The following is a 72,089-nucleotide window of genomic DNA, read 5'->3' as shown; positions in this document are numbered from 1 at the left end:
AAACTAAATAACTAGATTAACGAATCTAAAGGAAACAATGTCTAACGAAGGGGGGGTGCTTTAAACATGTTTTTATTTTATTATTCATTTTATTTAAATTTTTTATTTGTACACTGTCTGTTTAATTTTTTTGTAATAACTTTATTGCTATCGCAAGGGATGAACAACATCCCTTCTTATAATAGAGGCAGTGACATGTCCTCTTTACTGAGAGATCTGGGGTCTATTAGACCCCAGATCCCTCCTCTGCCCTTAAAAGCATGAGATCACACCAAGATATGTTTGATCCAATGCTTTCTCAATCCAGTAATGGCATGTTCTGGCGAAACCGGAAGGGACAAAATACTCGCCGCTTCAGGTATTTTAGACCATAGAGATGATTGGGGATGTTCCGGTCTTTGGTCATCTCTATTTTCAGCCAAATAAGGTATAGGCCTTAGAAGATTTTAGCAAGTAATGTTCTTTTGCAGGTCACTTACAGGATGGGCAAAAAAATCCTGCAAGCAGCGTCTTTTGGGGCGGTGCTCCCAAAACGCCCTGCGTGCAACATGGGCGCTATCAACCCTTTCTTCAGCCACTAGCGGGGGTTAAAAGATAGCGGCCGAAAAATGTCGCTATAACAGGAGGGTTTAGGGCAGTGGCGACTTGTGCTATATGCCCTACAACCCCCGGTCGGGTCAGGGATGGCACAGAAGTAACCCCCCCCTCGGTCAATCAGGGCCCGCACTTATCCCATCTTGTGGGCAGCGCTCCAGGCAGCGGGCAGTGGCTTCTCTCCGTACTGCGGGTGGCTGCTGCCTCGGTTTCCCAGCGTCTCGTTTCCCAGCGTTCGTCTTTGGTCATCTCTATTGTCAGCCAAATAAGGTATAGGCCTTAGAAGGTTTTAGCAAGTAATCTTCTTTTGCAGGTCACTTACAGGATGGGCAAAAAAATCCTGCAAGCAGCATCTTTTGGGGTGGTGCTCCCAAAACGCCCTGCGCGCAACATGGGCGCTATCAACCCTTTTTTCAGCCGCTAGCGGGGGTTAAAAGATAGCGGCCGAAAAGTATCGCTATAACAGGAGGGTTTAGGGCAGTGGCAACTTGTGCTATATGCCCTACAACCCCTGGTCGGGTCAGGGACGGCACAGAAGCAACCCCCCCATCGGTCAGTCAGGGCCCGCACTTATCCCATCTTGCAGGCAGCGCTCCGGTGGCTTCTCTCCGTACTGCGGGTGGCTGCTGTCTCGGTTTCCCAGCGTCTCCCCTCTTCTCCTCCTGGTGGCCAATCCAATCAGATCTTCTTTTGGCCAATTGGCTGACGGGTCTCCTTCCTGGTTGGTAGGGAGGAGAATCAGTGTTACAATAGCGAATATTCATTCACTATTGTCACACAACTGGGCGGGCTTCGGGCACAGTGCTCTGAGACATGTCTATATACACTTGGGAGCCCAGCGGTTAGTATGTCACCCGAGCATAGTGGATCACATTACAGCTGTGTCTGTGTGATAGGAAGTCGTTTTACCATGTGATTGATGTGTCCATTCACAGCAATTACATAGTAAACAGAAAGGGAAGGTAAAGATCGGTTCTCTCTACTCTCACCATGACAGCAGAGAGAACCGATGCTGCAGCCTGTTAGTGTAGAGCAGCCTGTCGGGCTGCTTGGACACTCATAAACTACAGTGCCAGCTTTCCCCAGTGTCCATGCTTACTGTCCCCCAGAATGTAATTAAAAATAAGTAGCCCGCCATGTCACCTATCCTAGTGCTCACAAAAACACTGTCAACCACCATTCCGATGTCCTGATCACCACCGTATCAGCGTCCTCATAACCGCCATACCCCATACCAGCATCCTGATCACCGCCATACACCATACCAGTACCATGATCACTGTCATTTGCCGTACCAGCATCCTGATCACCACCATATACCATACCAGGGCCCTGATTACCACCATACTCTTTACCAGCACCCTGATCACCGCCATACCAGCATCCTGATCACCACTATACCCCATACCAGCATTCTGATCACCAGTATACCCCATACCACTGTCCTGATCACCGCCATACCAGCGTTAAAGTCGATAATCCAAAATCCATACCAGACCCTTATCCGAGCACTCGGCCCCCCTCTCCTGAACCGTACCAGGCCGCATGCCCTCAACATGGGGGGTGGGCGCTTTGGGGCAGGTAGGCGCCCTGCGCACCTACCCCACCCCAAAGCACCTTGTCCCCATGTTGAGGAGGATAAGGGCCTCTTCCCGACAACCCTGGCCGTTGGTTGTCAGGGTCTGCGGGCGGAGGGCTTATCGGAATCCGGGAGCCCCCTTTAATAAGGGGGCCCCCAGATCCCGGCCCCCCACCCTATGTGAATGAGTATGGGGTACATCGTACCCCTACCCATTCACCTGGGGGAAAAAGTGTCAATAAAAAAACACACTACACTACAGGTTTTAAAAGTAATTTATTAGGCAGCTCCGGGGGTCTTCTTCCGCCTTTGGGGGTCTTCTTTCGACTTTGGGGGTCTTCTTCCGACATCTCCGATCTCTCCGGCCTCTTCTCCTGGTGTCCAGTTCTTCTCCCGCTCTCCAGCCTCTTCTCCCGGTGTCCGGTTCTTCTGCCGGGCTCCTCCGCTATCTTCTGCTCATTTGCCGCTCTTTTGCTAGTGGTGGCCATGTCTTCGCCGTCTTGTTCCTTCTTCTCTTCTTCTCTTCTTCCGATGTTGACACAACGCTGTCTCCCGCTGTAATGCTGTGTGAGCGGTGCGCTATGACTTATATAGGCATGGGGCGTGGTCACTGGGTGCTGTCACCCGGTGACCCCGCCCCGTATGATGTCACAGTCCCATCATGCCCCGGGAAAAGTCTTTGGGGACCTGGGTCCTGCCCCAGGGGACATGTATCAATGCAAAAAAAAGTTTTAAAAACTGCCGTTTTTTTTCGGGAGCAGTGATTTTAATAATGCCTTAAGTGAAACAATAAAAGTGAAATATTCCTTTAAATTTCGTACCTGGGGGGTGTCTATAGTATGCCTGTAAAGTGGCGCATGTTTCCCGTGTAAAGTGGCGCATGTTTCCCGTATGGCCTCACCACGGGGGAAGCCATAGGGAAGTCCCCGTGCGTCAGAGGGGAGCGGGGTCACCGGGTGGCCCCGCCCTCAGTTATATAAGAGCTGTCACAAGAACAGAAACGTCACACAGCGGGAGCCCCCCATTATGGCGGATCGTCCAGAGGACGAAGCGGGGAAGAAGAAGCCGGAGGAAGATGCTGGAGGAGAAGACCGGAGGAAGAAGCAGAGGAAGATAGAGGAAAAAGCGTGGGAAGAACAAGATAGAGGAGGAAGAAGAAGAAAACTGAAGGAAGACCAGAAGAAGCGGGGAAAGAAGAAGACATTAATAAAGAAATTGTCAAAAACCGGCTATTGTCTTTTTTAACATTTTTGACACTTTTTTGTGAAATGGTAGGGGTACTTGTACTCCATTACCAATTCACACGGGGGGACGGGATCTGGGGGTCCCCTTGTTAAAGGGGGCTTCCAGATTCTGATAAGCCCCCCCGCCCGCAGACCCCCACAACCACCGGGCAAGGGTTGTGGGGATGAGGCCCATGTTGAGGGCATGTGGCCTGGTATGGTTCAGGAGGGGGGGCCGCTCTCTCATCCCCCCCTCTTTTCCTGCGGCCTGCCAGGTTGCGTGCTTGGATAAGGGTCTAGTATGGATTTATGGGGGGTCTGAAGGGTCTGGTATGGATTTTGAGGGGGACCCCCACACCATTTTTTTTTTTAATTTTGGCACGGGGTTCCCCTTAATATCCATACCAGAGCTGAATGGCCTGATATGGAATTTGGGGGGACCCCCACGCATTTTTTTTTTTTTAATTCTGGTTCGGGGTTCCCCTTAATATTCATACCAGACCCAAAGGGCCTCGTAATGGACTGTGGGGGAATCCCATGCAGTTTTTATCAATGAACTTTTATGTGTATTGCCGGGACCGACAATTTATTATAGCCACGAGTAATTTTAAATGATTTTTTTTCCTTTAGAAATGTAATTTTGCCCTTGGACTGTTCTAAACACGGGAAACATGCGCCCCTTTGCGGGCATACTATAGACACCCCCCAGGTACGAAATTTAAAGGAATATTTTACTTTTATTGTTTCACTTTAAGCATTATTAAAATCACTGCTCCCGAAAAAACGGACGTTTTTAAAACTTTTTTTGCATTGATACATGTCCCCTGGGGCAGGACCCAGGTCCCCAAACTATTCAGCGAACGGGCGAACAGCCGATGTTCGAGTCGAACTCATGTTCGACCCGAACATAAAGCTCATCCCTAATCACTGCCATACCACTGTCCTGATCACCACCATACCAGCGTCCTGATCACCGCCATACCTCATACCAATGTCCTGATCACTTCCTTAACCCATACTAGTGTACTGATCACCTCCATACCCCATACCAGCATCCTGATCACCACTATACCCCATACCAGCATCCTGATCACCACTATACCCCACACCACTGTCCTGATCACCGCCATACCAGCGTCCTGATCACCGCCATACCAGCGTCCTGATCACCGCCATACCAGCGTCCTGATCACCGCCATACCAGCGTCCTGATCACCGCCATACCTCATACCAATGTCCTGATCACTTCCATACCCCATACTAGTGTACTGATCACCACCATACCCCATACGAGTACCGTGATCACCACCATTTACCATACCAGCATCCTGATCACTACCTGATATGTACCTGGGTGTCACTGAACCGGGATGTTCCTGGTTCCACAGCTGCAGCCACACCTGTTGTGCCACTGGGGGGGAGCTCTGGAGTTGTCGCAATGTCCTCCCAGCCTGATGCATTGCCTTGGACTCATTAGCCCCACCTACTGCCAGCTGTGGACAATGTACAATCAAGCAGCCCATAAATAGCAGCACTTTCTCTTGCTCAGTGCCTGTTTTGTGTGGACTAGCTCCCTGGGTGTATTGATAGCTCTGTGAGTCTGATTACCGTGTATGAACTTCTTCCTGAATTCTTGACTACTCTCTAGCCTGCTGATTTTGTACTTCACCGCCAGCTCGTGTATGACCTCTGCCTGCCTGACCACTCTCTGGATTTCGATTGTGTACCGCTTTGCCTGATCTGTTGCTGACCTGACCTGTCTGACTACGTTTTCACCTGAATCCTCAGCACAAAAGCTCCACTTCGTACACTACCTACCACAGGTTCCTTACACCACAATATGCCATACCAGCGCCCTGATCACCACCATACACCAAACCAGGGCCCTGATCACTGCTATACACCATACCAGGACCCTGATCAATGCTATACACCATACCAGCGCCCTGATCACCACCATACACCATACCAGGGCCCTTATCACTGCTATTCACAATACCAGTGCCCTGATCACTACTATACCCCATACCAGTGTTCTGATCACCTCATAGGCCATACCATCATCCTGATCATCACCATACTACATACCAGCATCCTGATCACCACCATACCCCATACCAGCATCCTGATCACCGCCATACCCCATACCAGCGTCCTGATCACCGCCATACCTCATACCAGCGTCCTGATCACCGCCATACCTCATACCAACATCCTGATCACTGCTATACCCCATACCAGCATCCTGATCACCGCCATACCCCATATCAGCGCTCTGATCACCGTTATACCAGCATTCTGATCACTGCTATACCAGCGTCCTGATCACTGCCATACCTCATACCAACATCCTGATCACTGCTATATACCCCATACCAGCGTCAAGCATTTTAGTGTCTCAACTAATCAATTTTCAAATATATATCCCCTAGTCTTTCACGCAGACTAAATAATATACACTATTGTGGGTTATTTTTAGCTAAAAATGTAGCAGAATCCATTTTGGTCTAAATGCATAAAGAAAGATTATTTGCAAAGTTTTTTTTAACAAAAACTAAGCAAAAAATTAATATATTTTTCAAAATATTTTCAGTCTTATCAGTTATATAGCAAAAAATAAAAAACACAGTGGTGATCAAATACCACCAAAAGACAGCTCTATTTGTATGAAAAAAATGTAATGTAAAATGTAAACACTGACTTTTTTTTAGCTAGAAAGCCTGAGATTTTTTTTTTTGAATCTCAGGCTATCCAGCATAGAGGAGAGATGTGAGGACTTATAGACCCCAAATCTCTCCATAAAGAGGACCTCTTATGCCCTATTCCTATTACGAGGGATGTTTTCATTCCTTTTAGTAGGAATTAAAAGTGATCATAAAATAAAAATAAAGGGAAAGTGTAAAAATAAAAATAAAATAAACCATTAAAAAAAGTTTTTAAAATGCCCCACCCATGCTCGCACACAGAAGTGAACGCATACGTAAGTCGCGCATACATGTGTAAACGACGTTCAAATCACACATGTGAGGTATCGCCGCAAAAGTTTACAGTGAGAGCAATAATTCTAGCACAAGACCTCCTTTGTAATTCTAAACTGGTAATCTGTAAACAATTGTAAAGCGTAGCCTATGGAGATTTTTGAGTACTGACATTTGGCACATTTCCACGAGTGTGCGCAGTTTTAAAGTGTGACATGTTAGGTATCTATTTACTCAGCTTAACATCATTTTTCACATTATAAAATAAATTGGGCTCACTTTTTTTTTTTTTCATGAAAGTGTTTTTTTTTCCCCAAAAAATTCTAAATTGCTGCACTAAGGAATATTAGTGTTAAAAAAAGCACTTGTAGATTTTATTAACCTTTTTTTTGGGTTATGTCCCCTTTAAGGGGCGTGGCAGGGGACATGTCTTATGCCTACATATGTTTTCTAGTAGGTGCCCCTCATTCCCATCTCGAAATGTTGGGAGGTATGTCTGACTATTTCTTGTATCCTGTCTGCAGTATGTGACCGTCTGTTGTATCATGTCTACACTCACTGACCATCTCCTGTAATATGTCTGCAGTCTCTGACTATCTCCTGTATCATATCTGCAGTCTCTGTCCATCTCCTGTATTATGGCCGCAGTCTCTGTCCATCTCCTGTATTATGGCCGCAGTCTCTGACCATAGCTCCCAATTGTCCCTGATTTTTATTTATTTTTTTAATTCATGAAAGTGTTTTTTTTTTCCCCAAAAAAATCACATTTGGAAAATTGCTGCGCAAATATCATGTGACATGCAAAATTGCAACGACCGCCATTTTATTCCCTAGGGTCTTTGCTATATATACATATATATATGTGTATGTATATAAAATGTTTGGGGGTTCCGAGTAATTTTCTAGCAAAAAAAATGATGATTTTTACATGTAGGAGAGGAGTGTCAGAATAGGCCTGGGCTCAAAGTGGTTAAATGAGCAATATGGATACCTACACATCTTATGGTTTCTAAAATATTGATATGCATTGGTAATAAAATAGCGATTAGGTGGAATAAATTTATTCAGAAGGTACAAAACCAGTGATGTATCTTCCTTTATTGATCTCTTAATCAGAATGGATCGCTGCTCCATATATATGGACATTTCCAGCTGAGAAGATAGTGGGAGACCACATAAAAATAAACTGTGAAACAAGTTCTCGCATATGGCATGAAGAACACCACTTTGCTTTCTACAAAGATGGACAAAATATCCAGAATTTCAACAAATCTAACCAGTATGAAGTCCCATTTACTCAGGTGGAAGATTCCGGGAATTATTCCTGTGAAGTGAAAATGCTATCCAAGAATGAAACAAAACGAAGTAAAGAGGTCTATGTCCACATACAAGGTATGTAGAATAGAGGCATGGTACCGTTTCCTGTAGCTTTATAGTATCCATCTTTGACATTCACAAATGGTCTCCTGATGTACTGATTTGGTCTTATATAAAGTACTTACACATGAGCTTTTGTCCCATGCAGACCCAACAAAAATCTGGGGTGACCCCATATTTGACTCTAGCAGGCAGTAAAAGAATCCTAGCATGAAGCCTGTAAAGCCACATTGTCCAAGCTGTGACCTGGGGAGCATACACAACTCTTTTTTTTTTTTTGGCCCCTGGAGATAATAATCCATGTTTCCCTATTGTCCTGTCATAGCAGGGGTATCTAACAGTCTCATGTAATGGGCCTCCAGTTTATGTCTCCTGGACCTGTTTCTGCCTATATTCTGCATATGTGTGACAGCAAAGAGGGTGGATTTTAAAGCCCACCCACCACACATATGCGTCCATGGGTGGCAGAGCTTGCAGTGCTGACAGCGCTCTCACTGTACACTCACAGCACAATGATTGAGTTGTTAAAGACAGCTCTCAGTCTCTGCTACTAATCAGTAGCTGGCAAGACTGGCCCAGGATCATGTGACCACTGTAACAGCCAATCCACTATGAATGGATGATCTTTCCCACTCACCGACTTAAAGACCTTGTTAAAGGGATGTGTGAGCTATGAGAGAAGGATATAAGCATGTCCCCAGTCTCCAACAACTCCTATGGCATGTTTGCAGTCTCTGACCATCTCATGCAATGTGTCTTCACTCTCTGATAATCTCTTGTAGCAAGAACAACTTAGTCTTTGACCATCTCTTGCAATGTGTCTTCACTCTCTGACCATCTCTTGTGGCAAGCATGTAGTCTTTAACTATCTACTGCATAATGTGTGCACTCCCTGACAATCTCTTGTAGCAAGCACATAGTTTTTGACCATCTCCTGCAATGTGTCTTCACTCTCTGACCATCTCTTGTAGCAAGCAACTAGTCTTTGACCATCACCTGCAACGTGTCTTCACTCTCTGACCATCTCTTGTAGCAAGAACTTAGTCTTTGACCATCTCCTGCAACATGTCTTCACTCTCTGACCATCTCTTGTGGCAAGCATGTAGTCTTTAACTATCTACTGCATAATGTGTGCACTCCCTGACAATCTCTTGTAGCAAGCACGTAGTCTTTGACCACCTCCTGCAACGTGTCTTCACTCTCTGACCATCTCTTGTAGCAAGTAAGTAGTCTTTGACCATCTCCTGCAACGTGTCTTCACTCTCTAACCATTTCTTGTAGCAAGTACATAGCCTTTTGCCCATCTCCTGCAAAGTGTCTTCGCTCCCTGACCATCTCTTGTAGCAAGCACGTAGTGTTTGACGACCATCCTGTTGTATTTCTGCAGTGTAACAGCTTTCTAAAGCATTACATTCATTAAATATTATGTGTGGCCCTTTAGTGATTTCAAAGGCCGTGCTTAAGGTCCCCTATATCATAAAAAGCCCCTGCACAGGACATCACACGAGATAACAGAGCAGTTAGACACAGAAGACAAATTTTATTTTTTCCTGATTTCAGATGTGCTGTCTCTTTTCAGGTCCAAAGATCAGAAGATATGAGAATTCAGCATTTAATCAGAACATTTCTTGGCTGGTACTCTCAGAATGTATACTGGTCTCATTGTTATCTTTTATGCCATAATACACTGCACACAGGATGGGTGAATGATGATTAGACTTCTTACTTCAGCTGTTTATATAGAGCTTTTTGTGCCAGAGTCCTGTGTCAGCCATCCATGATTTGTTTGATCTTTTCCTTGTTATCTTTGAAGGAATTAGCTGGTCAGGCTGGGAGCTTCAAAGACCTGTTGACCATTTACTGTCCTCCTATGCTTGAGCAATTGTCTTTTATTCTTTAGGGGAGGGGGGGCAAGTAGCTGATCTTGCCTAGGGCGCAAAATAGTCTAGCACCGGCCCTGGCTCTATTGGATTTAGGTCAGGCGAGCATGGGGGCTATTTAATGGTATCAATTCCTTCATCCCCTATGAATTGGCTTCATATTTTTGCCACATGAGGCCGGGCATTGTTGTGCACCAGGAGGAACCCAGGACTCACTGCACCAGCGTAGGGTATAACAATGGGTCCAAGGATTTCATCCTGATACCTTACGGCAGTCAGGGTGCCATTGTCTAGCCTGTAGAGGTCTGTGAGTCCCTCCATGGATATGCCCCCCCAGACCATCAATAACACACCACCAAACCAGTTCTGCTGAATGATGTTACAGGCAGCATAACGTTCTCCACAGCTTCTCCAGATCCTTTCAAATCTGTCACATGTGCTCAGGGTGAACCTGCTCTCATCTGTGAAAAGTACAGGGCGCCAGTGGTGGACCTGCCAATTCTGGTGTTCAATGGCAAATACCAATCAAGCGTAGTATGTTGTATAAGTGTATGTCGACCTTACTTTATTAGGAGGAGGTCCAGCCTGTACAAAAACAAATTAAAAGTCAGCAGTTACAAATACTGTAGCTGCTGACTTTTAATATAAGGACACTTACCTGTCCAGGGAGCCCATGATGTCTGCACCCCTAGCTGATCCGTCCATCTTCTCTGGGTGCAGGTACCGGCATCCTTACTAAGGGAAACAGGAAGTGAAGCCTTGCAGCCTACTAAGGAAAACAAGTGAAGCCTAGAAAGACAAAAAGCAGCGCCATGTAAGTGTAGAGGTCCTGAGGAAGCTGATAGTTGTGAAACGTGTCGACCTCTTGGATCATACAGCAAAGACAATTTGTTACAATATATTTGATATGGCTTACATCGCATATAAGAATACCTTTTGACGGTTTTTAAATATTTTTTATGGAAATTTGTAATAAACATTATATATTTTATAAGTTTTGTGGCTGTCTTTCTCTGGTACCAAAGTAGGAGGCTTTTTTTTTATAGATGTACAGCTAGATGGATGAGGTACCCCTAAAATAAGCTAATTATTCTAAAATGTTGTATACCCTAAGTGTATGTTGACTTTACTATATTAAAGAGGTTATATACCTTCCTTTATGATTTGTACCTATAGGTAAGCCTTATTTACAGTACCTATAGGTAAGCTTAGAATATCTCCTAAACATGCGCCGTTTTGGAGATATTTACTGTATACTGCGCCGTTGATATAATCGGCGCATGCGCTCTAAAGAAGTGGCTGCCCGCGCTGTTTCTTCAGGAGCGTGTGCCATGACCAGCAGGAGTGACGTCAATCGGCTCCAGCCATTCACAGAGCTGGTGTCCGTGGCCCCCGGAAGAAAGACAGGCGAAGATGGATGCGGCCTGCAGCGGCAACGGCGTGGGCTTAGTTTGCAGGTAAGTGTCACATAATGGGCTAGTATGCGATGCATACTAGCCCATTATGCCTTTACTTTGCAAGGAAGAAAAAAAAGAGGAAAAAAACCCCAGAGTTTACTTCCTCTTTAACTACCCTAAGTGTATGTTCACTTTAACCAGTGGCGCTGGTGCTTCAACTTTTTGGGGGGGCGCAATCAAACTGAAAAATTCTGAAAAATACTTTTAAAAAAAAACATAAATTGCAGCCTCACTGTGCCTATCAATTGCATCCTCACTGTGCTCATCAATTGCAGCCCCTGTGCCCATCAATTGCAGCCCCTGTGCCCATCAATTGCAGCCACTGTGCCCACCACGTGCAGCCACTGTGCCCACCATGTGCAGCCACTGTGCCCACCACGTGCAGCCACTGTACCCATCATATGCAGCCAGGCACGTCCCCTGGCTGTCACTTTGAACAGCCACCCCCCCCGCGGCTGGTCCTTACCGCTCCTGTGGTGGGGCTCTGCTCCTCTCCTGGAGTGACAAGGCTCTGCTCCTCTTCTTCTGCAGTGGCCGGAAGCAGCGACTCCTGTGTCCGCTCGGCTCCTCAGGCTTCCTCTTCCACCAAAGCGTTAGGCATCCAATAGGATCGCCTAATGCTTTGGCCAGTCAGGAGACAGGTCTCACTGACCTGCCTCCAGATTGGCAGGGAGGAACGTTAATGTGAAAATAGCAAAAATTAATTTGCTATGTCACACAACAGGGTGGGATTGGGACACAGTGTTGTGCGCCCCGAGCCCACCCCATTTTGAAGCCTATTAGAGCCTCTGGCTCTAATCACGTACCTCAAAATACACCCCCCCGCCTATCCCCGCCTTAGTATTTCATGTGTCCGGTGTCCTGAAAGGGACCGGACACATGAATAGGGAGCGCGGCGCCCATGTGCCCACAATGTACGGACCGCCACTGACTTTAACTTATGTCTACACATAGTCTCTATATATTTAACAATATAACAGATTAAAGGTCCCTGATTTGTGTTCCTGGCTTTCCATGTTACCCCCAATAAATTCTACTTTTATAGCCTATTTTTCAATGTTTTTGTGTGTATAATAATAAAAATCATACATTTAACTATGAAACCTACATTTGGCCTTTTTTGTATTAAATGAATATAGCTAAGCTTATTTTCAGATTTTGCTTTGTATAATAATGAGCAGCTCTTCTTTAAATGAATTTGTGGTAATCTCCTGTTCACCAGCTGAAACTGCTTATCAGGATCCCAGTGGACAGTTCCCAGTTTTACCACTACAATCAGTGATGATTAAGGATGAGATTTCTTATTTCCCCCAAAATTTGTGTGAAAATCAAGAGTTCTTAAATTTAAACAAATAATGAAAAGGTGAACATCCTACACCCACCCTTCTCCTTCTGGTCCACGCTGGACCTCATGGGTGAGGAGCTGTCCATACCCATACAGCCAGTGTAGCAATCCAATAATTTAAATTCCGCTTCTTCCTGTTGCCTTTTGGGGACAGATCAGAGCAATTCCAATTGGTCAGCACTGGCACATGACCGCTTTGACCAATATAAATCACTTTTATCCATCCTGGAAACCCTAAAGAAGAGAAGGAAGAGTGGTGATTTAAAATCTCCAGACCGCTAAGCTACACTGGCTGTGGGGGCACTGACAGCTTTTCACCCACAGAGGTAAGTACAACAATGAACAGGAGGTTGGGGAGGGAGTTTGGTGTTCACTTTGCTTGGGCAGAGATTACACTACATGAGCAGAGCCTGCTGGGATAACAACTCTCCGAGTCCCTCCCGCTCTGAGCCGGGCAGGGGGGCGTGGACTGGCATGCAGCTCCAGCTCTCTGTTCTGACAGCAAGTGATTAATTCCAGGATCATGGCTGCAGCTGCACCTATTTTTTTCAGTGATACAAAAAAGATGCCACTTGCTCCCATCTATAGCTGGCTATCGCAGTAAGAAGCATTGGAAGGCTAACAACAGGTACAAACAAGGCCAACGATAAATCCAAGGGGAAAAACTAAGCTTAACTTGCTGACCAGCCCGCAGACAACCAAATAACCTGTCTAACAGTATGGATTAAAAACAGGGGTTTAGTCTGCACACATTTGCAAATTTGTAGGCTGGTTGGTAAGTTAAGCTTGGTTTTTCCCTTGGTTTTAACCTTGGCCTTGTTTGTACCTATTTTTTTCAGCCTGCTATTGGCTGTCATGTTAAAGTGATCTGGGTGGCTGTAATGCACTGGGATAGACCTCCCCACCCCCAACCAAGGTGGTTCTGGGTCTCTCCCGTTCTTCCAGGGAGCCTGGGACCACAGTAAGCTGTCGGGCGGCTTCCCACAGAGGAGATGGATCCATTCCCCCGATCTCTGAGAAGAATGAAGCTGGAAGTGACAAGGATCAAGGTCATTCTTTGGCTGTTATGGGGGGGGGGGGGCAGGGGAGACAGACGCCATACAGGACTGCTGTTAGAAATCATGGGGCACTGTACATCTTTCCTTATGGGGCTGCCCAACACCCGAGAAGCAGCGGAACAGGGGCACTGACTTTATGCTCCAGCACCGAAAAAAAAATTCCTTCCTCTAATCCCACCTCCTAGGCCCCTTTGTTGATGTGATAGGGCCCAGGGAAATGTAATTTAAGCCCTAGTAAGCAAGTAGGCAGTCAGGGTGCCATTGTCTAGCCTGTAGAGGTCTGTGAGTCCCTCCATGTATATGCCCCCCAGACCATCACTAACCCACTACCAAATGTTACAGACAGCATAACGTTCTCCATGGCTTCTCCAGACCCTTTCAAATCTGTCACATGTGCTCAGTGTGAACCTGTTCTCATCTGTGAAAAGCACAGGGCACCAGCGGTGGACCTGCCAATTCTGGTGTTCAATGGCAAATGCCAATCAAGCTTTGCGTTGCCTGGCAGTGAGCACAGGGCTTACTATAGGAACTCGGGCCCTCAGGCCACCCTCATGAAGTCTGTTTGGTCAGAGACATTAACATCAGTGGAGGTCATTTTGAAGGGCTCTGGCAATGCTCATCTTGTTCTTCCTTGCACAAAGGAGCAGATTCTGGTCCTGCTGATGGGTTAGGGACCTTCTACTGCCCTGTCCAGTAACTGCTTGGCAATGGCACGTAATGATGTGCCATCCTGGAGGAGTTGAACTGACTGTGCAACCACTATAGGGTCCAGGTATCACCTCATGCTACCAGTAGTGACACTGACCTTAGCCAAATGCAAAACTAGTGAAAAACATTCAGAAAAGATGAGTAGGGGGAAAAAATGTCAGTGGACTCCACCTGTAAAACCATTCCTGTTTTGGAGTTCGTCTCTTTGTTGCCCATCTGTTGGTAATTTCATTAACACCAAAGCACTACGTTTATTCACCGGCACCGAAAAAATCAATTCCTTCCTCTGCTCCCACCTCCTAGGCCCCTCTGTTGATGTGATAGGGCCCAGGGAAATGTAATTTAAGCCCTAGTAAGCAAGTAGGAGTGGGGGTGTGGCCAAGTAAAATCAATGTATTCATTTAGGCCGAAATGAACAATAAAGCTGCCCAATGCCCCCTTGTTTAGCCGATGAGGCCTGGGCCCAGTACAAAAGGACCAGTTGTACTGCCTTCTCAGCAGACCTGTCTCTATAAAGAGTACATGTCACCTGCCCAAAGCTATCACCAAGGGGGCTTGTTCACCCCATTGCGATAGCGATAAAGTTAGATGAAAATGTAAAATGTTTAAAAAGTGTAAAAAAAACTATTTAAATCCAACTTTAAAAAATTAAAAACACCCCCTTGCCCCCGTGGACACACGGAAACGCATACATGCCTAGGTCCGGCTCGTTTATGGAAATGGTGATAGCACCACACATGTGAGGTATCACTGCAAACATTGAAGTGAGAGCAATAATTCCAGGGCCACAATTACCAGTTAACTCTATACTAATAACCTGGGAAGGCTTATAAATCATCACCTATGGAGAGTTTTAGGTACCACAATTTGTCAACGTTTCGCTGGCCTGCTCAGATTTAAATCTTGACATGTTTGTTATTTATCTACTCGACACAACATCATATTTTATATTTTACTCCCCAAAAAATTCAGTATTATTTTGTTCTTGTGTGCACTAAAATTCCTTTAAGTGTATTTTTTCATGAAAATCTGCATTTGATACAGCTGTATGCCCTGTGAAATAAAAAATGACAACAGCCGCAATTTTATTCTGCAGTGCCTCTGCTTTCAGAAAATGTTTCATTTTTGGGGGGTTCTAAGTCATTTTCTTGCAAAAAAAAAAACACAGTAAATATACGTTGATATTTTGATGTTAAATAGTGGTGTTATAGCAGCAGCTAGCTCCCATATCCTCAGTATCCTTATTTACTGTGGGCGATTTTCTACAAGACAAAAGTGGTCCTGTGGGCACATTTGCCATGGGATCACTTTTAAAGGCAGCAGGAGAGGTGCCCCCCCACCCACCCCACTGCCTCCCGGATCGTTTCTGAGCTTGCCGAGGCCGTCGGTAAACCCGGAAGTGATCTGGTGAGGGCATTTGCTGGGCAGGAAGTCAAGTGGGGGCAAGATGGCCTCCACTCGGCTCTATGCCCTTGGAGGACTAGAGCTACCTCTGACGTCACTTCTCGGGCATAAACAAATTATTTTTTTCTTTTTAAAAGTCATAATGTAAAAAAAATAAATAAAAAAATGTTTCTTTTGCTTTTAAAGGTAAATGAGAGCTCTGGGGTCTTTTTGACCCCAGATATCTCAATAAAGAGGATCTGTTATGCTTATTTATATTAAGGGATGTTTTCATCCCTTGTATTAGGAATAAAAGTGATAAAAAAAAAAGAAATAAAGGAACAGAGTAAAAAAAAAAGTAAAATTAATAAGAAAAAAAGAAGAAAAGCACCCCATCCCTCCATGCTCACGCTCAGAAGCGAACAGATACGTAAGTCGCGCCCGCATATGTAAATGGTGTTCAAACCACACATGTGAGGTATTGCCACGATCATTAGAGCGAGAGTAATAATTCTAGTGCAAGATCTCTTCTGCAACACTAAACAGGTAAACTGTAAAAAAATTTAAAGCATCGCCTATGGAGATTTTTAGGTACCGTAGTTTGTCACCATTCCACAAGCGTATGCAATTTTAAAGCATGAGATGTTAGGTATCTATTTGCTAATAGATACCTAGCATGTAACATCATCTTTCACATTATACAAAAAAAAAATGGGGTTGTGTTTTTTTTTTTATATTTAATTCATTAAATTTTATTTTTTCCCAAAAAATTGCATTTGAATAACCTCTGCGCAAATACAGTGTGTGACATAAAATATTGCAACAATCGCTATTTTATTCTCTAGGGTCTCTGATAAAATAAATAAATATATATATTTATGTATATATATATATATATATATATATATATATATATATATATATATATATATGTACACAGAGAGAGAGAGAGAGAGAGAGAGAGAGAGAGAGAGTAGTGGTATGGATAGGCGACAATCTAAAAAAAATGTAACCAACATCCCTGTAGGTATGTGTAGATAAGGGAGGGTGTTTTTGGGGGGATTTTTGGGGGTGCCAGGCAAAGAAGTTACTTTCAATACTCCAATGTGTAAAAAGTATAACAAAGTTTATTTCATAAAAGACAAGTTTAAAAGAATTGGCTATACAAAGGGTACGCAGATAGTAAACATCTAATGCCCTGTACACACGGTCGGACATTAAACGGACATTCCGACAACAAAATCCATTGTTTTTTTCCGACGGATGTTGGCTCAAACTTGTCTTGCATACACACGGTCACACAAAGTTGTCGGAAAATCTGATCGTTCTGAACGCGGTGACGTAAAACACGTACGTCGGGACTATAAACGGGGCAGTTGTCAGAGAGGTTACCTGGTTGGGCACCGGTGCGCGCCGGGGCGCGTTGGTGCTCGTGTCTCTGTGCGTGCTGGGGCGCATGTTCCTGGGGGCACTGGCGTGTCTGGTCTGACCGGCCGTGGCGTGCAGGGTGGCGTCCGGGCGTGCGTGCGTACGCGCGTTTGCGCTAACGCGCGTCCGCTCTAGCGCGCGTTCGCCTATGGGCGTTACCGCGGGCGTCCCTGGTGGTGTTGGCTTGCATGCCATTGTCGGGGGCGCGCTCAGGCGCGTGCGGGGGCGCGGGGTGCTTTGGCGAATCGGCGCGTGCACGAGCGCGGCGTTTTGGCGCCAATCAGCCTATTTAAGTCTGCCTCTATCCCTGTTCGGTGCTGCCTGATCAACAGCTCTGTGTCTAGTTCTGTGATCCTCTCCGTGTTCCTGTATCTCCTGAAGTTTGACCCGTTGTGACCCGGCTTGCCTTTGGACCTCCCTTGATTGCTGCCTGAACCCGACCCCGGCTTGTTTGACCTTGTTTCTGCCTGCTCCCTTTTGTACCGTTGCTGCCAGCCCGCTGCCGACCTCTGCCTGTGTGTGACCAGCCTGATAAGCTCCTGCTCAGCATCAGTTCCAGCATTTCTGAAGCTCTACCAGTTACTTGCAAGACCACCCTGCTCAGGACCCTAACATCAGGCCCTCATACCACTCCGCATTTGCGGGCTTCCTGTTTACTCTATCAGGGGCCCCGAATCGGATACGTAAGGGAGCCTACCCTCTGCCCAAGCGGACTCACCTGTCTGGTAAGTGTGGGACCTGACAGTATCAGGCAGCCATGACTGAGTCCGGGCAGGGGGCCTCCCCCATGGATGAACTTTGCAGGCACCTAGCGGGCCTCACCCAAGCCGTCAAGAGCTTACAGGAGGGCTATACCAGACTGGAAGGACAGGTCCAGGCCCTCTCAGCCTCCCCTCCGGGAGCCGCACCTGCTAATCCTGCCTCAGCGCCCTCTGTAGTAAGGCTCCCACCAGAGCCCAGGGTGCCTACACCTGAAAAATTCTCCGGAGAACGTTGCAAGTTCCGGGCGTTCCTCAACGCATGCGAACTCTATTTTGCCTTACAACCCCGTACCTTTTCCTTGGAGGCCACCAAAGTGGGGTTCGTCATATCTCTGTTGTCCGGCGAGCCTCAGACCTGGGCCCACCACCTGCTGGAGCAAAAGGCCAGATCTCTGGATTCCTTGAATGACTTTTTTATAGCAATGTCCCAGTTGTACGAGGACCCCCAGTTAACAGCCACGGCAGAAGCCGCCTTGCACTCCCTTCAACAAGGCCGCAGAGCGGCCGAAGATTACGCTGTGGAGTTTAGGCGTTGGAGCTCCGATACGGAGTGGAATGATGCGGCTTTGCGTCACCAATACCGGCTGGGGTTGTCGGACCCTCTTAAGGATGAATTGACACGGGTAGGGGTACCTCAGACACTAGAGGAGCTTATCAACTTGTCAATCTAAATTGACCGCCGCCTCAGAGAGAGACGTTCTGAGAGGTCCGTTGGCCACCCACGCCTCACTTGGATGCTACCCAGGGCTCCTAGTGCCCCGAACCAAATTCCGTCTGTCTCGTCGGTTCCAACCCAGGAGGCTCCTGAGCCCATGCAGCTGGGACTGCTCCGTCCCTCTCTGACCCCAGAAGAGAAGACACGCAGACGCACACTCAACCTGTGCCTGTACTGTGGAGAGTCTGGACACTTTGCAAGAGTATGCCCCAATAAGAGACGTAAGTGCTTGCCGTCCTCCTCGTTGTGTGCACCTGTTTTACCTAGATCCGGTAACCATTTAACACTTTCCGTTGTATTACAGTTACCTGGTAGGAACATCCCAGTCCCGGTCATCATTGATTCCCTTAGTTTTCTTGGTCTCAATTGGGTTTAGGTTGGCCATCACTGTCAGTGGTATCCATCGCACAGCGCCGCGCATCCGGTCCGATTCTCTGGCCGGATGTGCGGCGATTGACGGGGGTTTGGGGGACCCGCTTTGGCTCCCTTCTTCTCCGCCTCTGCAGTCGGCATGTCGCTCGGGCTCCGTCTTCTCGGTCCCTGACCCGACGCATGCGCGTAATGATTCCTTCGCGCGTGCGCCGTTGGTCCGGTCTTCGGCGCATGCGCGGCTTCCTGCTATAGGGCCGGAAGACGCCGTGTTGATTAGAACGGCTGCTTCCTTTCTGGATATCCCTTATATGGGGCTGCCTCGCCGCTCACTGTTGAGACATACAACAGGCAGCAACTCAACAGGATGGTGTACTCCCAGACTTTCCTTTTTGTTCTTTACCGTGGGGTAAGTTATCTTTGGCTGCCTTTTCAGGCAGAGTATTTAATACAGACCATGAGTGATCCTAGCACTCATAATTATAATTGATCCCCACCTTTGCTTATGTTTATGCACTAGAACTGTAGCATATACGAGCTCTACCTATCTGCAACTACTTGATGTGATATATCTGGGAGGCCCTGGTGTCCGTTTGCTGCTCGCCTGATTTTTACCAATACATCCCTACCTCGATCGCTTTTTGCGACTTACTGACCAAATTCATCTATGTGAACAATTTTTCCCTTTACACACTTATTTGGTAAGCAATACTTTGGTTTATATACTTTTTTAACTTAGTCCACTCCTTACCTTGCCCCTTCTTTCCTCATCCCCCCCCCCCTCCCCCCTTTATCCCTTCCCCTTCCCCTCCCGGGCCCCCTTCCCCCCGTTCTCCCTCTTTTTCCCCCCTCCCCCCCTCTCCTCCTCTCCTCTCCTCCCCCCCCCCCTTTTCCTTCTCCCCTTCCCTTTTCCCTCTCCTTCCCCCTCCTTTCTTTCCACCTTCCCCTTCCCCCTCATTCCTCCCTTCCCCCTCCCCCCCCCCTTTTTTTCCTCCCCCTTCTCTATCCCAGCCGGGCGTTTGAGTGAGATGATCTTTATATTTTGTATTATTATTACCTTTCACTCATATTTCATATCCTACCATTTTTTATGTCTCTCAGTGGGTTGCGGGCTCCCCTCTGTACGGGCTGCCCTAGACCACTGCCTTGTGCTGTCCTTCCACTTGAGACCTCTATCTTTTATAGGACCTCCGCCATGCCTCGCCATCTGGGGGCTTTTTCTTACCAAGCTATTACCCATATATATATTTTTTCTTATAATATACTCACTGAGAATAGCTTTTAAATATTGCAATTTTGACATATGTTCTTTTTCTTTATTTGTATGTACTTTTAATAGAACCTCTATCTCCTGAAGAAGCGTTCCTTGTCAACGTGAAACATGTAGAGCAATTGGAGAATACACCATTCTGGGAATACCAGACCTGCAGTGCTCCCCCATTTCCAACTTTTTAGGGGAAGTTTACCTTTTTCCTTTATTTGGATCATGATTGAATTGTATGATAGGAATACACACAAAACTGCAGGATAGGATCCTCAATGGTGTCATGATATGCGTTGTATGTCCAGATTTGATGTGTTTTTAATGATGTTTTGTCTATTCTCTTTGTTTTTTGTATATTATCAATAAAATTCAACCTTTTTATATATGTTGTGTAGTTCACTACAGTTGTGCCTTTAAAGTCCCAAAAAGTTTTTTAGTCTTTTGATATCTCTAAACTTAGTATCGGGGACGTTGGCACAAGTGACTTCTAAGTACCTACAGAGTCACCCTGTATATCAGGTACTTTAATACTAGGACCCTCCCTTTTGTTGATCATTGATTCGGGAGCATGTAGCGGATTCATTGACCGGACCTTCATTGAAGATCACCACATTCCCACTCAAACCAAGGCCCAGGGATTGGCAGTTTTCTTAGCGGACGGCTCCACCCTTAGCTCCGGTCCTGTTACCCAGGAAACTGTTCCTCTACTGGCCACCATTGGCCCGGAACACCAGGAACTTTTACGCCTGGATGTCATCTCCTCTCCCCTCTTCCCAATTATCTTAGGAATGCCTTGGCTACAGGCTCACAATCCTAGTATCAACTGGTCCACGGGCAAAATCCAGTTTTAATCTGAGTATTGCAAGCAACACTGTTTAAAGGGGACCCCATGACATCCTCTCAATGCCTGTGCCTAGATTCAGAAACCAAGTCTTACCAAAATCTTCCCGAACCTTACCGGGATTTCCTGGATGTATTCAGCAAAAAGGGGGCAGAAACTCTTCCAGTACATAGACCCTACGATTGCCCGATAGAACTCTTACCGGGAACTGAAGTTCCTTTCGGGAGGATTTTCCCCTTAACTGAGCAGGAGCTGGGCACCTTGAAAGTCTATATAGACGAAAACCTGAAGAAAGGATTCATTCGTCCCTCCACTTCTCCAGCAGGTGCAGGCATCTTTTTCGTAGAGAAGAAGGATCACTCCTTACGTCCCTGCATCGATTACCGGGTTCCCAAATTATTTCAGAGATTAGGATCTGCTACCATCTTCACCAAGCTGGACCTCCGCGGAGCCTACAGTTTGATCCGCATAAGAGAGGGGGACGAATGGAAGACGGCCTTTCGTACTCGATTTGGGCACTACGAGTACCTCGTCATGCCCTTTGGTCTGTGCAACGCGCCAGCCACTTTCCAGCACTTTGTCAACGATGTCTTCCGTGACTTTCTGGACCTATATGTCATCGTTTATCTGGACGATATCCTGGTTTTCTCTGCTTCCCTGACTGACCACCGCAAACACGTGCGAAATGTACTTACCCGGCTTAGACAACATGGGCTTTATGCCAAACTTGAAAAATGCGAGTTCGAGCTCCAATCCATCCAGTTCCTAGGCTTGGTCATTTCCCCTGACGGTATCAAAATGGATCCGCAAAAAGTATTCGCTATCTTGGATTGGCCTGCACCTATAGACAAGAAAGGAGTACAGCGTTTTATTGGCTTTGCCAATTTCTATAGGAAATTCATTAAAGGATTGTCTTCAATTATAACTCCCATTACGGAACTCATCAAACAGGACATCCGGTTCTGCTGGACCCCTAAGGCGCAAATGGCCTTTGAAAGACTCAAAGCTCTGTTTACGTCAGCCACTATCCTCAAACATCCCAACCCTGCCTTGCCTTTCGTCTTAGAAGTGGATGCTTCCGAAGTCGCGGTTGGAGCCCTGCTCTCACAAAGACAAGGTGCCAAAGCACTCCTGTACCCTGTGGGATTCTTCTCACGTAAACTCTCCCCTTCCGAGAGGAATTATGACGTGGGGGATCGGGAACTTCTAGCCATTAAAGCAGCTCTGGAGGAATGGCGCTATCTCCTGGAAGGTGCAGCTCACCCCATTTTGGTCTACACGGACCATAAGAATTTAGAATACCTAAGAACAGCTAAGAGATTGAAACCCCGGCAGGCCAGATGGGCACTTTTTTTTTCCCGATTTATTTTTCACATCACCTACAGACCCGGATCCAAGAATGTCAAATCCGACGCCCTTTCTCGAATGTTTCTTGATTCAGAGAAGACCCTGTCTCCAGACACCATCCTCCCCTCTGGGAATTTCCTGATCTTACAGGAGGATCTAATCTCTCAGATCAGACGATCCTCTTTGGGAATGTCTACACCTGCTGAAGCTTGTACCAAAGATGGGCTGTTCTGGTACAAAAATAAAATTGTGGTCCCTGAGGAGTTAAAGGTACGGGTGTTAAGCCTGTGCCATGATCACAAACTGGCCGGTCACTTCGGCACACGGAAGACAATTGATCTTGTCCAACGCACCTTTTGGTGGCCTCACCTTACTAAGGACTGCAAGGAATACGTTGAGTCTTGTAATACTTGCGCCAGAAGCAAGAGTAGCCGGGCAAGAGCATGGGGTCTGTTGAGACCATTACCAGTCCCAGAGAGACCATGGGCCATGATTTCAATGGACTTTATTGTTGAACTCCCCCCATCAGAAGGTTTTTCTTCCATTTTTGTTGTGGTAGACAGGCTGTCTAAAATGGCCCATTTCCTCCCCATGAAGGGCACCCCTTCGGCTATGGAGACCGCTTCCATCTTTATTAAGGAGATCATCAGCCTGCATGGAGTACCAACCAATATAGTTTCCGACAGAGGCGTCCAATTTACCTCCGGATTCTGGAAAGCCCTTTGTGGCGCCCTGGAAATCGAATTATCATTTTCTTCGGCCTACCATCCCCAGTCAAATGGACAAACCGAGAGGACGAATCAAACCTTGGAGCAATACCTCCGCTGTTTCTCTGCATTCTCCCAGGATGACTGGGCTTCCCTGCTTCCCATTGCAGAGTTCTCTTACAACAATTCACTACACTCAGCTACAAATCAGTCACCGTTTTATGCCAACTATGGTTTCCACCCTTCCTTCTTGCCTGGATCTATTCCCGAGTGCCCTGTCCCTGCAGTATCCGAAACCTTGGACTTTTTCTCAAACAATAACAAATTGCTGCAGGATACCATGACCAAGGCCCAAGAAGATTACAAGAGAATTTTTGACAGGAAGAGACGGGGAGAACTCGTTCTGGAACCGGGCAATTCTGTCTGGTTATCTACCGCTAACCTTAAGTTGGCCTGTCCGTCCAGAAAACTGGGCCCTAAATACTTGGGTCCTTTCTCGATTAAAAGAAAAATCAACAACGTGGCATACGAACTTGACCTTCCTAACACCCTGAAGATACACCCAGTCTTCCACGTGTCCCTCTTGAAGCCGGTCCCCCCCAACTCTTTTTCTGGCCGTAGTATTGGTCCACCCAAGCCCATCTTGGTTAATGGCGAAGAGGAGTTCGAGGTGGAGGCAATTTTAGATTGCAGAAGAAGACGCAATCAGGTCCAATATCTTGTAAAATGGAGGGGCTATGGACCCGAAGACAATTTGTGGGAGCCAGAAAGTAACTTGCATGCCAGAGAACTTCTACAGTCTTTCAAAACTTCTCATGCCTCAAAGATGGCCCAGCTGGGCATCCGGAGTCTGCCCTTGAGGAGGGGGCACTGTCAGAGAGGTTACCTGGTTGGGCGCCGGTGCTCGTGGCTCTGTGCGTGCTGGGGCGCGTGTTCCTGGGGGCACTGGCGTGTCTGGTCTGACCGGCCGTGGCGTGCAGGGTGGCGTCCGGGCGCGCATTCGCCTATGGGCGTTACCGCGGGCGTGCCTGGTGGTGTTGGCGTGCACGCCGGTGTCGGGGGCGCGCTCGGGCGCGTGCGGGGGCACGAGGCGCTTTGGCGAATTGGCGCGTGCACGAGCGCGGCGTTTTGGCGCCAATCAGCCTATTTAAGTCTGCCTCTATCCCTGTTCGGTGCTGCCTGATCAACAGCTCTGTGTCTAGTTCTGTGATCCTCTCCGTGTTCCTGTATCTCCTGAAGTTTGACCCGTTGTGACCCGGCTTGCTTTTGGACCTCCCTTGATTGCTGCCTGAACCCGACCCCGGCATGTTTGACCTTGTTTCTGCCTGCTCCCTTTTGTACCGTTGCCGCCAGCCCACTGCCGACCTCTGCCTGTGTGTGACCAGCCTGATAAGCTCCTGCTCAGCATCAGTTCCAGCATTCCTGAAGCTCTACCAGTTGCTTGCAAGACCACCCTGCTCCAGGACCCTAACATCAGGCCCTCATACCACTCCGCATTCGCGGACTTCCTGTTTACTCTATCAGGGGCCCCGAATCGGATACGTAAGGGAGCCTACCCTCTGCCCAAGTGAACTCACCTGTCTGGTAAGTGTGGGACCTGACAGCAGTAGCCAATAGCTTTCGTCTCTTAATTTATCCATGGCACTTTGTGGATTTGTGTACACACGATCAGAATTTAAGCGATCGGATTTTGTTGTCTGAAAATTTTATAGCCTGCTCTCAAACTGTGTGTGTCGGAAATTCCGACAGAAAAAGTCCGATGGAGCCCACACATGATCGGAATTTCCGACAACACAATCCGATCGCACTTTTTACGTTGGAAAATCCGACCGTGTGTACAGGGCATAAGAGTCAAATCAGATGGAAGAAATGGTCACTCAACAGTTGCATTGGAGTGACTTATCCTGACATGTTTCGCCTCTTAGGACTTCCTCAGGGGATGTTTTTGAAAAGTAGATGTAATACTTCATAAAACAAAATACAGTTAGAGACATTACAATGACTTTAGGTACATTACAAGGGACAAAAAGAAAACAGCATACACTTTGTGTAGCCAATTCTTTTAATCTTGTCTTTTATGTAATAAACTTTATTATACTTTTTACCCATTGGAGTATTGAAAGTAACTTCTATGCATGGCACCCCCAAAAAACCCTCCCTTATCTATCTATATATATATATATATATATATATATATATTTATTATAATATATATATATATATATATATATATATATATATATATATATATATATATATATATATATATATATATATATATATATATATATATATATATATAATGTTTGGGGGTTCTCTAAGTAATTTTCTAGCAAAAAATACTAGTTTAAACTGGTAAACGTAAAGTTCCAGAAAAGGCCTGGTCATCAAGTGGTTAATATGTATGTGAAAATTTAAAAAAATTCCCAGACAGCTAGCAATTAAATTGCATATTAGCTAAATGACTTGTGCCCAGTTACAGTATTTAGCAGAGGTTGCTTTCTACGTGAATTTATGAAGCCTTACTTATTTTGGTTGAAAAAAAAAAAGTGCGGTGTGGTTACCCTAGAAGACCCCTTGCATTGTTCCAGCCATCTGCCCGTGTTTACACCACCTTTCCTGATCTGGACTGTTCTAAACCTTGAACAAGAAGCCATCATCTATTTTTCCACTGAGTACTCATTGTCACTTATTAAAGTGAAAAAAGACAGGCGTCCATCAGAGCCACCTGATGTAACTCTAATACCTTTCTAAAATTAGTCATTAGTATAGAGAGCCAACACGTGTTCAGCAGTGTGCTACCATTTGAGGAAATGCCAAGCTAAACATTGAATATCATGAACAATGATACAAAATGTGGAAAGGTCCTGGCCTGAAAGCGATTACAGTTTCCGATCTAAATATATCGCTAGATTTTACAACATAAATATTTGACAAAAAAAATTGATACACTCTGCACACCCTTGCTGTACCATATTTCAGGAAAACATTTTATATTCAAAATTGAACCCTTTAACCACTTCAGCCCCGGAAGATTTTACCCTCTTCCTCACCAGAGCACTTTTTGCGATTCTGCACTGCGTCGCTTTACCCGATAATTGCGCGGTCGTGCGACGTTGCACCCAAACAAAATTGACATCCTTTTTTCTCCCACAAATAAAGCTTTCTTTTGGTGGTATTTGATCGCCTCTGCGGTTTTTATTTTTTGCGCTATAAACAAAAAAAGAGCGACAATTTTGAAAAAAAAAAGAAATATTTTTTACTTTTTGCTATAATAAATATCCCCCAAAAAATATAAAAAAAATGTTTTCCTCAGTTTAGGCCGATATGTATTCTTCTACATATTTTTGGTAAAAAAAAAATCGCAATAAGCGTATATTGATTGGTTTGCGCAAAAGTTTTTAGCGTCTACAAAATAAGGGAAAGATTTATGGCATTTTTATTATAATTTTTTTTTAATTAGTAATGGCAGCGATCTGAGATTTTTATCGTGACTGCGACATTATGGCGGACACATTGAACACTATTGACACCATTTTGGGACCATTGTCATTTATACAGCGATCAGTGCTATAAAAATGCACTGATTACTGTGCAAATGACACTGGCAGGGAAGGGGTTAAACACTAGGGGGCGATCAAGGGGTTAAGTGTGTCCAAGGGAGGTGTTCTAACTGTGGGGGGGATGGGCTACCACTGACATGACATCGATCACTGCTCCCGATCACAGGGAGCAGTAGATCTCTGTCATGTTACTAGGCAGTACGGGGAAATGCCTTGCTTACAAAGGCATCTTCCTGTTCTTCCATTCTGTGACACGATCGCCCGGCGGGCATAGAGTCCGTGGGACCCTCAGGCAAGGTCACGGAGTACGTGGCGGACCACAATGCCGCGATTTAAAGGGGACGTACCTGTACGCCCATTTGCCCAGCCGTGCCATTGTGCCGACGTACATCGTCGTGCGCTGGTCGGCTAGTGGTTAATCTACAAAATAATAGACCCTAGAAAACTAAACATAAGGACTATAACGGTACCCAATTTTGTAAAAATTATCAAAAAGTATTTATTATATAATAAAAATTGCACATGTGTACATATCAACAAACATACAAAACACACAAAAGCTGCACATAAAAACAGAATCAAAACCATCTAGTACTCCTTGAATACAGGTTCTTGGTGGCTCCACTATGGTAGAGCAAAGTGAGTTGCTGTAATTTCGATGCAGTTTGCGTTTCGCTGGAGATAGGTCACGGTCAATAGTCAAACACATCAAAATAGAAACATATGGAATGGTCCTCCTACAAAGGGTCATTGTCACCCATATGGTGCCACAGGACGGTCCTCCTCGATTTCCAAGATAGTCGTTAGTTTCTATGTAATTGGAACTAGGTATCCATAGTCAAATCATATAGTATACACCTATATATACAATATACAAGGTACTATATTAGATAGGTAAAGAGGTTCCCATCATGTCGTTCCTCAGATTAGCCTGGTGTGAGATGAGTTACCAGACCTACATGGACCCTACCAAACGAAGGTCTCTTATTGAGGCCTTCCTCCCAACATTCTATTTTTCAGATCCCTGTAATCTGTAAGGCCACGAACCATCTAGGCTGGTCTACCAAACGAGGGTCTCTTATTGAGGCCTTCCTCCCAATGTTCTATTTTTCAGATCCCTGTAATCTGTAAGGCCATGAACCATCTAGGCTGGTCTACCAAACGAGGGTCTCTTATTGAGGCCTTCCTCCCAACGTTCTATTTTTCAGATCCCTGTAATCTGTAAGGCCATGAACCATCTAGGCTGGTTGACTGCTGTGAAAAAAATCAAACACATGGCGTGCCACTGTTGCATTCCACTGTTTGAAGGGGTATCAAACCCCAAAACAAAAATGTAATATGTTGCAAATTACCAATCCTTAAAGTGTTTGTAAACCCTTTTTGGTGACTTTTACCTATAGGTTAGCCTAGAATAAGGCTTACCTACAGGTAGTGGAAATATCTCCTAAACGTGCTCCGTTTGCCGATGCTGTAAAGAAACGGATGCCAGCGTGTGCCGTGACTGATGACTCCCGCGCCCATGCATGGGAGTGACGTCACGCCACTCCAGCTAGTCACAGAGTCCGTGGCCCCGGAAGGAAGAGGGGCGAAGATGGACGTGGCCTGCTCAGGGGACAGCGTGGGCTTCGCTTGCAGGTAAGTGTCATATAATGGGCTAGTATGCGATGCATGCATGCATGTTATGTTCTCCTTTTAAAATATTAATGGTTAATTTCAGTGCGGGTCGGGATGACCAGAAGCTCTAAAGGCAATAAGTCAACGCTACTAATACAACTAAACAAATTCTCCTTACTGTATAATACTGAGGGGAAAAACTTTTTTTTGTATTTTAGTCTGTCTTCCATATTATCTATTAGGAAAAAAATCTGTATTAAAATTTTAAAAATGAGTAGGATGTTGAGGAAGAAAAACAATATAATTATTGTAAATAAAAGTTTAAACATTTCTAATCTGCAATTTCCAAATATTTTTTTGTATACATGCCATGATATTGCAACAGGTGTTTTGACATCTTTTCTCATCTTGTAAAATTCAGAAAGATGCACATATGTTATGTTCCCTTTTGAAAACGCTCAGGATTCATTTCAGTGCTAGACGGAATGACCAGAATCTCTGAGGGGCAATAAATCTACACTACTACTACTACAGCTAAACAAATTTTCATTAATGCGCAGCCACTGAGAAAAAAATAAATAAAAATAAAAATAAAATAAAAATAAAAATAAAATTGTATTTTAGTCTGTCTTTCACATAGTCTATAAAAAAATAAATACAATTCATTAAAATTCTATAAATAAAGTAATTCAAATTCTATAAATTCGCATAATGTTTAGGAACTAACAGAATATAATTATTGTAAAATAAAAGTTGAAACATTTATCATTTGCAATTTCCGAAACTTTTTCATACACGCCATGTGCTGGCCGGGATGAGAGCAATAAATCAACACTATTGAGAAAGCTAAACAAGTTCTCCTTATTGCGAAGCCACTGAGGGAGGAAAAAAGATAGTTAAGAAAAAGAATAAAAAAAAAAAAAAAAAAAGAATAAAAATAAAAATTCTATACATAGTACAATGTTTAGGAAGAAACTGAAAATAATTATTCTAAGTATAAGCCTAAACATTTATAATCTGTAATTTCCAAAACTTTTTTTTTTCATATACGTGCCATGAAGTTGCAATAGATATTTTGACGTCTACTTTCATCGGATAAAATAAAGGAAGATACTCAAATTTTATTTCCCTCCTTTGAAATGCTCAGGGTTAATTTCAGTGCTGGCCAGGATGACCAGAAGCTCAAAAGATAATAAATCTACACTAATAAGATGGCTAAACAAATTCTCCTTCCTGTACAGCCACTGAGGAAAAAACTTTTTGAAATTTTAAGTTTGGCTTAAAAAAAAAAAGAAATAAAAATTCTAATTAAAATTCTATATATAGTTCAGTGTGTATGAAGAACCTGAATATAATTATTGTAAATATAATGAATTATAATCTGCAATTTTCAAAACTTTTTTCATACATTCCAAAGTGTTGCAATCTTAATTTTAATCTCATCCTATCTCATCTTTTAAAATACAGAAAGGTGCACAAATTTTATGTTTCCCTTTTAAAATGCTCAGGGATCATTTCAGTGCTGGGCTGGGATGACGCAGAAGCTCTGAGGGTAATAAATATACATTAAAGTCCAAAAGTGGAACCGCTTCAGCCCCCGGAAGATTTTACCCCCTTCCTGACCAGAGCACTTTTTGCGATTCGGCACTGCGTCGCTTTAACTGACAATTGCGCGGTCGTGCGACGCTGTACCCAAACAAAATTGGCGTCCTTTTTTTCCTACAAATAGAGCTTTCTTTTGGTGGTATTTGATCGCCTCTGCGGTTTTAATTCTTTGCGCTATAAACAAATAAAGAGCGACAATTTTGAAATAAACACAATATTTTGTACCGTACTTTTTGCTATAATAAATACCCCCATTTTTTTTTTTAAAAAAAGCTAATTTCTTTCTCAGTTTAGGCCGATATGTATTCTTCTACATATTTTTGGTAAAAAAAAAAAAAAAAAAAAAATCGCAATAAGCGTATATTGATTGGTTTGCACAAAAGTTATACCGTCTACAAAATAGGGGATAGTTTTATGGCATTTTTATTATTATTTTTTTTTTTTACTAGTAATGGCGGCGATCTGCGATTTTTATCGGGATTGCGGCATTATGGCGGACACATCGGACACTTTTGACACATTTTTGGGATAATTGACATTTATACAGCAATCAGTGCTATAAAAATGCACTATTTACTGTAAAAATGTCACTGGCAGGGAAGAGGTTAACACTAGGGGGCGATCAAGGGGTTAAATGTGTTCCCTCAGTGTGTTTCTAACTATAGGGGGAGGGGACTGACCTAGAGGAAGTGACGGATCGTGGTTCCTAGCTATTAGGAACACACGATCTGTCACTCCTCTCAGAGCAGAACAGGGATGTGTGTGTGTTTACACACACACATCCCTGTTCCGCCTCTCATGCCCGTGATCGCTCGTGGCCGGCTGTCATCGTGACCGTCGGCCACGAGCATTGGCACCCCCGCAGTGCAGCGGGCATGTGTGCGCGCCTGCTATTCCGAACCCACGAGCCCATGTATAGCTACGACGGATCGCGGGACCGTGCCGACCTGCCGACGTAAAATGACGGCGGCTGGTCGGCAAGCGATTAAAGCGGAGTTCCACCAAAAAGTGGAACTTCCGCTTTAAGCACTCCTCGCCCCTTACATGCCACATTTGCCATGTCATTTTTTTGGGGGGGGGGGGGGGGAGGGTGCCTAGTTTTGAGTGGTACTTCCTGTCCCACTTCCTGCTTCCACCTACGAGATGCCTAGGCGACTCCTCCTCTCCCCCTAGGCGGACCCTCCCTCTCTGCAATCTTCTGGGACATGTCACAGGTCCCAGAAGTTTGCCTGTCCACTGGAAAAAAGTGCAGCACGACTCATGCATGCACAGTGCGTGCCCGGCCTTGAAGCCGCAAGCTGTCATGGCCGGGTGCCCACAGTTTCAATGGAGGTACCGAGGAGAGGAGGGGGAGAGGAGCGAGGCTACGTGTGGCCGCATCGCTGGACCGTGGGACAGGTGAGTGTCTGTTTATTAAAAGTCAGCAGCTACACTTTTTGTAGCTGTAGAGTTTTATTTAACAAAAAAGCCTGGAACTCCGCTTTATGACAGCTAAACAAATTCTCCTTACTGCACAGTCACTTAGGGAAATTTTGTTTGGCAATATAGTCTGTCTTGCATGTAGTCTATTAAGAAGTCTATTAAGAAAAAAAAAAAAAAAAAAATTCTGTACAAAGTATGATGTTTAAGAAGGAACTCAATATAATTATTGTAAATACACTATATTACCAAAAGTATTGGGACACCTGCCTTTACACGCACACAAACTTTAATGGCACCCAAGTCTTAGTCCGTAGGGTTCAATATTGCGTTGGCCCACCCTTTGCAGGTATAACAGCTTCAACTCTTCTGGGAAGGCCGTCCACAAGGTTTAGGAGTTTGTCTATGGGAATGTTTGACAATTCTTGCACATTTGTGAGGTCAGGCACTGATGTGGACAAGAAGGCCTGGCTCACAGTCTCCGCTCTTTTTCATCCCAAAGATGTTCTATCGGGTTGAGGTCAGTACTCTGTGCAGGACAGTCAAGTTCCTCCACCCCAAACTCGCTCACCCATGTCTTTATGGACCTTGCTTTGTACACTGGTGCGCAATCATGTTGGAACAGGAAGGGGCCATCCCCAAACTGTTCCCACAAAGTTGGGGGCATGAAATTGTCCAAAATGTCTTGGTATGCTGATGCCTTAAGTGTTCCCTTCACTGGAACTAAGGGGCCAAGCCCAACCTCTGAAAAACAACCCCACACCATAATCCCCCCTCCACCAAGTGCTTTGGACCAGTGCACAAAGCAAGGTCCATAAAGACATGGATGAGCGAGTTTGGGGTAGAGGAACTTGACTGGCCTGTACAGAGTCCTGTCCTCAACCCGATAGGACACCTTTGGGATGAATTAGAGTGGAGACTGCGAGCCAGGCCTTCTCGTCCATATCAGTGCCTGACCTCACACACGCGCTTCTGGAAGAATTGTCAAACATTCCCATAGACACACTCCTAAACCTTGTGGACATCCTTCCCAGAAGAGTTGAAGATGTTATAGCTGCAAAGGGTGGGCCAACACAATATTGAACCCTATGGACTAAGACTGGGATGCCATTAAAGTTCATGTGCGTGTAAAGGCAGGCATCCCAATACTTTGGACAATATAGTGTATATTGTAAGTCTAAAATTTATAATCTACAATTTTCAAAACATTTGTATACAGTCCATGATGTTGCAATAGGCATTTTGACATCTTTTCTCTACTTACGTAAAATACAGGAAGATGCACAAATGTTATGTTCCCCTTATAAAATGTTTAGAGTTAATGACGCATATCTGGTAGGAGACTGAATTCATGAGGTCAGCCTCTCCTGTATCTCCAGCCCAGGCCCCACTGAAGGTGGAACAGATGGTGCAAAGGGACAGGAGGAACACAAGTGACGGCAGGTGTTGATAGCAGAACTTGCAGTTGGAGATGCAGGCTTGAGAAGTCAGGCAGAACATCAGGACCAGAAGCAGATGAGAAGCACGCTGGACCAGCTGAGGCTAAAGGGTCACTCAGCATGTACTAAAGGTTCTGGAAGCGTGGTTTGTCGAAGCTCTCAGCAGGCTTTAAGCAGTAACACATTGTGATGACTGGTGAGGTTATAAAGGACAGCCGAAGCAGACACTCAGAAGTAGTATAAAGCCAAGTTGGAAGCACAAGCCAGGTCACAGTGGTAGCCTAGGTCAATAGCAGGCAGGCAATGAGGCACAGAAGCTTAGGCGGAAGCATGGTCAGGAACAAAGCCGAGGTCTGGAACAGGTGGGCAGAGTTACCAGCAGAATCTAGGATCAGGTCAGTAACAAGCCAGGTCATCAACGGAAGTCAGATATACAGTCAGGTCCATAAATATTGGGACATCGACACAATTCTAATCTTTTTGGCTGTATACACCACCACAATGGATTTGAAATGAAAGGAACAAGATGTGCTTTAACTGCAGACTTTCAGCTTTAATTTAAGGGTATTTACATCCAAATCAGGTGAACGGTGTAGGAATTACAACAGTTTGTATATGTGCCTCCCACTTTTTAAGGGACCAAAAGTAAAGGGACAGATTAACAATCATCCTTCAAACTTTCACTTTTTAATACTTGGTTGCAAATCCTTTGGAGTCAATTACAGCCTGAAGTCTGGAACGCATAGACATCACCAGACGCTGGGTTTCATCCCTGGTGATACTCTGCCAGGCCTCTACTGCAACTGTCTTCAGTTCCTGCTTGTTCTTGGGGCATTTTCCCTTCAGTTTTGTCTTCAGCAAGTGAAATGCATGCTCAATCGGATTCAGGTCAGGTGATTGACTTGGCCATTGCATAACATTCCACTTCTTTCCCTTAAAAAACTCTTTGGTTGCTTTCGCAGTATGCTTCGGGTCATTGTCCATCTGCACTGTGAAGCGCCGTCCAATGAGTTCTGAAGCATTTTGCTGAATATGAGCAGATAATATTGCCCGAAACACTTCAGAATTCATCCTGCTGCTTTTGTCAGCAGTCACATCATCAATAATTACAAGAGAACCAGTTCCATTGGCAGCCATACATGCCCATGCCATGACACTACCACCACCATGCTTCACTGATGAGGTGGTATGCTTTGGATCATGAGCAGTTCCTTTCCTTCTCCATACTCTTCTCTTCCCATCACTCTGGTACAAGTTAATCTTGGTCTCATCTGTCCATAGGATGTTGTTCCAGAACTGTGAAGGCTTTTTTAGATGTTGTTTGGCAAACTCTAATCTGGCCTTCCTGTTTTTGAGGCTCACCAATGGTTTACATCTTGTGGTGAACCCTCTGTATTCACTCTGGTGAAGTCTTCTCTTGATTGTTGACTTTGACACACATACACCTACCTCCTGGAGAGGGTTCTTGATCTGGCCAACTGTTGTGAAAGGTGTTTTCTTCACCAGGGAAAGAATTCTTCGGTCATCCACCACAGTTGTTTTCCATGGTCTTCCGGGTCTTTTTGGTGTCGCTGAGCTCACCGGTGCGTTCTTTCTTTTTAAGAATGTTCCAAACAGTTGATTTGGCCACACCTAATGTTTTTGCTATCTCTCTGACGGGTTTGTTTTGTTTTTTCAGCCTAATGATGGCTTGCTTCACTGATAGTGACAGCTCTTTAGATCTCATATGGAGAGTTGGCAGCAACAGATTCCAAATGCAAATAGTACACTTGAAATTAGCTCTGGACCATTTATCTGCTGCTTGTAAATGGGATAATGAGGGAATAACACACACCCGGCCATGGAACAGCTGAGCAGCCAATTGTCCCATTACTTTTGGTCCCTTAAAAAGTGGGAGGCACATTTACAAACTGTTGTAATTCCTACACCGTTCACCTGATTTGGATGTAAATACCCTCAAATTAAAGCTGAAAGTCTGCAGTTAAAGCACATCTTGTTTGTTTCATTTCAAATCCATTGTGGTAGTTTATAGAGCCAAAAAGATTAGAATTGTGTTGATGTCCCAATATTAATGGACCTGACTGTAGGATACACTAAGGACACAGGGAAAGCTGAAGACCAGTCAGCACTCACAGCAATGGCGGCTGGTGTTCAAAATTTGGGGGGGATCGGTGGCCTTACCTTAGGAGGCCAATGCTCCAGCTTGCAGGCTCCAGGGAAGAGGTCGTTGCTGCTCCTTGCAGGTTGCAGGCTCCAGAGAAGAGCCAGGCCATTGCTTCTGCTCCTGGCCGAATAGGAAGTAGGTCCTAGGACTCCCTGGCCAATCTGTTCTCAGGATCGGCTTCCGGCTCAGGAGGCCAATCAGGAAGACAATAGCAAATATTAATTAACTATTTTCACACAACTGGGTGGGCTCAGGGTGCAGTGCTCTGTGTCCCGAGTTCACCCTTTTTTGAAGCATTTTAGAGCCTCTGGCTCTAATCACGTGTTCCAAAAAAAAAAAAAAACATTGGAATCCATGTGTCTGGTGCCCTGCATGTAGATTAGGGGGCTGGATGCGTAGATTAGGGTGGCGGCACCCTTGTGTTCCTAATGGACGGACCACCACTGACTGACAGTGAGCAGGATCATTCTTTAACTAGCCCGTCTGGCGCCAGGAACTGTGGGCATGCACCCACAAGTGTGCACACGTGTGAATGCATGCGCATTCCTATGAGCAATGCGTCCACAGTCATTTCTGTTAGCGATGTGCCTATGCTCATTTCTATGAGTGATTCTATGCGTCAGTCGCTGTACTGCAATTCCCTTACAGTTAATTTCAGTGCTGGCTGGAATGACCAGAAGCTCTGAGGGCAATAAATCTACACTAAGACAGCTAAACAAATTCTCCTTACAGTACAGCCTTTAACCTCTTGCCGCCCGTGCTATAGCCGAATGACGACTACAACGAAGGCCTAAATTGCCGGGAGGGCATCCATGTACGTCCTCCCATGCATCTGATGCCTGCACACCCACTGCGGGGAGCGCGGGGCTTGCTCTGTGATCAGCGAGTCAATGAGACTTAGGCTCCTTTCACACTGGGGCGGCGGTAAAGTGCCGCTATTGTTAGCGGCGCTTTACCGTCGGTATTCGGCCGCTAACGGGGCGGTTTTACCCCCACTAGCGGCCAAGAAAGGGATAAAAACCCCCACAAAGCGCCTCTGCAGAGGCGCTTTGCTGGCGGTATAGCCGCGCTGTCCCATTGATTTCAATGGGCAGGAGCGGTGAAGGAGCGGTGTATACTGCTGCTAGCAGGACTATTTTTCCCCTCCTGCTAGTGCACCGCTCCAGTGTGAAAGCCCTCGGGGCTTTCACACTGGAGAGACAGCAGCGGCTGTTTCGGGTCGGTTTGCAGGCGCTATTATTAGCGCAATAGTGCCTGCAAACCACCCCAGTGTGAAAGGGGCCTTACTATGGGCCCCTTACCACATGATCAGCTGTCAGCCAATGACAGCTGATCACGTGATGTAAACAGAGCCGGCAATCTGCTTTTTTTTCCCTCACGCTGATAGTGTAAGGAGAAAAAAAAATCCGATTACCGTATGGAGTAAATGAGACATTGGTCCCACACACTCCAGACCCACTGCTGCTAAGCAGTGCCCATCAGTGCCGGCTATCAATGCCCACCAATGCCAGCTATCAGTGCTGCCAATTAGTGCCCATCAGTGCCTCATCATCAATGTCACCTATCAGTGCTGCCTATCAGTGTCACCTATCAGTGCCTATCAGTGCCCATCAGTGCCACCTATCAGTGCCACCTATTAGTGTCCTTCAGTGCCGCCTATTGTTGCCCATCTGTGCCACCTATCAGTGCCGCCTCATCAATGCCCATCAGTGCAACCTATCAGTGCCCATCAGTGCCATTTTATCAGTGTCCATCAGTGCTGCCTATTAGTGCCCATCAGTGCAGCCCATCGGTGCCACCCTATCAGTGCCCATCAGTGCTGCCTATTAGTGCCCATCAGTGCAGCCCATCAGTGCCACCCTATCAGTGCCCATGAGTGCTGCCTATCAGTGCCCATCAGTGCAGCCCATCAGTGCCACCCTATCAGTGCCCATCAGTGCTGCCTATTAGTGGCCATCAGTGCAGCCCATCAGTGCCACCCTATCAGTGCCCATGAGTGCTGCCTATCAGTGCCCATCAGTGCCACCCTATCAGTGCCCATGAGTGCTGCCTATCAGTGCCCATCAGTGCAGCCCATCAGTGCCACCCTATCAGTGCCCATGAGTGCTGCCTATCAGTGCCCATCAGTGCAGCCCATCAGTGCCACCCTATCAGTGCCCATGAGTGCTGCCTATCAGTGCCAATGAGTGCTGCCTGTCAGTGCCCATCAGTGCTGCCTCATCTACGCACATCAATGAAGGAGAAAAATTACCTGTTCTGCAGAATTTTATAACAAGCGATTATTTGAAAATTTTCAGTCTTTTTTTGTTTGTTTAGCAAAAATAAAAACCCCAGAGGTGATTAAAAACCACCAAAAAAAACTATTTGTGTGAAAAAAAAATAAGAATTTCATAACGGTACAGTGTTGCATGACCGCGCAATTGTCATTCAAAGTGTGACAGCACTGAAAGCTGAAAATTGGCCTGGGCAGGAAGGGGGGTATAAGAACCCAGTAAGCAAGTGGTTAAGGGAAAAAAAATTTTAGTCGGTCACCTATATAAGCTATTAAGAAAAATGAAAAACGTAAAATGTTATACATAGTACAATGTTTAGGAAGAAGCTGCATATTTGTACAGTAAATTCAAGTCTAACTATTACAATTTCCAAAACTTTTTTTTCATAGACGCCGTGGTGTTGTAATAAATATTTCTACATCATATCTCACCCTGTAAAATACAGGAAGAGGCACAGAGATTATGTTCCCCTTTTACATGTTCAGTATTATCTTTCTAGACATTTCCCAGTCATCATGCATCCTGAAATAACTGTGCTCTTGGTCTGTAAGTAGAATTAAATATTTCTTTCTTTTTTTTTAATCTAGTAAGACATTTATCTTGTAATAATTGCAGATTTGATAGTTTTGGAGAGAGTGGAGAAGGGTTAGCACCTCTCTTGGGTTAATATCACTGTTTCTTTAGTCATCGGACAGATTTATCTCACTTCCTGTTAGGGTCACCTAGACGGGAACGAGGGGAATTCTCTTCAACAGATACAAACAGTAATTTCCTTTTTTATATAGCATGAGGAAGTGTGAGATCTTTACATTTAGATAATTATCTGTGTTTTTACTAAGAAGATTTCACTTTCTGTGTGGTCACAGCAAGTAAATGATATTCCCACAACAAAGAAACAGTTATGTAAACTTTTCCCACTTTAACCAAAAACAAAAGTATGTTTTGTCTGGACTTGGACCATTAAAGGAAGCCCGTGTTTCCACTAAGATGATTCAGGTCAAGTGTGTCTAATGCAATTGTATTGGATGGAGGATAGTAACTACAGATCATAGGGCTTCATAAAAAATGGTGATGGGGCCCCACCGTCAGTCTCCCTAGTGTCATTGATCTTGTCATAAAGTATGGCTAAATCAAGGATGGGTAGCAGGAGAGCTTGTCAACATGGACAGTAGATTACTATGGACCAGAACTATGGATAGTGTCAGGGACTGGGTCTGAAACTACAAACTCTGCTGTGTTTGGAAATGTTTCCTCTTGCTGAGCCATGTGGGATTTTGGACAGCTCCCTGGACAATTCCTTGAATGATTCTGCCTTGAACCCTGTTTCTCTTGAATTTTGAACCCTTTGCTCCTCCCATGAACTTTCTATTTTAGCCAAGCCTTTGCCCTTCCTGTTTGCCAGAATATCGTGCTCTCTTCAGCCAATATCTTGTGTTTGTCACTCCTGCTGCTGTCTGTATCTTCGCTACCACTCATTGCCAACCTTTGGCTTGGTCCTCAACTACGCTTCTGCTTGATCCCAACCTGCAGCCACTTGTTACTGACCTTTTGCTTATTCCTTGACTATGCTTCTGCTTGATCCCATCCTGCAGCCACTCGTTACCAACCTTTGGCTTGTTCCTAGACTACACTTCTGCTTGATTCCATCCTGCAACCACTTGTTACTGACCTTTGGCTTGTTCCTAGACTACACTTCTGCTTGATTCCATCATGCAACCACTCATTACTGACCTTTGGCTTGTTTACTGACTACACTTCTGCTTATTCCTACCTGCTATATCTGCTACCGGCTTGTTGCTTGACTGTGCTTCTGCTTGATCCCAACCTGCGACCACTCATTGCCAATCTTTGGCTTGTTCCTTGACTATGCTTCTGCTTGATCCCATCCTGCAACCACTTGTTACCAACCTTTGGCTTGTTCCTTGACTACACTTCTGCTTGATCCCAACCTGCAGCCACTCGTCACTGACCTTTGGCTTGTTTGCTGACTACGCTTCTGCTTATCCCTACCTGCTATATCTGCTACGGGCTTGTTGCTCAACTGTGCTTCTGCTTGATCCTAACTTGCAACCACTCATTACCAACCTTTGACTTGTTCCTCAACTATGCTTCTGCTTGATCCCAACCTGCAACCACTCATTACCAACCTTTGGCTTATTCCTCCTTTATGCTTATGCTTGATCCCAACCTGCAGTCACTCAAACTGAAGTTTGGTTTGTTTACTGACTAAGCTTCTGCTTATCCCTACCTGCTATATCTGCTACTGGACCCTGGCTTGCTTACCTCCTGGTGGGGCTGACCTGAGGACAGCGACCTGGTAAACACTCAGCAAAACCCATCTCCACCATCAGGTGCTCTGGTGAACACTGGTCAGTACTTAGGCTCCACAGATGAGCAAGTTTAATCCACCAGGGTGACCTGCTTCTGTACTCATCCAGTGGGAGCCTCTCTACTGCTAAGTGGGAGCCTCTCTATTGCTATAGGCTATTGGCCTCCAAGCCTGACTCCACACAGTGACAGATACAAGTTGTCAGGGAGGAGAGGCATCAGTGTTTCCATCTAACTAATTCTTTCACCTCTTCCACCTCTTCCACCTCTTTCACAATAAGCAAGTGATAAATGAATTAGACTAGTAGTAATTTGAAAAAAAAAAAAAAAAGACTAGTAATAACAACGACCATCACAATATTTTATGGCATAATGCTTAGCACACAATTACTCTATAACCCAAATACAAACATCCTGGTAATTTTTTGGCTGGGGAGACACTCTGGTGTTTTTACAGCCTCTGGAACACTGTGTTAAACATACGTGGTTAATTTCAGTGCTGACGCTCTTAAGGCAATGAATCTACACTACTAAAGCTGGCCATACTTGGTTACATTTCTGATGGAACGTTCATACAAAATTCTTAAAAATCATTACAGCATCTGATGATGCCATCATGGAATCAATGAATTTCAAAAGCCCTTAAAAATGTGTTTTGCTTGCCATGCCATGTATAGCACTTTAACTACTTCAGCTCCAGAAGGTTTACCCCCCTTTCATGACAAGGCCATTTTTTGCAATACGACACTATGTTATTTTAACTGACAATAGCACAGGTGTGTGACGCTGTACCCAAATAAAATTGATGTCCTTGTTTTTTTCCCAGAGCTTTCTTTTGGTGGTATTTGATCATCTCTGCGGTTTTTATTTTTTAAGCTATATACAAAAAAAATCCAAAACAATTTTGAAAAAAAACATTTTTTACTTTCTTCTATAAAACATTTCCAATACAAAAATGTGAAAATCGAATTTCTTCATCAATTTAGGCCAATATGTATTCTGTCATATGTATATTAAAGTGTATATTAATTGGTTTGTGCAAAAGTTACGGCGTCTACAAACTATGGTATATTTTTATTTATTTATTTATTTTTTATAGCAGGACTGCGATATTGCGGCGGACAAATAGGACACCTAACTGACACTTTTGACACTTTTTGGGGAGCAGTGACACTAATACAGTGATCAGTGCTAAAAAATATGCACTGTGACTGTACTAATGACACTGGCTGGGAAAGGGGTTAACATCAAAGGGTTAAATGTGTCCCCTAGGAGCAATTGCTAATTGTGGGGGGGGTGCTTTGACTGGGGGCCATGTAAAGATCCATGTTCATGTTTAGCAGTAACACAGGATCAGCACATTCCCCTCTCACAGAACGATGGTCTGCCTTGTTTACATAGGCAGACCGCCATTCTGCCTTCTTCACGGAAAATCGTCGGGACCCGGCTCCCACTGTCTCCACTCACAGCGGGAGTGGGTCGCCGGCAGCGTGCACGTGCGCTCCAGACCCAGAACTGTCAGATCACGTACCAGGTACGTGATCTAGCACAGAGCGGCCGCCCTGCTGCAGTACATCTACGGTTGGCGGACGCTAAGCGGTTAATATTTAAATTTGAATCGTTACAATAGTATATGAACACAATGTAAAAAAATTTTCCCAACTGAGAATTAATAGCATTTCCTTTGATCAAATAAGAAACAAGCAAATTTTTCTACAAATTTTCTTGCTTTTACAGTGAAAAACAAATGCTGATTTTTCCTCCTTAACCAGTAGAAAATTAAACGAACATTCTAAAAACTAATAAAAAACATTTCTATTAGTGTATGGTTAGTTTAAAACATACCGTAAGTTAACTTTTTTGTTTTCCTAGATTCCAACTCCCCTATGTACCAATATACCATTATAGTACCTTGGTTGCAGAAAAAATAAAAGCTTTCTTTGATTTTTAGAACAAGGCCTTACCTTAGCCCTTACTCTATTTCTTAGAAAGCTTCAGAGACTTACTGCTATATATTTGAGATGGAGAAACCAGTAAGACACAGGAAGGAGTTTACCAGCTGACCTCATTTGCACACACACCCTGATTTCTCAACCTTTTTTTCATAAAAGGCACCCTTTAAAATGATGGAAAGTCTCAAGGCACCCCACTGTAAAATATAAAAAACTATTTGAATAGTTTTTCATAATGCGGCAGCATTGACATACATAGGACACCCAACATTATAGAGGATTTATTTTTCAAAGCAAATACACTTTTTCACACTAGTACCGACTAGTATTCCAGTGTTCCTTCAGTTTCTCTCCATCACTCAGCTAATGTGACCCCAGTTTTGACGGGGGGGGGGCAAACAAAGATGCTGTGCAGGCGATCAACACCCTTCTTATTAACACTGATGACATCACTGGTTGTTAGGTCACCGGTGGCTGGAAGGTTGAAATGGTGCAGAATAAAAACCTGTGGCTTTGTGTAACTAAAAAGGCAGGCTTTATCCATCCTCTGGTTGTATACAATTTTGGGGCAATTTTTAGGCATTTTGCCAAGGCACCCCTGAGGAAACCTCAAGGTACCCCGGTTGAAAAAGGCTGGTGTAGGGCCACCTTTATATACCTAAAATTAACCAGTTCCGGACGAGCCGCCGCCGTTATACCCAGCGGGTGATATCAGTTAGGTTTTAGCGTCAGTCAGGGTCTGCATCGCCCCAGGCAGCGTCAGATTAGTGCCAGTAGCGCTAACACCCACACATGCACCATACACCTCCCTTAGTAGTATAGTGTCTGAAAGGATCAATATCTGATCAGATCTATACTGGCGTCCCCTTTAGTTTAGGGTTCCCAAAAATGCAGCGTTAGCGGTATCAGCCCAGATACCTGATAGCATCTGCGTTTAGCCCCTTCGCCCAGCCCAGCCCACCCAAGTGCAGTATCAATCGATCACTGTCACTTACAAAACACATAACTGCAGCATTCGCAGAGTCAGGCCTGATTCCTGCGAATGCTAACAGTTTTTTAGGTAGCGTTTGAAGCAGTCGCTGACAGTCAGGTGCTCTTTTTTACTTTGAGTCTCACTAGTGTACCAGTAAATTTAGAGGCCAAAATGTCCAATTGAAGGTACACTAGTGAAGAGGTGAAGAGGCCTACACGTTTCTGAGCCTGACAGATGAGAGTGAAGAGGAAGTCACCCATCTGTCCGATTCTGGCTCAGAATACGAACCAGTAGACACTAGCGGCACCCTGACAGATAGCTCTGATGATGGAGTAGTGGTCCCTGCCAAGGTCAGGTGCACCCGACCCCGTTCTTCTGCTGTTGTTGAGGTGCAAGGACCACAGGGCTCTCGTATGGAGCACAGAGCCAGCACTAGTGCCGCGGATCCTTCTGGTGAACTGGCAAGCACCAGCAGTCTAGTACATCCTGGTCGTACATCCAGAACTGCAGTAACACTTGGTGATGTGGCGAGTCCCATAAGTGCAGTTCAAGCTGGTGAGGTGGCTTGCACAACTAGTGTCCCGCAGCCACCAAGAAGAAGACAAAGACAGGCCCATCGAGCCCATAGTGCCCTTCCTGCTGCATTTGCCAATCCGAATAGGGAGCCCACCACTTCTGCAGCACCTGTACTTCCCCCATTCACTGGCCAAGCCAGAATTCAGGTGGGAACAGTTGATTTTACATCACTTGATTTTTATTCGCTGTTTTTCACGGAAGATCTCTATAGATCTATTGTGGACCAAAGCAATTTATATGCTGGTCAATTCATCACCGCTAATCCCCAGTTGACCCTTGCCAGAGATTGGAAACCAATTATGGTTTCCGAATTTAAGACCTTTCTGGGCCTATCCCTCCTCAGGGGCATAGTTAAAAAAAAGTGAGTTGTGGTCATATTGGTTCACTGACCCAATTTACCATATGCCCATGTTCAATGCCTCCATGACCAGGACACGATACGAGCAGATCTTGTGGTTCATGCACTTCAATGACAATGAACTCTGTCGTCCTCGGGGTGACCCTGGATATGATCGGCTCCACAAAATTCGGCCCTTGATAACCACTTCAAACAGCAGTTTGCTGCCTTGTTTACTCCCCATCAAGTTGTCTGCGTTGAGGAGTCCTTGATTAAGTTTTCTGACTGCTTGTCTATCAAACAGTATCTTCCCTGCAAGCGTGCCAGATATGGGGTCAAGATGTATAAGCTCTGTGACTGTGACAAGGCAACATGCTATACATATAGTTTTATGGTTTACGAGGGAAGAGATAGTCACGTGGAGCCGGAGAACTGCCCAGACTACATAGGGAGTGCTGGTAAGATTGTGTGGGACATGGGGTCACCCTTATTCAGAAAGGGGTACCACTTGTACGTGGACAATTATTACACAAGCGTCACCTTTTTGATTGTGGAATTGGCGCATGTGGCTCCATGCGATCTAATCACCGGGGCTTCCTCCAACGGCTTGCAGAGTCCCGATTTAGATGGGGGAGAGAGCCTGCTTGAAATGTAATAATTTGTTAGCAGTGAAGTGGAGGGATTCACAGAATGTTTTCGTTCTGTCCTCCCTTCATGCAGATATGACAGTCCAAATTGGAGAAACCCCTCTGTGTCCACGAATACAATCTTAACCTGGGAGGGGTGGACCTCAACGACCAGATGTTGGCGCCATACTTAATTGCCCGTAAGGCCAGACGCTGGTATAAAAAAGTGTCTGTAAATTTTTTACAATTGGCTCTGCTGAATGCTTTTGTGCTATACAAAGCTTCAGGACGACCTGGATCCTTCCTAAAATTCCAGGAAGAGATCGTCACAGCCCTTCTGTTTCTAGACGGTGCTATGGCCCAACTTCCCAACGCAAATGCAGTGAGCCAGCTGCATGAGAGGCGTTTCAAACGCTACCACACACTAGTGGAGTATTAGCGTAGGGTACAGCACTACACAGTCCTAGAGCATATTTACACAGGGTCTCGAAAGATTAGATGGCCATCATATTTTGAGAGACCCTAATCTGGAACGTTTACAGTTTACAGTTTATATAAGTGCAAAACAAAAAAAAAAACAAAAACACAAAAAAAATTAGTTGTGGATTTATTTTTCTTCTCTCTCTATTGTTCTCTCTCTTATGTTCTCTCTCTTATGTTCTCTCTCTATTGTCCGCTCTATTGTTCGATCTCTATTGTTCTACAGGTGATTTTCTGAGATTGTGGATTTGGGGTTTTCAGGGGCTGTAAGCCATAATCATCACAATTATGACAAATCACGGCTTGAACTATCTTGCTTTGCATATAATGAGTCTATCTCATATATTAGTTTCACCTTTTAAGTTGCATTAGTGAAATAAATGAACTTTTTCACAATATCCTAATTTTTCGAGTATCACCCGTATATCTATTGTTCTCTCTCTATTGTTCCTGTATTTTAGAACTGTAATGTTTTATTTTTACTATGTTTTATTGTATTTGCTTTGCAGGTATGGAATTTTTTCCCCTGTTGTGGCAAAATATAAAATCTTCCATGGACTCAACATACCTCTCAGCAAATAGCTTGGGGTGTCTACTTTTCAAAATGGCATCATTTGGGAGGGTTTTGTGCTATCTTGACATTTCATGGCCTCCAAAACTGTAATAGATAGTGAGGAAGTGAAATCACCATTTTACGCCCTTAGAAATCCTGAAGGTGGTGCTTGGTTTTTGGGGTCCTGTACACAGCTAGGCTCCCAAAAAGTCTCACACATGTGGTATCCCCGTAATCAGGAGAAGCAGCAGAAAGTATTTTGGGGAGTAATTCAACATATGCCCATGGCATGTTTGAGCAATATATCATTAAGTGACAACTTTGTGCAAAAAAAAAAAGTGTGTAATTTTCCCGCAACTTGTGGCAAAATATAAAATATTCCATGGACTCAACATGCCTCTCAGCAAATAGCTTGGGGTGTCTACTTTCCAAAATGGGGTCATTTGGGGGGGTTTGTGCTATCTTTTGCATTTTATGTAAAAAGAGGGGAGTTGGGGGGGAGGGAACAACCCAATAGAAATGGGTTTAGAAAGGGGTTACTATGTGCAACAATGTAGTCATAGATGTTGGTTATTAAAGTAAAGCCAATTTTATTCAATCATCTTAACATATATAAAATCGCATCAGTAATTCAATACTGTAAAAGACACAACTAGAATGCAAATGCGGCCGCGGGTAACAAAACAAACAGGACAGACATAACATATAAAGCTACCCAATCTGGGCGTATTGCATTATACCCCTGTGACCTTGAGAAGCCGTCAATCAGCCAGAAAGTGGTATGTAGTATCCACTAAGGTTAGTGACGTCAACGCGTTTCGCCGTGGTTCACTGACGTAGCTTCATCTTGGACGTTCATTGAACGTCCAAGATGAAGCTACGTCAGTGAACCACGGCGAAACGCGTTGACGTCACTACGCTACCCAGTCTATGGGTTACGGGTATCGAGGAGTGTGTACGGCGGCTAACTGCAGCAGGAACTGTACGATCGCAGTGGGCTCCATGAGCGGCGGATACCAGACGGACACCATACTGACATAGGAATCTCTCAGTTACCGGGATCGCCGCAGCTGAATCTCCTAGGAGCCATCTTACCAGCGCTGACGGTCCTGCCCAGCAGCCACCTAAAGGACTCCCCAGGTGGGACAGGGGATGTACAGGCACCCAAGCTTAGAGGATCCCAACAATGAGTTTCGCAGCTATGATGTAGATGGTAACGTACAGCAACTTCTATAAGATTAAGTAACATAGCAACCTTACTGCAAGTAATAATACCACACCGCATAGCGCAACCATATCTAATTACATCTACCAATAAGTGCTGATTGCAAACCTATGATCCTATTTTCTGCTTGACATTTGCCTGAATCAGGAAGCTTTACAACCATGATAAGGATTGACTAATGACTTATTAACTGTTGCTCAGCTACCAGGGCCGGTACAAGGCAGGGGCGGAGAGGGCACGTGCCCTGGGCGGTACCATTTGGTATGGGGGGGGGGCGCAGCTGTGCGCTCCTGCATGATCCTCCCTTCCCTTCCCTCAGCACACAACTACACTTTTACTCCCCTACAGAGGAGTCCCGTTGTCTCTGCCAGCGCCGTGACGTCACTCACGGACGGAGGCGAGGTGGGAGGACGCAGAGAGGAGCGCAGGGATGCGGGAGCTGAGAGCTGAGAGCTGAGCTGTGTTGTGTCGGCGCGCTGTCTGTCTCAAGCGGAGCCAAGCTGAGGAGCTGCTGCCTGGCTGGATTCAATCTGGAAGGTAGAAGAGCGCAGTGCCAGTGTTCTGACTCAGATATTTAGCAGTGGTGGTCACTGGTCATTAACCTCGCCTCAGCCTCCTCCCCTCCCCCCAATCCAGACATTTATTAATCTGTTTTTTAGTGTTTACTTACACAAGTTCAGACTCATAACTTCTGAGTCTGAACTTGTGTAAGTAAACACTAAAAAACAGATTAATAAATGGCTGGATTGGGGGGAGGGGAGGAGGCTGAGGCGAGGTTAATGACCAGTGACCACCACTGCTGAATACCCCACAATACTGTGCAATACTCTGCAATACCCCACAATACTGTGCAATACTCTGCAATACCCCACAACACTGTGCAATACTCTGCAATACCCCCACAATACTCTTCAATACCCCACAACACTGTGCAATACCCCACAACACTGTGCAATACTCTGCAATACCCCCACAATACTCTGCAATACCCCACAACACTGTGCAATACTCCACAATACTGTGCAATACTCTGCAATGCCCCACAACACTGTGCAATACTCTGCAATACCCCACAACACTGTGCAATACTCTGCAATACCCCACAACACTGTGCAATACTCTGCAATGCCCCACAACACTGTGCAATACTCTGCAATGCCCCACAATACTCTGCAATACTCTGCAATGCCCCACAACACTGTGCAATACTCTGCAATAGCCCCACAATACTGTGCAATACTCCACAATACTGTGCAATACTCTGCAATGCTCTGCAATACCCCGCAACACTGTGCCATACTCTGCAATACCCCGCAATACTTTGCAATACTCTGCAATAGCCTCCAATACTCTGCAATACCCAGCAACACTGTGCAATACTCTGCAATACCCCCACAATACTGTGCAATACTCTGCAATACCCCACAATACTCTGCAATACTCTGCAATACTCCACAATACTGTGCAATACTCTGCAATACTCCACAATACTGTGCAATACTCTGCAATACCCCCACAATACTCTGCAATACTCCACAATACTGTGCAATACTCTGCAATACCCCGCAACACTGTGCCATACTCTGCAATACCCCGCAGTACTCTGCAATACCCCGCAATACTTTGCAATAGCCTCCAATACCCCACAACACTGTGCAATACTCTGCAATACCCCACAACACTGTGCAATACTCTGCAATACCCCCACAATACTGTGCAATACTCTGCAATACCCCCACAATACTGTGCAATACTCTGCAATGCTCTACAATACCCCGAAATACTCTGCAATACCCCACAACACTGTGCCATACTCTGCAATACCCCGCAATACTCTGCAATACCCCGCAATACTTTGCAATACTCTGCAATAGCCTCCAATACTCTGCAATACCCCGCAACACTGTGCAATACTCTGCAATACCCTGCAATACCCCGCAATACCCTGCAATACCCCGCAATACTTTGCAATACTCTGCAATAGCCCCCAATACTCTGCAATACCCCACAATACTGTACAATACTCTGCAATACCCTGAAATACTCTGCAATACCCCACAATACTGTGCAATACTCTGCAATACCCCACAATACTGTGCAATACTCTGCAATACCCCACAATACTGTGCAATACTCTGCAATACCCCACAATACTGTGCAATGCTCTGCAATGACGACATTGATTCTTTATTAAAACCGGGGGGGGGGGGGGCGCAGTTTGCCATCTTCGCCCTGGGCACCAAATGGCCTTGTCCCAGCACTGTCAGCTACTACCCATATATAGGAGTAATTGTTGTCATCCTCTTTCACTTGATCCTGGAGCAATACCTAAATTCAAATCCCAATCCAACAGAAGTCAATAGGAATTGCATTCCGATCCCGGTCTAGCACAGGTGCCTCCCCCCCATCACACCCTCCACTCCAAATTGCACTATGCCACGTATGACCGTACTTTAAAATCCAATAGTTTTACATACCACTTTCTGGCTGATTGACGGCTTCTCAAGGTCACCGGGGTATAATGCAATACGCCCAGATTGGGTAGCTTTATATGTTATGTCCTGTTTGTTTTGTTACCCGCGGCCGCATTTGCATTCTAGTTGTGTCTTTTACAGTATTGAATTACTGATGCGATTTTATATATGTTAAGATGATTGAATAAAATTGGCTTTACTTTAATAACCAACATCTATGACTACATTGTTGCACATAGTAACCCCTTTCTAAACCCATTTCTATTGGGTTGTTCCCTCCCCCCCAACTCCCCTCTTTTTACAGCGATTAATATGGTTACAGCAACAATACCCTAACGGGTCAAGTACAAATGTACGGGCACTTGCAATATTCGTGACCCAGTACTGGTGATACTCACGTCTCCCCCCCTTCCCATCCCCCCAATCCTTTCCCCTTCCCTACCTTTTTTGATGCACAGTTTTTTTGCATTTTATGGCCTTCGAAACTGTGATAGGTAGTGAGGAGTGAAATCAAAAATTTACACCCTTAGAAATCCTGAAGGTGGTGCTTGGTTTTTGGGGTCCCGTACGCGGCTAGGCTCCCAAAAAGTCTCACACATGTGGTATCCCCATACTCAGGAGAAGCAGCTGAATATATTTTGGGGTGCAATTCCACATATAACCATGGCATGTGTGAGCAATATATCATTTAGTGTCAACTTTGTATACATTTTCTTTTTTTTGTCATTTTTCAATCACTTGTGACAAAAAAATGTAATATTCAATGGGCTCAACATACCTCTCAGCAATTTCCTTGGGGTGTCTACTTTCCAAAATGGGGTCATTTGGGGGGGTTCTACTGCCCTGCCATTTTAGCACCTCAAGAAATGACATAGGCAGTCATAAACTAAAAGCTGCGTAAATTCCAGAAAATGTACCCTAGTTTGTAGATGCAATAACTTTTGCGCAAACCAATAAATTTACACTTTTTGCGATTTTTTTTTTTTACCAAAGACATGTGGCTAAATACATTTTGGCCTAAATATATGACTATTGAGTTTATTGGAATTTTTTTATAACAAAAAGTAGAAAATATCATTTTTTTTTTCCAAAATTTTCGGTCTTTTTCCGTTTATATTGCAAAAAATAAAAATCGCAGAGGCAATCAAATACGATGATGGAGTTGTATTTGATTGTATTTGATTGATGGATATTTCGGAGTCTTTCTTGAGCTGCAGCAAAAAAAGATCCAACAGGGACATGCCTCCTCTTCCCCTCTCATCCCATGCATAACATGATCTGTGAATGAGGGAGAGAATCCTGTTATTCATCTGACTCATTATTCTTTCGATAATGTAATTCCTTATAGACCAAATAATTATATTATTTTATATTATTAACACTCTCTTTTCTGTTTTTTTAGTGTTTCTTGTGGAAAAAGAAGGTAAGAGAACCGTATTCAGTTTTTTCCCAATCATATCCTGAGATATCCTAATGAATTGTCAGTCATATTTTGAAACAAATATTCTTTAATTGAGTGAATCACAGCTGGATTGTGGTCCTTTATATTATCTTGCTTTGTATTAAAGTGTTATCTAGACCAGTGTTTCTCAACCGTTTTTCAGTCAAAGCGCCCTTTGAAATTCTGCACATCTCGAGGCGCCCCTTTCTAAAATGTAAAAAAAAGAATAGTTTTATATAATACAGCAACATCGACAAGCTTAGGACAACCAAAATTAGAGGTGATGCAAACACAGCTTGACCCACTGGTACTGACTAGTATTGCAGTGTTTCTTTTTTCTAGGTTTCTCTCCCTCACTCACCTAATATGACCCCGGTGCTGACGGAGAGGGGCAGAGGAAAGGTAAATAAGGAGGTGTGCAGGGACCCGACATCCTCCTTATCAACTTATGATGTTGTTAGGACACTGGTGGCTAGAAGTTTGTAATGGTGCACAACGAAAACTTGTGTAACTAAAGGCTGCATCCACCCGCTGGCTTGTATACCTTTTTTGGTAACTTTTTTATGCATCTTGCCAAGGCACCCTGGTTGAAAAAGGCTGATCTAGACCACAAAAAGAGAAAGAAGGAAGGGCGCACCGATGGTAGAATGGTAGAATTTTATTAAAAGTACAATTGTCCGTTTCTGATGAAAAGGGTGCGCCCTTGAAAAGCGTCAGCCATTTGGGATATTGTCTGATCCCCTCAACATCTGGTCCGGTTTGCCGGTGCTTAGAGACACAGTCTCATCAATTGACAAGCCTCATTTACATGCTCGTTTGTGAGTATAAACATTGTTTTTATGCTTTTATTAAAATTCTACCATTGGTAATGCGCAAGGTCGGTGCACCCTTCCTTCTTTCTCTTTTTTTCCAGTTTCAGGAATACCCATTGTTCTGAGGAGGGCTGCAAGACTGTAGGCATTGCTTAAATGTAAACAGTTGGTTGCACCACTTATTTAGAGACTAAACACCCAAGCGCAGGAGATTATTACTGGTTTTTTTTTATCTAGACCACAACCTAATTCCTTAGATGCTGGCCAACTGGGGTAAAAGACTTCCTGTCCTAGGATCTCCTTTATCTATGGACGAGCAATGGAGACACACTTGAACAGAGGAATTGTCTGGGGAGGGTACATTTATAGGGACTAGTAGATTTAGATGGACTTTACATAGGTGTTTAACAAATTAAAATACACAGGCGACATTGGCTGGTTCAATAAAAACACATTCGGCCTATGTGTAAGGTACCCGTTTGGCCGGCTGCTGGTGGACGAGCATGCAGGATAACCCAGCAGCCGACTGGCTCCTAATCGACGTTCTCTGCCAATGGCAGAGAGTGCTAATCAGAGTGTTTTGGCGGGCGGGCAGTCCCCCTGTCAGAACACAACAGCTCAGCGGGGGAGAACCATTGGGGGAGATAGCTGGGGGGAGATCGCTGGGGGAAGATAGCTATATTACTTCGTCGGATCGTTAGTATAGTCTTCAAGTAATGCCTTTCCAGTGATACCAGACAGATCTGTGGCAGATAGCTCCTCTCAGTCAGCTTCTTCAAAGCACCCGGGTCTCTGTATTCCTCCCCTCAGGTCGCCCACCTGAGGCCTCCTTCAGCAGCATCTGCCTGGGAGGGGGCAGCTGGACCTCTCCACTCTGGGACAAGACCCAGAGCTCAGTGTGCTCACTAAATAAATACCGTCATCCAGCCAGCCTTCAGAGCCTACCTATCTGAGATAGGTCAGGGCTGTATCCATATTCCTCCTACGGTCTGCACCCACTATGCAGAAACTTCTCCAGTCTCCTGAATACAGAGGAAGCCATAGGCAGAACTAGCAGCAGCTGAGCAGATCTAATATAATATATATATAAGCATATTTAGCAGTAACAATCATTAAAGACTCAGTAGTGTAAAACAAATCAATGGACATACATATATGCAATTCATAACAGAAATACATGAATTAAAATCGCCAATCAAAATCACAAAATCGCATGAAATGAGAAAACTCGATAAAAAATTGATAAATATCAGGGATATGATTTGGGCTTGATAGGGCATCCTTAGTTTGCGAACCCGACGCGTTTCTTGGCTTCTTGCCAGTCATCAGGGGTGGGATGCATAATTTAACTGAGAAAAACAAAGGAATATCATAAATATTGATACATGTGGAACCTCCAGCTAATAGAGAAAATCGTATCAGAAATGTCCATTGTCTACTTTGAATAGAGAAGCTACTTACAAAATAGCCCAATATCTTTTTTTCTGCTTACAGTATACACATTCCCATCCTCTCACCCATTTACCTGGCGCACGACACTTTCTATTTTCACACATTTCCTAGGGATTTCTTTTTCTATCTCTTTTCACGTGCATTTTTATGCATCTATTTTATTTCTATTCCCCTTTATCATCTCATTTTTCACACATTTACTCTTTCAGATGTACCTAGTACATATTTTTTTCAGTCATTCTATTCATCCAACACGTTCTACTCTAGATTTACTTTTTTTGACACATTCCATTTTCTTCAATTTTCTGCAGATTTTCCCATTTACAACTCATTGACCAGTATATTGAGGGCTCAGGAATCAGTTGGCTGTGGTTTCTCCTGGCCCACCCTCCAATCACTTTGGGAGGATGGTCGGTGCCCTGCCTCAACCCCGGTTGAGACGGTTATATCTCACACCCTAACAGATCCCATTGCTGGCGACTCTCCTTGACTTTTGGGCTATTTTGTAAGTAGCTTCTCTATTCAAAGTAGACAATGGACATTTCTGATACGATTTTCTCTATTAGCTGGAGGTTCCACATGTATCAATATTTATGATATTCCTTTGTTTTTCTCAGTTAAATTATGCATCCCACCCCTGATGACTGGCAAGAAGCCAAGAAACGCGTCGGGTTCGCAAACTAAGGATGCCCTATCAAGCCCAAATCATATCCCTGATATTTATCAATTTTTTATCGAGTTTTCTCATTTCATGCGATTTTGTGATTTTGATTGGCGATTTTAATTCATGTATTTCTGTTATGAATTGCATATATGTATGTCCATTGATTTGTTTTACACTACTGAGTCTTTAATGATTGTTACTGCTAAATATGCTTATATATCAATTCATGCGACTATGTCTGTATCTATACTACTTTATTGGTACTGTATGCATCAAAATCATGGACTTGACTATAAATTAAATCCAATCATTTTACCTACTCACATGTATTTATTATTATTATACCTTCAATTGACATGCTTCATTTAAAGTCCCACTTGCCCCTCTCTTTTTCTTTTATATATGCTATGAAAGAGCTAGTTGATTGTGATTGTAATTGTCCTCCAGGCCAAAGGTTCCCAGTGAAAATCATCCTCTTGAATGTGAAAGGTAACTAGATTCCAAACAGGGACTCCTCAACAGGAGTATAATTCTGAATGTACTGTAGTAAGCTCTCCCAAATAGCACAAAGAAATGTTCACATGGTAGGTACTCCTTGTACCCTGTATATGCCAGCTGCAGTAACAGTCACCTTCTGTACATGTTGCTAGTGACCTGGATCCCCAGTAGCGCTTTCTGCATGCTTTCAGGGTGCTAGACCTTGGGTCCCCGAGCACCAACAGGAACTGGGACCCTGTAAAAATCTCTTTGGTGTTGCAGGTAGTCTCCCAGGGATAATTCAACCCTCAGGCTGGGTCTTACTCCCCCAGGAACAAGAGAAAGCTTTTCTATGTCCCGGTCTATTTATACCGCCTCAGCCCCCTGCTTGTCACTCACGCTTCTGACCAGAGATTGGCTGAAGAGACATGAATATGCAGGCCAGAGTCAACTCTCCCACCCACTATATCCCAGAGTCTAGTGCAGGGGTCTCAAACTGGTGGCCCTCCAACTGTTGCAAAACTACAAGTCCCATGAAGCATTGCAAGGCTGACAGTTACAAGCATGACTCCCACAGGCAGAGGCATGATGGGACTTGTAGTTTTGCAACAGCTGGAGGGCCGCCAGTTTGAGAACCCTGATCTAGGGGGATGCAGTGAAAAGTAGCTGAGCCTGCACCAGCAGAACCTAGAACAGACACTAACAAATTATTACTGCTTTCCTTGATTACAGGGAGGCCAAAAACTAAATATACCTAACACTAGTAGCCTACTTAGAGGTGCTTCACAGGTTGACAGCCACTATTAAGCTTCAATTCATTATCAACTCTGTTTTCTTTTTAATCAATAAACTGACATTTTGTACCTTGTAGGATCTGCAAAAGAGAGCTCTGCGGTGACCTTCATTCCATGCTGGAACAAGATCTTCCAAGGGGAGACTATAACTATGACTTGTGATGTGAAGCCGGCTAGTCCAGTAAATATGAGCTACTCCTGGTACAAGGATAATAACAGGATACACACAGGACAAAGCTTTGTAATTACAAGTGCAGAAACCACACACACTGGGAATTACCAGTGTGAAGGCGATTATACTGGGAGAAGTGACCTCATTCCACTGCATGTCAGTAAAGGTGATTAAATGAATCCAAAGTTTTTTTGGGGAAAAAATACACTTTAACCACTTCCCACCCGGCCTATAGCAAAATGACGGCCGGGCGGTGGTTCAGTTATCCTGACTGGGTGTCCTATGACGTCCAGCGGGACAAGCCACGATCGCGTGCCCTAGGGGGTGATCGGTGGTGCGGCGTGTCAGTCTGACACACCGCATCACCAATCTTGGTAAAGAGCCTCTGATGGAGGCTCTTTACCATGTGATCAGCCGTGTCCAATCACGGCTGATCACGATGTAAACAGGAAGAGCTGTTTATCGGCTTTTCCTTACCCGCGTCTGACAGACGCGGGTAGAGGAGAGCCAATCGGTGGCTCTCCTAACAAGTGGTTCGGTGCTGATTGTTTATCAGGGCAGCCCCCCACAGATGCACCCCCAGGACCACCAGGTATGCCACCCTAGACCACTAGGGATATGCCAATCAGTGCCCAGGCAGCTGCCAATCAGTGCCCATTAAAAATTCCTGCCAGTGCCACCAGTGATGCCTATCAGTGCAATCTATTAGTGCCAGCCATCAGTGCCCATCAGTGCTGCTAATCAGAGCCCAGCAAGGCTGCCTATCAGTGCCTATCAGTGCCCAGCAGTGCCGCCTATCAGTGCCACCCAAGTACCCATCAGTACAGCCTTTCAGTGCCCATCAGTGTCGCCTATCAGTGCCCATCAGTGCCCACAAGTGCCACCTGTGAGTGCCCATCAGTGCCACCTATTAATACCCATCAGTGCCGCCATTCAGTGTCCATAGTCGGTGCCCATCAGTGACATCTCATTGGTGCCACCTCATCAGTGCCGTCTTATCAGTGCCCGTCAGAGCCATCTTATCAGTGCCCATCAGTTATGAGAAAATGATAAAAATTTTGTTTGGGTACAGTGTAACATGACCAGTGCAATTGTCATTTAAAAAGCGACAGCGCTGAAATCTGAAAATTGGCTTGGGCAGGAAGGGGGGTAAGTGCCTGGTATTGAAGTGGTTAATGAATGCGCACAAACACAATATAATACCAAATTTTTGGTAAAATATAAAAGACGGCATTATGCTGAGTAAAAAGGTACCCAACATGTCACTCTCCATAGGCGACACTTTAAAAAAACTTTACATTTTACCAGTTTAGAGTTATACAAGAGATCTGGTGCTAGAATTACTGCTCTGACTATGACATTTGCGGCGATATCTAACATGTGTGGTGCGGTCGCGTGCGGGACCAACGCTTGTGTTTGCCTTTTTATTCTTTTTTAATTATTTTTACACTGTCTGTTTAATTATATTTTTTTGGTTATCACTTTAATTGCGGTCACAAGGAATGTAAACATCCCTTATGATGACAATACGCATGTGACAGGTCCACTTTATGGAGAAACCTGGGGTTGATCAGACCCCACATCTCTCCTCTGCCCTTAAAAGCATCTGATCACACCAAGATCAGTGTGACCAGATGGTTTTAACAAGTTAAAAATGACTCGGGGAAAACGGAAGTGACAAAATACTCGCCAGGACAGGAGAGCCCAGAGAGGCACTGGAGGGCATGGGAGAAGGGGGGACCTCCCCAGCCTGCCATTTCAACACACATTACATAGGCATGACCGACCATTGTCATCATTAGGAAACTCACTCTGAGAAATGCCATGCAGCCATTGTGGGAGTGCCTGTAGACATGTACACAGGAAGACGCTGTAATCAGATGAGCTGATGTTTTAGTTCTGGGTGGACCTTGTCTAGATAAATCACCTTCTAACTTGTACACTTACCAAAAACTTTATTAGGTCCACCTTGCTAGTACCAGGTTGGACCCCCTTTTGCATTCAGAACTGCCTTAATTCTTCATGGCATAGATTTATCAAGATGTTGGAAACATTCATCAGAAATTTTGGTCCATAGTGACATGATAGCATCACGCAGTTGCTGCAGATTTGTCTGCTGCACATCCATGATGTGACTCTCCCATTCCACCACTTTCCTAAGGTGCTCTATTAGATTGAGATTTGGTGACTGTGGAGGCCATTGGAGTACAGACACCTCATTGTCATGTTCAAGAAACCAGTTTGAGATGATTTTAAGCTTTGTGACGTGGTGCATTATCCTGCTGGAAGTATCCATCAGAAGATGGGTACACTGTGGTCATAAAGGGATGGACATGGTCAGCAACAATACTCAGGTAGGCCATGGCATTTAAACAAAGAAACCAGTTAGAGATGATTTTAAGCTTTGTGACATAGTGCATTATCCTGCTGGAAGTATCCATCAGAAGATGGGTACACTGTGGTCATAAAGGATGGACATGGTCAGCAACAATACTCAGGTAGGCCATGGCATTTAAACAATGCTCAATTGGTACTAAGGGGCCCAAAGTGTGCCAAGAAAATATCCCCCACACCATTACACCACCACCACCAGCCTGAACCGTTGATACAAGGCAGTATGGATCCATGCTTTCATGTTGTTTATGCCAGATCATGACCCTACTATCTGAATGTTGCAGCTGAAATCGGGATTCATCAGACCAGGCAACATTTTTTCAAACTTCTATTGTCCAATTTTGGTGAGCCTGTGCGCATTGTAGCCTCAGTTTCCTGTTCTTCTGCTGCTGTAACCAAGCTTCAAAGTTCTATGTGTTGCACGTTCAGAGATGGTATTCTGCATGGTTGTATCAAGTGGTTATTTGAGTTACTGTTGCCTTTCTATTATCTCAGACCAGTCTGCCAATTCTCCTCTGACATCAAAAAGGCATTTTTGTCCACACAACTGCCACTCATTGGATATTTTCTCTTTTTCTGAACATTTTCTGTAAACTCTAGAGATGGTTGTGCGTGAAAATCCCAGTAGTAGATCAGCAGTTTTTAAAATTCTCAGACCACCCTGTCTGGCAACAACAACCATGCCACGTTCAAAGTCACTTATATCCCCTTTCTTTCCCATTCTAATGCTCGATGAGAACTTCAGCAAGTTGTGTTCACCATGCCTAAATGCATTGAGTTGCTGCCATGTGTTTGGCTGATTAGAAATTTGTGTTACCAAGCAGTTGAACAGGTGTACCTAATAAAGTGGTCGATGAGTGTATATCTCTAAGGTTGTCCAGTTCCAATCTCCTGTGATAAAGTGATTGGCCCTTTACCATGCTGCAACCATCACAAAGTCAACCAAAGAATCTGTCCAGGACCGGCCATTTGCTGCCTTGATATCTGGAGTTTTTCAGTTGGCATGAGCTATGGCATCACACAACATGACATGGGGAGGGGTGGGAGCATTTGGTGGGCTAAAGAAAATGCCATAAAGAAGTTGCCCATCTTTTGGTTATCCTTGCTTATATCATTTTGTTTTTCAGACTGGGTGATCCTGCAGGTTCCTCTCCATGTTTATGAAGGTGATGATGTGACTCTGAGATGTCACCATTATCCCAGATATTCTGCAAGGGAGACTAAATTTTACAAAGATAATGTCGGGATAAGGAACTGGGAATCTGATTCTGTGTTACACATAAGAAACATAACAATGGAAAGATCCGGTAGATATAAATGTAAAAAAGAGGTCTATCACAATTTACTGTATTATAAGCATACCGGAGAAGATGTTATATCTGTAAAAGGTAAGTCCCTCATACATGATTTTGGTGAAGCAGGAAAAGAGTCAATATGCTGCAGTGTGTTAAAAGAAATGTAACGCTGCCTTCAAAGAAAATTGCCCTGATTCCTTGTCCCAGTAGTTGCTCCGCAGCAAGGCACATAATCATAGTCACTCTTTGGCTCAAGGGGGTGTTTATTTGGTGTTTTTATTTTTGGAATAACTTGGATAGGGTTGGAGGCAGGGGGAATTTAAGTGGGATACTCCAAAAAGAGCTGTGTACAAGATGAGGATAGTAATTTTCCTTCTGTAGAGCTGAAGCAAAAGCAAACTGTGGACTTGGCTTTGTAGTAGAAGCAGTTAAAAGCACAAAAGCTTCTATCTTTGAGCAATCAGAACAGAGTCCCATCATGCAGAACTAGATAGACTTAGCTCTTCAGGACACCTGCAGATGTCCCCTTTAGACAAACACACAGCTGACTCTCTAGCACCAGAGGGGTGGCAGCAGCCTAAAAGTCTTTAAGATGTCTCTCACTGTCTGCACTCACAAATGTCCTTGGAAAGTTGCTTGCCTCCTTCCAACATCTTCATTCAGCTCTTTGTAACTTCAACATCCAGGGTCTCAGGTTGCTCACCTGAGACCTTGCGAACAGCAAGCACAGGGCAGGGCTGCCCAGAGGGCAGCAAGCCCTCCAGGCTGCGTTCCTCTGCTGAAGGAAAAGACCCCGAGGCTCTGTGTCTCAGATTATTTATACAGACTCCCAGCATCCTTAAGGGCCACTCTCCCTGGGATTGGGCAGGGCTGTATAAATATTCATGCTGCTATTTGCTTTGCTCCACACCTATGTTCTAGAGCAGGGCTCTTCAAACTAGGGCCCTCCAGTTGTTCGGGAACTATAATTCCCATCATGTCTAGTCACGTCTGTGAATGTCAGAGTTTTACATTGCCTCATGGTATGTGTAGTTCTGCAACAGCTGGAGGGCCGTAGTTTGAAGATCCCTGTAATAGAGAGGTCTACAGTTCTCCAGAAAACAGAGGAAACAATCAAACCTGCAGCACTTGAAACATTGAGCAGACCTAACTAATCACATGCAGTCGCAGTGATTACAGTGAGCCAGAACTAAATCTACCCAATACTAGCACCTATCTAGGAGGGTGCTACATTAACATATGCTTAAAAAGTATGGGAGCTTCCATTGCCAGCCTTTTCTTGTGGAAATACTACTTCCCTGGCTAATAGTGTTTTCTTAGTCATTGACCTGGAACAAATATGCAAATTATAAGCTCTTTTCAACTTCACTTTGACATTCCTGATCTGCATGCTTGTAGCAGGGCAACCAGCAAATTTAAAAGAAGGTAGTGGTCTCATTTAAGGTAAAAGTTTAGCTGTTAACCCACCTTTCACTTTTGCTTCCTCTTCTAGAGTTGTTTACCTGGCCTGAGATAATGATGAGCCATTATCCAGTATTAGAAAATGATACCGTGACCCTGACATGTAAGACCAATCTCAGTTCAGTAGGACAGAAGACAAAACTGCTGTTTGCATTCTACAGAGATGAACAGAATGTTCAGAAATTTGGTTTATCCAGTCAATATGAAATCCAGTCTGCTTACATGAAGGATTCTGGGAATTATATCTGTGAAGTGAAAGCCAAAAAAATGTTGAAGAGGAGCAAAGCAATAAATATTGAAATAATAAGTAAGTATAAGTCAAGAGTTGGTCATTTGATAATAGTAACCAGAGGGATATGGAATAATAACCAGAGGGATATGGTTTCTGAGATCAACACATAGACAGGACAAATGTAGAGTCAATGCCCACCTGATTCAACATGACCTTTCCGGCTTTTTTTTTCATTGAACTCAATAAATAACACCACATCAGGGTCTGGATTTTAGTGGCCTTTTATTAAACAATGCCAAATACAAACACATTAACATATAGTAAGATAAACCAAAATGAGGTTTAAGGCCTTTGAAGGCATATCTGCACCCAGCAGCCCAACAAAGACTAGGGGATCGTTTCACTAGACTACCACAGATACAATCCTGACACCAACTTCCAAAGTAGCTGAGGTGTGTCGTATTTGATATGGCTATCTCCATCAAACCTGCATAAAAATTTCAAGTCTTGAAGGACCTTAAGACCCCAACGAGTTGTTGTCACAAAATAATGAAAGAAGGTATGTGAAAGGATATAAAGCTCTGGAAAGAAATAACTCTCTAGTCTATGGACAATTTTAAATTCTCTTCAGTTCTAAGGGGGCTGAGACCCGATCTTAGAACACAGGATGGTTACAAGGACGAGTTCCGACCCAAAGACAAGCCCTTCATGACACAGATTACCCCAATAGCTACTTTCAAATTGCCAGGCACAGCGAACATCCATTTCAAGTCACCAGGGAAGGGAGGTCCAGCATCCACAACATCAGACACAGGCAAACTCAAATCATAACCAGAGTCCCAATCTTCCTTTACTTCCTTTAAAAGTATTGTTAAATATGTCTTGCTTAGTCAATCCAGCTAATTAATATCCATTAGGGATTGACCTTTTTGTAGCAAAATTGAACTTACAGTAATTCAGTACAAAAAATCCAGAAATAATCCAATTTGGCAATACAAGGCTTGCAATACACTTGAAAAATGTACTTCCTTTTGGAGGAGCTCTAGTGCTTCCATAGTCTTTGAACCTGGCCTCTACTCATGTTCTTCATTCCATTGTTCCTAATTCCACACTTTATGTCTACTTCTGCTTCCAGTGGAGGAATCCCAATAAAGGTTATTTATGTAGTGGTTGTTCTCTCAATATTCCTCCTTCCTGACAAAAGTCCCTCCACAAGTAACTTGTTATAGGCTTCATCCACCACTCTATATACAGCATATATATATATATTAGTTTCTCCCTGAGAAGACTGACTATATTTAAGCAACCAAAAAGAAGGAACTATAATTAAAATGACCCTACCAGTAGATGCTTTACCAGTATTGTATCGAATGACCGTGGATATCGAGGAGGGAACACAGGATAAAGAGCTGACACTATTGAGAGGTCTTTTTACCCCTGCAGGGGTACATCCTTTTGGTGAGTGTGGAACTGAGGGGGGAGCACGTGTGAAGATTCACCAATCTTGTTTATCATAAGCATTCACTCAAGCACCAGTCACCTTTTTGAAGACGATTATTTAAGAACTTTTGATTTCTCAATTTTTGCTGATATATCTGTTTGTTTACCCGGATTTTTCAAGAAATGGACACATATTTGCTCATTAGCAATTGAGCACTTTATTTGCATATTAATGGGAATTGTGTTTGTACACATCACACACTTGCACACTTTATGTGATTGTGTTTTAAAGAGACAGTACACTTAATATTCTTTGTTACACTACTTATACTTTACAGCGCCATTTCACCCCCCCCCCCCCCCCTTATTTTCTTATAACTCTCCACTAATCCCACACCCGTGGGTTTAGTTGGGGTGGGCTGCAGCTAATTTACCTCCTTAGCGCGGAACATCATATTTATTTTAATGGGACAAATAAGATCTCACAGTGGTCACATGATCAGGAACTTGCCCCACTTGCTCCCAATCATAAGCAGTGACCGAGAGCTATCGATGACAACTTGGTCAGTATGCTGGGATCGCTTAGTGAATACGCTCTCAGCACACAACCTCAGAACGCCATGGGTACACATCTGCAGTGGCTTAGTGTTAAAGCCCACTTTTTCTGCCGCATTTATTTGCATTACGTGGTCAGCAAACGGTTAAGGTGGTATTCAAAAAAATAAAATGATTCATGATTTTTGTTAATATAAAATGATCAAGTCTCCTTTTGGGTACCTTAAAAGTCAGCTTTTTCCTTTGCTCTGATTATCTACAGCAGCCTTTCTAAACCTTTTTAACTTAGAGGAACCCTTAAAAAAATACTCAAGTCTTGAGGAACCCCTGTTAATACCAATTCATTGGGGTCAGTGGGAAGAATGCCCCTTTCCAGTGCTGGTCAGAATGCCACCCTCCGAGATCATTGATGCCATGCCATAATCTCTGCCAAGTGACATTGGCTCTGGAACTATGCAGGCACCAATAATTAGGAAGTCAATTAGTCACAGGTCAAGGAACCCTTAACAACCAATGAAGGAACCCTAGTTGAGAATGGCTGTATGGAATGACAGAGGGATGAAAAACAGCAATTTATGTTTTGGTTTTCTTGGACCCAAATTACTGTGGAATTCAAGATTTTCTTTTTTTTTTTTTCTTTTTAGGTAAAAAAAAATCAGCAACTAAGCAGAACATAGTCCGGCTAATAATATCAGGAATCATATTGATTATTGCTTTCGTTTTCATCTTTTATCATGTGAAATTTATGAAACGTCTAAATGAAGGATCCAAAGTCCTAAGACTGTGATAAAGACTGATGGCTTTCTACCTACTGGATTGTCTGTGCATGTCTACACTGCTATACAATGATGACACCATCCTGGATCACTAGTCCAAATAAAGAACTATAATGAGCTAGCTTTTAGTTGTGTGCATTGTTCTATTAATTCTCATCCCATTTCCAGTACAGAAATGTAATTTCCTATTAGACTTATAATGGTGGTTGCTTACTTACTTACCGTTCTTCACTTACCACTGAAATAAGGGAGGAGGTCTGAAGGAATAAATGAGTGACAAAAATTAATCTCAAAATATTTTTGTGAATTTTACCACATCTACATGGTGGCCTCACACTTTAGATCTGCATGTTATCCAATCTGCAACTTTGGCAGTCTCCTATTTCTATTCCAATATTCTTTACTGTCTTAGGCTGGGTTCACATACGTACAGTGGGGAAGGAAAGTATTTAGACCCCCTTAAATTTTTCACTCTTTGTTATATTGCAGCCATTTGCTAAAATCATTTAAGTTCATTTTTTTTCCCTCATTAATGTACACACAACACCCTATATTGACAGAAAAACACAGAATTGTTGACATTTTTGCAGATTTATTAAAAAAGAAAAACTGAAATATCCCATGGTCCTAAGTATTCAGACCCTTTGCTCAGTATTTAGTAGAAGCACCCTTATGATCTAATACAGCCATGAGTCTTTTTGGGAAAGATGCAACAAGTTTTTCATACCTGGATTTGTGGATCCTCTGCCATTCCTCTTTGCAGATCCTCTCCAGTTCTGTCAGGTTGGATGGTAAACGTTGGTGGACAGCCATTTTTAGGTCTCTCCAGAGATGCTCAATTGGGTTTAAGTCAGGGCTCTGGCTGGGCCATTCAAGAACTGTCACGGAGTTGTTGTGAAGCTACTCCTTCGTTATTTTAGCTGTGTGCTTAGGGTCACTGTCTTGTTGGAAGGTAAACCAGCCCAGTCTGAGGTCCTGAGCACTCTGGAGAAGGTTTTCGTCCAGGATATCCCTGTACTTGGCCGCAGTCATCTTTCCATCGATTGCAACCAGTCGTCCTGTCCCTGCAGCTGAAAAACACCCCCACAGCATGATTCTGCCACCACCATGCTTCACTGTTGGGACTGTATTGGACAGGTGATGAGCAGTGCCTGGTTTTCTCCACACATACCACTTAGAATTAAGGCCAAAAAGTTCTATTTTGGTCTCATCAGACCAGAGAATCTTATTTCTCACCATCTTGGAGTCCTTCAGGTGTTTTTTAGCAAACTCCATGCAGGCTTTCATGTGTCTTGCACTGAGGAGAGGCTTCCGGCAGGCCACTCTGCCATAAGGCCCCGAATGGTGGAGGGCTGCAGTGATGGTTGATTTTCTACAACTTTCTCCCATCTTCCGACTGCATCTCTGGAGCTCAGCCACAGTGATCTTTGGGTTCTTCTTTAAATCTCTCACCAAGGCTCTCACTAAATAAAAAACCAAGAGGTGATAAAATACCACCAAAACAAAGTTCTATTTGTATGAAAAAAAGGACAAAAAATTCATTTGGGTACAGTATTACATGACTGAGTAATTGTCAATCAAAGTGTGAGAGCACTGAAAGCTGAAAATTGGTCTGGGCAGGGGGGGGTTTAAGTGCCCAGTTGTCAAGTGGTTAAGGGGGTCTGAATACTTTCTGTCCCCACTGTATATGCGGCTGCGATTTGTAGTCCAGAGTCCGCTGCATTTCTATACAGTACAAGTGCCATCTGTACCCGAATTCGCATCTGAACCGGACCCAAAAACGGACAGGACCCCTTTCAAAATGACACCGCGGCTGCTCCCCATATGTGTGAACCGGCTCCTTTGAAAGCCAGTCACATTCATATGTTATGTGAATTGGATCCGGTTAAAAATGCATCCAATTTGCATATATAGATACTCAGCCTTATAATAAACAATGCCTTATGGGGCGTACACACGGTCGGACTTTTTGGCTACAAAAGTCAGACGGACGCCGACGGACCAAATCGTATGTAGGCAAGTCCGTTTATTAGAAAGTCCGCCGCAAGTCCGCCAAAAGTCCATCGAAAGTTTGTCGGACGGGCTGTCTGACTTTTGTAGCCGAAAAGTCCAACCGTGTGTATGCCCCATTAGGCTTGGTGGTCAAGGAGAGTAAATAAATTACACAATGCTTGTGTTCAGTAGGAGGAGGAATAGTGCCCCATCATCGGTTTTAGTGGGAAGAATAGCACCCCGTCATTGATATCAGTGGGTGTCCACGGAACCCTGGTTGAGAATGGCTGTATGAAATACCAAAGTGGTGAAAAACAACAAACCGCTATTTATTATTTGGTTTTCGGGGCCCCCAAATTATTGTGCAATTCCAGTTCTCCGTTGTTGATATCAGTGGGAGGAATAGTGCCCCATCATTGGTGTCAGTGGGAGGAATAGTGCCCCATCATTGGTGTCAGTGGAAGGAATAGTGCCCCATCATTGGTATCAGCAGTAGGAATAGTGCCAAATCATTGGTGTCAATGGGGGGAATAGTGCCCCATCGCTGGTATCAACAGGAGGAATAGTGCCCCATCACTGGTATCAGTAGGAGTAATAGTGCCCCATTTTTGGTATCAGCAGGAGGACTAATGCCCCATTGTTGGTATGAGTGGGAGGAATAGTGCCCCATCACTGGTGTTACCCGTTTATTATATTTAACATTTAATATCTCAACGATATGATGTGGGTTAAATGAGAGTTCTTTGACCAAGAGTGAAAGCTTTAACACAATAACAACATTTATTGGTAACTAGTTGAAAGTCTATCTAAACTGACAAAAAAATCTATCTATAGTCTACACCAAGGAAGAAAATATTAGGTTGAAATAGGAGAATTACATGAAGGAATACAGAGTATATTCCTTAAAACATTAATCTACAAACGTATTTAGCTACAAGTAAAAGGCAGACCTTTCCCATAATTACCCGTTTCTCACCAAGGTTCCATTCTGATGGCTACTCTACCAAAAAGAGCAAGTTTCCTCCCATCTCATCTGTGTATATCAATACAGGCTGATGCCTCATTGGTTGGCATAGCGTGACTTCTGATTGGTGAGCTTCCCTACACTTTGCCTAAGTCAGCCCCCTTTAATGCAAATCCTTGTGAGCCAGAGATTGAATTTTCCCGGGAAATTAAGTATTGGCCTCCCTTCATTGCATATCCCAGCATGGGATCCTTTGAAGTGAGATTGTGTAAAACAAAGAGGTTTGAATCCCATTGTTTGTACACAAAAGCCTGGGACCCGTCTTGTCTGGTCTTCTCACAGATATGTGTGAAGATACTATCTTCCGGCCTGCATTGATAAAAAGCTAAATGATATATATTCCTAATTACAATATTTTACAGCTATTAATGGAGATTTCACATAAACTCATAAGGCAACACTGGTATCAGTAATAGTAATAGTGCCCCATTTTTGGTATCAGCGGGAGGAACAGTGCCCCATTGTTGGTATCAGTGGGAGGAATAATGCTCCATTGTTGGTCTGAGCGGGATGAATAGTGCCCCATTTTTGGTATCAGCAGAAGGAATAGTGCCCCATTGTTGGTATCAGTGGGAGGAATAGTGCCCCATCATTGGTGTCAGTGGTAGGAATAGTGACCTATCATTGGTATTAGTGGTAGGAATAGTGCCCCATTGTTGGTATCAGTGGGAGGATTATTTCCCCATAGTCAATGTCAGTGACTGGAATTATAAACAGTGCCTTGTATCAGTAGGAGGAATAGTGCCCCAAGGGGCAGGTAAAGGCTATCAATAGGGTCACATCTGGCACGTGGGCTGTAGTTTGGAGACTGCTGTTATATCAAGGTGTATAAAAATAACCTATGTTGATTTGTAGAGATTACTTGATTTTCAGGGCTCATTATTTCAACCAAATTGGGCCAGTTCCCTCAAGGTTGAAGCTGTGAATTTATAGGAGGTCGAGTTGGTTGTCCAGGCCAAAACCATCATTGAGATGACATGTGGTTTGAATCTGTAGCTTTGAATCTCTTTCAGCTTTTCTGTGTACTCCTGATCTATCTATCTATCTATCTATCTATCTATCTATCTATCTATCTATCTATCTATCTATCTATCTATCTATCTATCTATCTATCTATCTATCTATCTATCTATCTATCTATCTATCTATCTATCTATCTATCTATCTATGTATCTATCTATCTATCTATCTATCTATCTATCTATCTATCTATCTATCTATCTATCTATCTATCTATCTATCTATCTATCTATCTATCTATCTATCTATCAGACAATCAGTAGAGTATATCATCAAGGTACAATAACGCACAAGTGTTTACATGTGTTATGTTGCAGCAGTGGTGTAGCGTGGGTTGTCAGCACCCGGGGCAAGGCAAGTAATTTGCGCCCCCCTAACCTGCGGACTTTTAGCTATCCCTGAGTCCCTTCAAATACAATAGTACTGACCTACCTGATTCCTATACTGACCACTACACACTATACTGTCCACTACACTGAGAACTACACTGTCCCCTACACTACATTGTCCACTACACTGACCACTATACTATACTGTCCACTATACTACACTGACCACTATACTATACTGTCCACTATACTACACTGACCACTATACTGTCCACTACACTACACTACACTGTCCACTATACTACATTACACTGACCACTATACTACACTATACTGACCACCATACTACACTGACCACTATACTGTCCACTACACTACACTACACTGTCCACTATACTACACTACACTGACCACTATACTACACTATACTGACCACCATACTACACTGTCCACTATACTACACTACACTGTCCACTATACTACACTGTCCACTATACTACACTACACTGAAGGGTTAAATGAAGAGTTTGACACCAACTGTTTTATCTCTGATCAGTAATATATTTGGTACTTTATTAATCTTAATGATGTTTCATGACCACTATTTGGCAAAGATTTCGTTATTGCCTTGATTTTATGAGAGCAGTCGATGGCCGCGGATGACATTTTTAAACATTAAGAATATATTTCTTATTTTAGAGTATATCTCACAATCATATATTTTTATCTCTATAATTAAAGGGTCCCGGTCGGCAGGTGAGAGGCTACTCTAGATATCGGTGAAGGGCACATCAGTCACTTGTATCAGCATGACATCATGTTCACTTGGTGGAACCATACAAGATTTTTTGGACTTTGCTATTTATGTTTCTGTATATTAATTCTAAGGACATCTCATGTTGTATTTGTGTCTCCTCTATTATCCCTTGATGTTCAGTTTACTTAGCGCTGCACCTATCTTTATATTTTGACTTTAAGGATTTGATTGATTGACCCTGGTGTTCAGCTGCTTATTGGCATACACGCGCTGATTTATTGTTTTACTTACTACACTACACTGTCCACTATACTACACTATACTGACCACCATACTACACTGACCACTATACTACACTACACTGACCACTATACTACACTGTCCACTATACTACACTACACTGACCACTATACTACACTACACTGACCACTATACTACATTGTCCACTATACTACACTACACTGACCACTATACTACACTACACTGACCACTATACTACACTGTCCTCCATACTACACTGTCCACCATACTACATTATACTGACCACCATACTACACTGTCCACTATACTACATTACACTGTCCACTATACTACACTGACCACTATACTACACTCACCACTATACTACACTGACCACTATACTACACTATACTGACCACCATAGTACACTATACTTACCACCATACTACACTGTCCACTATACTACACTGTCCACTATACTACATTACACTGACCACCATACTACACTATACTGACCACCATACTACACTGTCCACTATACTACACTACACTGTCCACTATACTACACTATCCACTATACTACATTACACTGTCCACTATACTACATTACACTGTCCACTATACTACACTACACTGTCCACTATACTACACTACACTGTCCACTATACTATACTGTCCACTACACTACACTGACCTCTATACTAAACTACACTATGCTGACCACTATACTAACCACTATACTATACTACACTAACCACTATACTGACCACTATACTACACTATACTGACCACCATACTACACTGACCACTATACTACACTGTCCACTATACTACACGACACTATACTGACCACCATACTACACTACACTGTCCACTATACTACACTGTCCACTATACTGACCATCATACTACACTACACTGAACACCATACTACACTGACCACCACACTATACTACACTGTCCACTACACTATACTGACCACTATACTGTCCACTACACTAACCACCATACTGACCACTATACTACACTACACTGACCTCCATACTAAACTACACTATGCTGACCACTATGCTAACCACTATACTATACTACACTAACCACTATACTGTACTATACTGACCACTATACTACACTGTCCACTATACTACACGACACTATACTGACCACCATACCACACTGTCCACTATACTACACTACACTGACCACTACACTATACTGTCCACTACACTGCCCCCCATACTGACCACTACACTACACTGACCTCCATACTAAACTACACTATAATGACCACTATACTAACCACTATACTATACTACACTGACCACTATACTGTCCACTATACTGAACACTATACTACACTACACTGTCCACTATACTGACCACTATACTACACTATACTGTCCTGCCTACAGTCTCTCTCTCTCTCGTTCCCCCCCCCCCCCCCGGCCAGTAACAAGACTCTCACGAGGGAGTCTCACTCACCTTCTTATCCTGGCCTGCTTCAATCCGGACGAGGAGGAGAAGACAGCGGCGGCTCACGTTGTTTCTTCTCTCCCCTGCGCTCTGCCTGCTGCCATGTTCAGTGTCCAGCGCCCTGTGATTGGGCGTATGGGGGGTCATGTGCTGAGGCGGGACTTCAGGAGCGATCGAGGACAGGCCAGCCCTACGCCTCACATGACGCCCAATCACAGGGCGCCGGACACTTAACATGGCGGCCGGAGCGCAGGGGACACAGGAATTTGAAATTAGGAGGAGGCAGCCAGTGACACATACTGGCGCCTCCCTAAATGTCGCGCCCGGGGCCACGGCACCCCCTGCACCCCCCACACTACGCCACTGTGTTGCAGAGTAGGGATGAGCCGAACACCCCCCTGTTCGGTTCGCACCAGAACTTGCGAACAGGCAAAAAATTTGTTCGAACACGCGAACACCATTAAAGTCTATGGGACACGAACATGAATAATCAAAAGTGGTAATTTTAAAGGCTTATATGCAAGTTATTGTCATAAAAAGTGTTTGGGGACCTGGGTCCTGCCCAAGGGGACAAGGATCAATGCAAAAAAAAGTTTTAAAAAAGGCCGTTTTTTCGGGAGCAGTGATTTTAATAATGCTTAAAGTGAAACAATAAAAGTGTAATATCCCCTTAAATTTCGTACCTGGGGGGTGTCTATAGTATGCCTGTAAAGGGGCGCATGTTTCCCGTGTTTAGAACAGTCTGACAGCAAAATGACATTTCAAAGGAAAAAAAGTCATTTAAAACTACTCGCCGCTATTAATGAATAGTCGGTCCGACAATACACATAAAAGTTAATTGATAAAAACGGCATGGGAATTCCCCACAGGGGAACCCCGAACCAAAATTTAAAAAAAAAAATGACGTGGGGGGTCCCCCTAAATTCCATACCAGGCCCTTCAGGTCTGGTATGGATATTAAGGGGAACCCCGGCCAAAATTTTTAAAAAAAATGGCGTGGGGTCCCCCCTTAAAATCTATACCAGACCCTGCAGGTCTGGTATGGATTTTAAGGGGAACCCCGCACCAAAATTTAAAAAAAAAACGTCGTGGGGTCCCCCCCTAAAATCCATACTAGACCCTTATCCGAGCACGCAACCTGGCAGGCTGCAGGAAAAGAGGGGGGGTGGGGGGATGAGAGAGCGCCCCCCCTCCTGAACCGTACCAAGCCACATGCCCTCAACATTGGGAGGGTGCTTTGGGGTAGCCCCCCAAAACACCTTGTCCCCATGTTGATGGGGATAAGGGCCTCATCCCCACAACCCTTGCCCAGTGGTTGTGGGGGTCTGTGGGCGGGGGGCTTATCGGAATCTGGAAGACCACTTTAACAAGGGGACCCCCAAATCCCGGCCCTCCCCCCTGTGTGAAATGGTAAGGGGGTACAAAAATACCCCTACCATTTCACAAAAAACTGTCAAAAATGTTAAAAATGACAAGAGACAGTTTTTGACAATTCCTTTATTTAAATGTTTCTTCTTTCTTCTTTCTTCTATCTTCTATCTTCCTTCGGTTTCTTCCTCCATCTTCTTCTTCTTCTGGTTCTTCTGGTTCTTCCTCCGGTGTTCTCGTCCGGCATCTCCTCCGCGGCGTCTTCTTTTCTTCTTCTCCTCGGGCCGCTCCGCATCCATGATGGCATGGAGGGAGGCTCCCACTGTGTGACGCTTCTCTCTTCATCTTTTTTTCATCTTTTCCTCTTCATCTTCTTCTCTTCATCTTCTTGTCTTCATCTTCTTTTCGGGCCGCTCCGCATCCATGATGACAAGGAGGGAGGCGCTCGCTGTGTGATGCTTCTCCTCTGCTGACGGTTCTTAAATAACGGGGGCGGGGCCACCCAGTGACCCCGCCCCCTCTGACGTCAGAAGGGGCGGGGTTACATAACAGGTGACCCTGCCCCCTCTGACGTCACGGGGAATGCCACAGGGAAGTCCCCGTCAAGTCCCTGTGCATCAGAGGGGGCGGGGTCACCGGGTGGCCCAGCCCCCCGTTATTTAAGAACCGTCAGAAGAAGAGAAGCGTCACACAGCGGGAGCCTCCCTCCATGCCATCATGGATGCGGAGCGGCCCGAAAAGAAGATGAAGACAAGAAGATGAAGAGAAGAAGATGAAGAGGAAAAGATGAAGAAAAAGATGAAGAGAGAAGAGTCACACAGCGGGAGCCTCCCTCCATGCCATCATGGATGCGGAGCGGCCTGAGGAGAAGAAGATAAGAAGACGCCGCGGAGGAGATGCCAGACGAGAACACCGGAGGAAGAACCAGAAGAACCAGAAGAAGATTGAGGAAGAAACCGAAGGAAGATAGAAGATAGAAGAAAGAAGAAGCATTTAAATAAAGGAATTGTCAAAAACTGTCTCTTGTCATTTTTAACATTTTTGACAGTTTTTTTGTGAAATGGTAGGGGTACTTTTGTACCCCCTTACCATTTCACACAGGGGGGAGGGCCAGGATCTGGGGGTCCCCTTGTTAAAGGGGGCTTCCAGATTCCAATAAGCCCCCCGCCCGCAGACCCCCGCAACCACCGGGCAAGGGTTGTGGGGATGAGGCCCTTATCCCCATCAACATGGGGACAAGGTGTTTTGGGGGACTACCCCAAAGCACCCTCCCAATGTTGAGGGCATGTGGCCTGGTACGGTTCAG

The 72,089-nt window shown here is 44.3% G+C and overlaps 1 protein-coding gene across 1 annotated transcript; it reads left to right on the top strand.

Annotated features, from left to right (window-relative positions):
* Nucleotides 1-37,523: 37,523 nt before the first annotated feature.
* LOC141117098 (high affinity immunoglobulin gamma Fc receptor I-like) lies at nucleotides 37,524-62,752 on the top strand. Its single transcript, XM_073609713.1, has 6 exons — nucleotides 37,524-37,637; nucleotides 50,018-50,038; nucleotides 54,333-54,593; nucleotides 57,949-58,209; nucleotides 59,609-59,884; nucleotides 62,449-62,752. The coding sequence occupies exons 1-6, from the start codon at nucleotides 37,607-37,609 to the stop codon at nucleotides 62,589-62,591; spliced, it is 993 nt and encodes a 330-aa protein (XP_073465814.1). The 5' UTR covers nucleotides 37,524-37,606; the 3' UTR covers nucleotides 62,592-62,752.
* Nucleotides 62,753-72,089: the final 9,337 nt, after the last annotated feature.

This window comes from Aquarana catesbeiana, linkage group LG13, assembly GCF_042186555.1.
Source record: "Aquarana catesbeiana isolate 2022-GZ linkage group LG13, ASM4218655v1, whole genome shotgun sequence".
In the NCBI taxonomy this organism is placed as follows: Eukaryota; Metazoa; Chordata; class Amphibia; order Anura; family Ranidae; genus Aquarana; species Aquarana catesbeiana.
This window is presented reverse-complemented; position numbering and strand designations above follow the sequence as displayed.

Bases quoted from the DNA above. Each gene is read 5' to 3' on its own strand.
- LOC141117098 (XM_073609713.1), top strand. From the start codon at position 37,607: ATGCATCCTGAAATAACTGTGCTCTTGGTCT. The intron at 54,594-57,948 runs GTGATTAAATGA...TTTGTTTTTCAG, and splicing joins TCCACTGCATGTCAGTAAAG to ACTGGGTGATCCTGCAGGTT. The intron at 58,210-59,608 runs GTAAGTCCCTCA...TTCCTCTTCTAG, and splicing joins AGATGTTATATCTGTAAAAG to AGTTGTTTACCTGGCCTGAG.